This window comes from Apodemus sylvaticus, chromosome 22 (genome assembly GCF_947179515.1).
Source record: "Apodemus sylvaticus chromosome 22, mApoSyl1.1, whole genome shotgun sequence".
Lineage (NCBI taxonomy): Eukaryota > Metazoa > Chordata > Mammalia > Rodentia > Muridae > Apodemus > Apodemus sylvaticus.
The window spans coordinates 23450906-23510048 of record NC_067493.1 but is presented as its reverse complement, the minus strand read 5'-3'; the positions used below and the strand labels follow the sequence as shown (position 1 = coordinate 23510048).

The following is a 59143-nucleotide window of genomic DNA, read 5'->3' as shown; positions in this document are numbered from 1 at the left end:
CCTGGTAACTGAGGTGCCCATCTGCGCTGGCTCTTAGCTCATGAAGACCAGCGGGTAGTTACATCTCTGAATGAGGGGCCTGGGCTAAACTCCCCAGGTGACAGGGAGATAGGAACACTTTTCTCAAGGTTTACATTGCAGAGAGGACTCGGGTCTTACAGAAAAGGAATCCCTTGCTTACAATGAGGACATTTCCAGCTCATATAATTTTTGTATTAAGAGAAGATTTCGGTTTGTACAAACATACGGAACAAGGGTTACCAGTCAACAATCCTGCTCTGCTCAGATAGGAGACATTCAACCTGTATGGGCCATCCCGGGTCTACTGGCTGGACCAGCAAGCCTAGAGGTTTCAGCCCCAAGTCCTGACCTAGGTGCCTATTGCTTCAGACTTTAGAAACTAGACTCTTAACCCGGCAGTGACCCTGGCACTTGGCAGCTGTTATAATACATGGCGTCCGGCAGCAGCAGGTAGCAACTGTGCCTGCTAGTGATATTGATTCTAAACGGACATCAGGTGTAGTGCCCCCTCAGCTACCCCAGATAGTAGTGGAACAGCTCTTGAGTCCAAGGTAGACTTGGACTTTAGCAAATTCCCCAGGTGACAGGGAGATAGGGATGTTCTCTTCCTTGAGGTTTACATTGCATAGAAGGGCCTCTTGGGTCTTTCAGAAAAAAAAGTTCCTGCTTGAAACAAGGGCAGAAAGCTTATGTAACTGAGAGAGAGAGAGAGAGAGAGAGAGAGAGAGAGAGAGACAGAGAGAGAGAGACAGATACAGAGACAGAGACAGAGAGAGAGAGATGTATCAAAGAGACAATATAAATTTCTACTATGAATGTTCTCAAGGAAACACTCTTTAAAATGGGAATGGTAGAACAGAGAAGCTGTCTTTACTATCTGGCAACAAGCAAAATTTAATCTTTTATTTATACTTCCTTCCCTGAGGATGGAACCTAGGCCCTCCTGTAAGGTAGGCAAGTACTCTACCACTGAGCCACGCCCCAGCCCCTCCCTGGGGGATTCTAGGCAGGAGCTCTACTACTGAGCCACGCCCCAGCCCCTCCCTGGGGGAGTCTAGGCAGGGGCTCTACCACTGAGCCACGCCCCCAGCCGATCACTGGGGGATTCTAGACAGGGGCTCTACCACTGAGCCACGCCCCCAGCCCCTCACTGAGGGATTCTAGGCAGGGGCTCTACTATTGAACTGCATTCCTCAGACCAATTTTTATGCAAACACAATATCCAAGAAGATGATAGAAATACGGAGTTAATTAGTAATGTTGGAGGACTAATGGTAATACACTTGCTCTAAGTAGATACTCTCAGGGCTGACACAATGGCACGGTGGTTATGATCACTGGCTGCTCCCCTAGGAGGACCCAGATCGATTTACCAACACCCACAGGGAGGCTCACAACGTAGGGGATCTGGCTCCCCCTTGTGGCATCCAAGAGCACTGTAAGCTCATGATGTACAGTCAGATATGCAGACAAAATATCCAAACACATAATATGTTTTTTAAAGATTTATTTATTTTATGTATATGAGTACCCTGTAGCTATCATCAGACACACCAGAAGAGGGCATCAGATCCCATTACAGATGGTTATGAACCACCATGTGGTTGCTGGGAATTGAACTCAGGACCTCTGGAAGAGCAGTCAGTGCTCTTAACCTCTGAGCCATCTCTCCAGCCCTCACATAATATTGTTTTGTTTTGGTTTTGGTTTTGGTTTTGGTTTTGGTTTTGGTTTTGGTTTTGGTTTTGGTTTTGGTTTTGGTTTTGGTTTTGGTATTGGTTTTGGTTTTGGTTTTGGTTTTGGTTTTGGTTTTGGTTTTGGTTTTGGTTTTGGTATTGGTTTTGGTTTTGGTTTTGGTTTTTCGAGACAGGGTTTCTCTGTATAGCCCTGTCTGTCCTGGAGCTCACTCTGTAGACCAGGCTGGCCTGGAACTCAGAAATCTGCCTGCCTCTGCTTCCCAGAGTGCTGGGATTAAAGGTGTGTGCCACCATTTCCCGGCACATAGTATGTTTTAAAAGGGGGGAAAATGTATTATTGCAAGAGTACATGGATTATACATACATTTGTACAAACATTTTATGCCAATACAAAAACATTTTAAAGGAAAATTGATAAATAAAAATAGGGATAGCCTCATGTGCTCTTAAAGATAAGGTCAACATCAAAGTCCTCTTAGGCTAACATCATGGTTTCCATGGAGATAGATGTAAAATTGAGCATGTATATTTGGAGAGCATGTGTGATATCGGGCATGTTAGATAAATTTTCTGCATGTCAGTTCCCTTGCTTGATATTAAAGAGTCATAATTCAGGGCTGGAGAGATGGCTCATTGGTTAAGAGCACTGACTGCTCTTCTAAAGGTCCTGAGTTCAAATCCCAGCAACCACATGGTAGCTCACAACCATCCTTACTGAGATCTGATGCCCTCTTTTTGTGTGTCTGAAGATAGCTACAGTGTATTTAACATGCAATAAATAAATCTTTAAAAAAAAAAAAAGAGTCAGCTGGGCAGTGGTGGCGCACACCTGTAATCCCAGCACTCTGGGAGGCAGAGGCAGGCGGATTTCTGAGTTCGAGGCCAGCCTGGTCTACAGAGTGAGTTCCAGGACAGCCACGTCTATACTGAGAAACTCTGTCTCGGAAAAAACAAATCCAAAAAACCAAAAAAAAAAAAAAAAAAAGTCATAATTCACCATCCCGTTTTTAGGTGGGTCAGACATCTGACCCCACTCCAGGGCCTCCCTGAGCCAATAGAGCTTTCCATAGCTCTCCAATCCCAGGAATTCAGTTCCAGCGACTTTGGTGTTGCCTGCTGTGTGAACACCGGATGTTCTCCAGGAACTGGAAAAGAATGGAATGGAATAATGAGTCATGAACCAAGGCAGAATCGCAGGCCGGAGGGAGGAAGCGGGGGGGGGGGGGGGGGGGGAAGGTGCAGCTTGGAGTGAAGGGTTCCAGGTTGCGCCCTCACCTTGGAGGGAGAGGAGGAAGGAGGCCACCTCGAAAGGGTGCTTCAGAGAGGGTGGCTCAGTGGTCCATCAGGAGAGCCAGGCTTCAGCTGCAGTGTGATCAGGGCCATCTTCTGGTGTCTCCTTGTCACACAGCATCTGCCCCTCACAAGGACTGACGTTGCTATCATCATAAAATGTGATTCAAAACGGTCAACTCTGTGGCCATGAAGCAAGCCAAGAGGGTGCACATTGAACTGAGAGGCAGTAAGGGGGAATCTGCATTATGGATGTGTGCATCTGGTGTGCGTATATAACGTATGTGTCAACATTTCACTCATTTTAGATTGTTCTCATTTGTGTATGAGTGTTGTGCATGCCATGATGCCCGTGTAGTCAAGAGAAGAACTTTTGGGAGTTGGTTCTCTTGCTCCACTTGTTTCTGGGGTGTGTCTTGGTTGTCCTGGTGCTGGGTGCTCTGGGCTAGCTGGCCTGCGAGCTTCCTGAAGGCAGACTTCAGGTTACAGCAGTCTCCTCTTTCCTCCTCTAGTCTTTCTGTAGGATCACTGGGATTCCAGATAAGCCACCATATCTGGGTTGGGTTTTTTGTTTGGGTTTTGTTTGTTTTGTTTTTACTTCAGCTCTGGGGATGTGACTCCCCCAGGTTTTCCCTGTAAAAGCTTTTACCTACAGAGCCACCTCCTTGGGTCTTCAGCCGGTCCTAAGTTTCAGTAATTGTGTGGATAAATAAGTTTTCTTAGGCACGTATCTGCCGGCAGACACCTCCTGATCTGCTGATAGATCCTCCGAGTGTTCTCATCTTTTGCCTTATGGTGAACAAGGTTACTATGAACATCTGTGTTCCAGTCCCCGGTGTGGACCTCTGTAGCGATCTACTTGGTGCTGTCCAGGAGCGGAATTGCTGAGTCACCTGGTAATCCTGTGTTCCACTTCTTAAGGAGCCACCAACTCATTTTCCACAGTGACTGTACCATTTCACAGTCCCACCAGCAATACAGTGTTCACCAAACACTTGCCAACACTTGTCTTTCTCCAATTTATTTATTTCAGCCATCCTCACTGGGTGCCAACTGGTATCTCCTGGTGATCTTCATAGGCATCTTATTTGTAAAGAACATGTCCACTGGGGGATGGCAAGATGGCTCATTGATTAGGAGCACTGGCTGCTCTTCCAGAGGTCCCAAGTTCAGTTTCCAGCATTCACATGGTAACTCATAACCATCTATCACTCTAGTCCCATGGTATCTGATAACCTATTCTGGTGTATAGGCAAGGCACTCATAGACACATAAAAAACAAACAAGCAAATAATCATGACCATTTCACAACTCTCCAATTTATTATGGAATTTTCCTCATTTTTAATCTTGGTCGTGTATGTGTATGTGTGTGTGTGTGTGTGTGTGTGGCATGAATGTGTATGCATGTTTTCCCATGTGCATGGATGCATGTGTGTCTACTCATACCCATTCACATGTGTGTACTTGAGCATGCATGTGGAGGCCCATGTCAGAAATCACCCTAAATCATTCCTCTACCTCAGTGGTTCTCAACCTAGGAGTAGAAACCCCTTTGGGGGTCAAGTAACCCTTTTTCAGAGGTAGCCTAAGGCCATCTGCATATCCGATATTTACATTAAGATTCATAGCAGTAGCAAAATTATAGTTGTGAAGTAGCAACAAAAATAGTTTTATGGTTGAGGGTCACCACAGCATGAGGAATTGTAGGGTCACAGTATATGGAAGATTGAGAACAGCTGTTCTATCTTAGTGAAGATCAGTCTCTAGATCAAGGTGTCTCAAGTCAAGACCTCATCAGTTTGCACCTGGCTTGCTCTGCAGATCCCTTGTCTCTACCTTCAGAGGCTAGACTTAGAGATGGGCAGCCACACCCACCCAGATCCAAGCCACACCCACCCGATCCAAGCCACACCTGCCAGATCCAAGCCACACCCGCCAGATCAAGCCACACCCACTCATTGGTAATCTGAACTCTGGTCTGAACATTGGAAGCCCTTTAACCTCATGGCCATTTTACATTAATTCTTTTTGTTGTTGTTGTTATCTGTGAGTGTGTGTGTATGTGTAGAACAGAGGTGAAAGTTACACATCTTTCTCAATTACCCTCCATCTCTTTTTGTTTGTTTATTTTGTTTTTCCAGACAGGGTTTTTCTTTGTAGACCTTGCTGTTCTTGGATTCACTCTGTAGACCCGGCTGGCCTTGAACTCAGAGATCCGCCTTGCCTCTGCCTCCCAAGTGCTGAGATTAAAGGCATGTGCCATCTAATTTTTAAATAAAGGGTCTCTTATTGAACTTCGAGCTTGATGATTCTGCCAGACAGGCCAGTACATTTCCAAAACGTACTCGCCTTTTCCTTCTTTTAATGTGGGTGCTGAAGTCTGAACTCAGGTTCTTATATTTGTGCAGCAAACACTTTAGCAACTAAACAATCCATTCAGTGCCCCATATAGTTTGTGTGTGTGTGTGTGTGTGTGTGTGTGTGTGTGTTTGAAAACAGGCTGGCCAGGACTCTGTAGTAATTCTCCTGTCTCAGCCTCCTGTGTTGGGATTACAGGTGGACTCTCAGTCTTGTTTGGGTGGCTTGCTTAGACCGGGCACATGGGGCCGTTCTCCTACATTAGCAGGGTGGAAAGGAGGTCATATCAGTCCCTGCCCCTGCTTCACAACCCTCTCACTGCTCTACCTCTAGAATAACAGCTATGCCGTGGTGAACTAAGTTGTTAACCCTTTGCAGGTAACCTCGTAGACGGCCGTGTCCTGGAGCTTGCCCCTGGGCACCATGCCAGCTAAATCTGCTTCCTTCAATCCTAAGCCCTGGGTCTTTCCACCTGTGAATGTATAACCTCTCCACTCCCCTCGCTCTCCCCCTCAATCCCTCTGCTGCGCATAACTGGAGCTTCTCTCTGAGGCTTCTGGGAAGCGATTGCTCCTGTATTCTTCCAGTTGAGGAAAAATTACCACCAGTGGCTCTGAAGTCGGTTCCACGATTCCAGGCTCCAGGCTCCATGATTCCAGGCTCCAGGCTCCATGATTCCAGGCTCCATGATTCCAGGCTCCAGGCTCTAGGCTCCATTATTCCAGGCTCCAGGCTCCATGATTCCAGGCTCCATGATTCTAGGCTCCAGGCTCCACGATTCCAGGCTCCATGATTCCAGGCTCCATGATTCCAGGCTCCAGGCTCCATGATTCCAGGCTCCAGGCTCCATGATTCCAGGCTCCATGATTCCAGGCTCCAGGCTCCATGATTCCAGGCTCCAGGCTCCATGATTCCAGGCTCCAGGCTCCAGGCTCCATAATTCCAGGCTCCAGGCTCCATGGAAAACCCTGTCTCAAAAACGCAGGTGGAGGGAGGGTTTGGGATGTTACTGAGTGGGTAAAGGCACCTGTAGCCAAAGCTGACCATTTCAGATTGATCCTTGCAGCACACGTGATCCAATGGGAGAGATGACTTCACACTTGATAACCCTATCTCACCGTGCCCCCCCCAAGTGAAATTAAAATGTTTAATAAGGTGGAGAGTGCCTAAAGAAGACCAGATGCTTACCTCTGAATGCACATACATGCACACCCACACACGTATGAATACACACGCACACGCAAAACATAAATATAATTTATTTTTATGTGTGTGTTGCCTGCATGCCTGACTGCTTACCACATGTGTGCAGTACCATTGAAGACCAGAAGAAGGCGTCAGATCCTCCTGGACCTACAGTTACAGGTGCTTGGGGGTGCTGTAATTAATTAACCTCAGGTCCTCTGGAGGAGCAATCAGTGCTTTCAGCCACAGAGCCGTCTTTCCATCCCCATCAGTTTAAGCAGCAAGGAGAGGAATGTGACCATATCTCCATGGCAACCTGTGTATGGAAGTCTTAAAGACTGATGTGAGGTGGGAAGCCAGGCCCTGGCTGTACCCTTGACTTACACCGGATGCTCTCAGTGAAGGGCTTTGCGTCCAGTGTACATTGCTCCTCCTTAGTGTGGCTGTGGCCTCTAGGTGCTGAGATCCAATTCAGTGACTTCCGCTTAGTGGCACTACTGGCTTCTCTAGACTGAGCCTTGTCACTTCTTGTTTAGTGAATTGTAAAGTCTGCATTTGGACGGTGAACTAGGACATCCCAGGCTCCCGTGTGTGTGTGTGTGTGTGTGTGTGTGTGTGTGTCTTTCTGTCTGTCTGTCTCTGCCTGTCTCTCTTTCTGGGTCTGATTTCCTAAAAACGTTATTTCCTAAATTTAAGAAAAATTTTAGAATTATCATGTGTACCAGCTGGCTTTGTGTGTCAACTTGACACAGGCTGGAGTTATCACAGAGAAAGGAGCCTCCCTTGAGGAAGTGCCTCCATGAGATCCAACTATAAGACATTTTCTCAATTAGTGATCAAGTGGGGGAGGGCCCCTTTTGGGTGGTGCCATCCCTGGGCTGGTAGTCCTGGGTTCTGTAAGAAAGCAGGCTGAGAAAGCCAGGGGAAGCAAGCCAGTAAGAAACATGCCTCCATGGCCTCTGCATCAGCTCCTGCTTCCTGACCTACTTGAGTTCCAGTCCTGACTTCCTTTGGTGATCAACAGCAATGTGGAAGTGTAAGCTGAATAAACCCTTTCCTCCCCAACTTGCTTCTTGGTCATGATGTTTCTGCAGGAATAGAAACCCAGACTAAGACAGCATTGTGTGGTATGCATCCATGTCTATGCATGCTTGTGTTTGTGTGTGTGGGTGTGTGTGTAAGGGTCCACAGGCAGGCCACCGTGCCCACTGACATTCTGTGCAGATGCTGGGGGTTTCAAGTCTGGTCCTCACACCCATGTGACAAGTGCCGCAGCCTCCATTTTCCTGCATCTATCTCATTTGAATGTGACCAACTGAGGCAAAAAACCTGGACCCTCAGATTCCACCATGGGCAGAAGACCAGCTGGGCAGTCCCTACTCTACCTGCTCCAAGAGTAAAGGCATCACAAAAGGATGTGCTTCCTGCAGTAGTTGGAGACAGCTGCTCACCACAGCTCAAGGGGAAGGCCAGGGGTACACAACCAACACGGTTGGAAAAGTGAGGGTGCAATACCCGGCTGAGCCCCCTCTGAGGCCTCCATGTTTACATAGGCAGCAAAGGTGGCAATAGGGGTTGGCTATATGGTTTCTCAGAGAATGGTTCCAGGCCTTCCTCTGCCCAGGAAAGGCAGCCTTCCTTCACAGCATACCTCACTCAGAAATGCTCCCCTGTTGCTGCTTCCTCAATAGAAACGTTGCCTTTTTGAAATATTTATTTATTTATTTATTTAATTTATTTATTTAATCTATATGAATGCACTGTAGCTGTCCTCAGACTCACTATAAGAAGGCATCAGATCTCATTACAGATGGTTGTGAGCCACCATGTGGTTGTTAGGATTTGAACTCAGGACCTCTGGAAGAGTAGCCAGTGCTCTTAACCGCGGAGCCATCTCTTCAGCCCCCTTTGCTTCTTTTTTTAAAGAAAAATTTTCCAATTATATATTTAGTGTGTGTGCATGTGTGCTTCGGGTCACACAGATGGAGGTCAAAGGACACCTTGTGGAAATCAGTTATTTCCTTACACCGCGTGGATCAGACTCAATGATGGAAAATGACCCGACCTAACTAGCCAAGACAGTATCCTTTGATTTTTGTTTTTGTTTTTGTTTTTGATTTGGTTTTTTCAAGACAGGGTTTCTCTATAGAGCCCTGGCTGTCCTGGAACTCACTTTGTAGACCAGGCTGGCCTCGAACTCAGAAATCTGCCTGTCTCTGCCAGAGTGCTGGGATTACAGGTGTGCGCCACCAACACCCATTTTTTTGTTTTGTTTTGGTTTGGTTTTTTTGGATTTTTTTTAAAGTATCCCTGTTGTATTCCTCAGCCACAGTTTTCTAAATCTGCATGTATTGGTGGTTAGGCCAGGCCTCTGCCTTCTGCTATTAGAATTAGTGAGGCTTAATCCCAGTGAGGCTAAGCCAAGCATTTGTAGTTCCAGGGAAACCATAAGTGTCTTCCTCTAGCTCACTTCAGCTTTGTGTGTGTGTGTGTGTCTGCGCACACATTCGTGCACACCTATGCAGACCAGTGAGTGTGCAAGAGGAAAAAATGGGCTTCAGGGATACTCTATCACTCTGTGACTTATTTCTCCGCTAGGCTGGCAGCCAGTGAAACCCAGGAATTGTCCTGTTACCTCTTCGCAGGTACTCTTAAGGTGTGACTAGAAAGATGAAATTTATTATGATCATGTCTAGCCAACACATCAGGATCTGAAACTAAGGCTTCTTCTATCAAAGCAGTTGCAACTGGAAAGCCTGAAGTCACATGTGCATATTTTACTTTTCTAAAATCAGAAATCTGAGTACCATCCGTTTACAATAATTGATTAGGTGTAAGTCCTCAAGAATTAACACCATTATGTGGTACAGGTAGAAACTGAGGACACTGAGAATGAGTCTTTACAATTTGATTTGCACATTCTCTAGAAATACCAAATTATTGCCTCAAGGCATTACTATTTTGATGATGTAAAGAATGAAATTGTACAGGCAATTGTTCCTTTGTAAGGCCTATGACCTTCCTAGTATACAAATCTGCTGTGGCATTGCCCTAAGGGGTCTGGCCAGGCAATCCAGTATCAGCTCTTAAATGTCCAAAGACAGTTCTTTAAAGGAACAGTACTTTCTCTTGAGTTGTATTTGTATAAATAATTGCAAAATTTGAGAATTAGCAGTATCTAAAAAGAGAACAATTTCAAGCAATTGTAAACCATGCGCTATATATTGCTATCAGTATACAAATTAATAGCTCGATTTTCAACATTTTAAAAACAGTGGCTACAGCATGTAATTCAATTATTTGTGCTGAAGTGGAGGAAAAGTCAAGAGATTAAACATGTGATCCAATTACATATGTTTCTCTCCTATAGAAGAGCTGTTTATAAATACAGTAGATGCATAAGTTTACAAGAAATACAAAAGCATTCATAAAAACAAATTGTGAAAACTTGTCTTTTGGATAATGATTATCAATTTTGCCTAAAAAGTTTGTCATGAATAGGCCAAATATCAGTATTCTGCAATAACCAATTTAATTGCTGGTTGAAACAAGGAGCAAATATTTCATCAGTTTCTGTTTTTTTTCTAAAGATTTATTTATTTATTTAATGTATACTTGTACACTGTACCAGCAGAAGGTGTCAGATCCCATTACAGATGGTTATGAGCCACCACGTGGTTGCTGGGATTTGAATTCAGAACCTCTGGAAGAGCAGTTAGTGCTCTTAACTGCTGAGCCATCTCTCTAGCCCAGGTTCTTAAGATTTTTTTTCCAAAATACTTTCAAAATTCTATCCTACATTTCTTTATTAATACAGCAACAGCTTCATAATAGGATGTTAAAACTTTACTTGGAGAGCCGGGCGGTGGTGGCACATGCCTGTAATCCCAGCACTCTGGGAGGCAGAGGCAGGTGGATTTCTAAGTTCGAGGCCAGCCTGGTCTACAGAGTGAGTTCCAGGACAGCCAGGGCTACACAGAGAAACCCTGTCTCAAAAACAGAACAAAGCAAAAAAAAAAAAAAAAAAAAAAACTTTACTTGGAGATGAAGTAATTCCACATTAATGCTTCCTTTGCTAAAGAATTGCTGTGGGCACATAGCATAAACAGCCAACAGTTGATTATAGTAGCTTCCTCTACTATCTGCAAAACCCTTACCATCATCATCCCTCCCCAGTTAATTTGTATCCCTCTTGAGATTATCAAAAAGAAAGGCTTAAATCCTCCTATGGTGAGTTTAAGGTGAGGTCTTAGCCAATTTATACCTCCTAGAAGCTTTTGAAAATAATTTGAAGTAAGCAAATCATCTTTTCTTTCTTGGATTTTCTGTGCCCCGATTTGTCTAGGATATAACTGAGGCCCCAAATATTGAAAATGATATTGCTTTCGAATCTTTTCAGGAGCAACAACTACTTCAAAGTTTTAAAGCTCATTATATAAGAGCAAAACCTTGTAGTAAAACTCCATCAGAGGGATCAGTTAATAAAATGCCCTCCATATAATGAGTAATATACACTGAAAGATTCGAAGTCCTAACTTCTTGTATTGAAGCAGAGACAAAAAATTTTTTTCACATAATATATGGCTATTAGCCATTTCTTGAGGCAAAACTTTCCAGTGATTACAAGCTCACCAGAAGCAAACTTGTTACGATCATCAGGATGCAAAGGAATATAAAAGCAATCTTCCAAATACATTATAATTCTATATAGAGTAGGCAGGCCAGCCTTTAATGCCTCTGCAAGTTCCATGGCCTCATTAACTTTTCATAAATCTTAAGTTTGAACTTTGTTTTGAACAACACCATGATAGATCTTTAATAATGCCGTTTTGGCCTAAGAGTAATCCCCAGGTCCCCAGAGGTGAGGCAAGGGCCCTAAAAACTTCCCTAGGCAGGGTTTGTAAAACAAAACGAGTGTTACACAAGGCTCCCCTGAGGTTGTTCTGAGCTTTGCATTAATTCAAATGTAAATATTTATGGTAGTTTTCAACAAAGCAGCAGCCTCCACTTGCTTGATTCTTAATTATAAATATGGGTAAGTTAATCCTGAGCCTGTGAACAAACCGCTAACTGCAGCCAATGGAACACTAGCAGTTTAACCATAATTTTAAAAGTTTTTCTTGCAATATTAGAGCATAACCACAACTTTGGAAAGCAAAACCCAATTCTAAACAATCCATTCTTTTTAAAATCAATACTAAAAGCTTTACTTTCACATTACAAGTTTGGCTGTCCCACAATAGTGCAGCTTTTAATACCTCATTAAAGAGGCATTGCTTTAAATTCTATCCCTTATAAGTCTAGTTTCTAGGATAAGAATTATATAAAATATTATCACAATTTAGGAGTATCTTTAGAGACCTATTTTCCTGGGTTGGTTCGTGCCATCTGTTATTGTTTAAAATGACTCCAACCCCGAGTTACCAGTTTTAAGCTAACTTTGTTACCAATGTTACATTTTTTAAATACCCAACAACTTATAAGCTAATACTCTATAACCGAGACATGCAGAACATATTTACACCTTTAAAACCAATCAGAAACAAAAATGAAGTAGCTATACAAATCTTATATATTTAGACCAAACAAAAGTTTTCCTTTTTCTAGCTGTATTTTCATGAGAAAATCACCTTATCTCTTGCTAAACCCAATAATCACAATTGCAGAGATTTTTCTAGGATAAAACAACCATCAGCCTACTCACCCTAGAACTTGAGAAGGTGCTGGCCCCTTTGGCAGTTTTTTCTCCAGCTGCGCTTGATTCCCAGCTACAGTGCAAGAAATTAGCGGTTTCTGCCATGCAAACTGATACTGCCTTCTACAAGTTTAGCGAAATCAAGGGATGGAGAGCCAGCAGATAAAGTTTTAACCATTTTTTTTTCTTTTCAACACGAAACAAAGAGCAACAGTCATTCAAACAACAAAACAAAAACAGACTTAACTTGACACGTGGGCAGATTGGTGCACCAAAGACAGGCAATACACACAGACAGAAGAGAAATTAATGTAACCAGCACTAAGGATATCTCCAGTAGAGGCCCCAGAGGAAGCAGATGTCCCCCGATTTCCTCCTATCCCTAGGAGAGCTCTGAAATCCATTTTCCTCCTCTCTCTCTCTCTCTCTCTCTCTCTCTCTCTCTCTCTCTCTCGTCATTTGTATATTTACTATGCACAGAATAATTACACTTGAGATGAGTTTTTCTAACATGTTTTTTTTGTTTTATACTGTTTTTATTTTATTTTTATTTTTATACCCTACTCCTCTTCATAATACATCCATATATGTAAGTATCATCACTCAAGAAGATTTGGGGTTTTAATCCTTTTGTTTTGTTTTGTTTTGTTTTGTTTTAGGGCAGAGCCTCACTATGTAGCCCAGCCTAGCCTCTAACTCCCAGAGATCCACCTGCCTCTGAATTCTCAGTGCTGAGATTAAGGGTGTGTGCCACTATGCCTTGTGGGTTTTTAAAAACACTATTATGATTGCATATTGATTCTACTTATAGATGCTTGCTTCATGTAAGTGTGAACTGTTGTTTGAAGTTTACTCTTTATTACTGAGATGTGAAGTAATGAAGAGTAAACTTCAAACTTGCTTCATGTGGTATGTTTTTAATTTTTACATATATGTATGTGTGTGCGCATGCACATGTGCATGTGTGTGAAGGTCAGAGGACAATCAGGGTCTCAGGAGTTGGTTTCTTCCCCCTCTATGAGGCCTGGGGATTGACCTCAGGTCATCAGGCTTGGTGGCCAGTGCTCTTGCCCATTGAGTCTTTCCATGTTGTATTTTTAAAAGGAATCCACACAGCATTCCCTGCAGGGGAATAGGGTAAAGATGACCTTCATCCTGCTCTCGAGCCTTCTGATCCAGGCAATCTCAATTGTTTGCTGCTTAGTGTTTAACAGAATTCTGCTTGCCTGACCAAGTTTTTAACTCTTAAGACTCCTGATGTCATTTACTTATCTGTTTCTTTCTTTGCTTTTGTTTTGCTTTTCTTGAGATGGGGCTTCATATATATCCTCAGCTGGCCTCAAATGGCACATGTAACTGAGAAGGGCCTTGAGCTTCTTATCCTCCTGCCTCCAGCCCTGGTGCACTTGCCTTGCAGGTGTACTTCTTCACTCTCAGTATCTGCTGTGTTGGGAGGGTGGGACCCTGGTGTGGTGGTTTGAATAGGTATGGCCCCCATAGACTCATGGGTTTGAATGCTTGGCCCATAGGGAGTGGCACTATTAGGAGGTGTGGCCTTGTGGGAGGAAGTGTGTCACTGTGGGGGTGGGGTTTTAGGTCCTATGCTCAAGCTCCACCCAGTGCAGAAGAGAGTCTTCTTCTTCTGGCTGCCTTCAGATCAAGATGTAGAACTCCTCTAGTATCATGCCTACCTAGATGCTGCCTAGATGCTGCCATGCTTCCTACCATGATGATAATGGACTGAACCTCAGAACCTGTAAGTCAGCCCCAATTAAATGTTGTCCTTTATAAAAGTTGCCTTGGTCATGATGTCTCTTCACAGCAATGGGAACCCTAAGACACCAGGGTTTCCTGCATGCTAGGAAAACACTCTATCAACTAAGCCCTGTCTCCAGCCCCTGAGTTAGAATTATTTCTCATGTAGAAAAGTATTGAAGGTGGCTCAGTGAATGACACTGTTGCTGCATGAGCACAAGGAGTTCAAGTACTAACACCCCACAGAGGGAAGGGTGTGGCCATGAATGCCTTGTAGCCTCAGTGCAGAGCAGAAGGGTAGGGTGTGGAGATAGGAGACAAATTCCAGGTTCACTGGGGTACCTGTCTTGTGAGAATAAGGCAGAAGGGAAGGCACTTGGTATCATCCTTCATGCATGGTTGTACACACACCCACACATGGTTACATTTACACACATACATACATGTGCAAATACTATACACATGCAAGTGTCACATGCACACACATAAATAATGATGCATGCGTGCACGCATGCGTGCACACGCATACACACACACACAAATAATAGTTTTTAGAAAGAAGAAAAATTATTCTAAATTTTTCCCTTTCTCTTTTTAATTTTTCTCTTTCTAATTTTTCTCTTCTAAAACTTTCTAAAAAGACAGGTAGCCGGGCAGTGGTGGTGCACGCCTGTAATCCCAGCACTCTGAGAGGCAGAAGCAGGCAGATTTTTGAGTTCGAGGCCAACCTGGTATACAGAGTGAGTTCCAGGACAGCCAGGGCTATACAGAGAAACCCTGTCTCGAAAAAAAAAAAAACAAATCCAAAAAACCAAAGAGAGATAGAGATAGAGAGAGAGATAGAGATAGATAGATAGATAGATAGATAGATAGATAGATAGATAGATAGATTCTGCAAAAGACTATAATTTGAACCCAGACATATGGAGAAGCATTTGAGGGAAGAAATTCAGGAATGCAAAAACAAAACAAAACCCAGAGTAGATATTAAATACTTAGAGAAAAAAATGAAAGGAAAAAGAAAACAAATCCATCAGTTCCTGGAAATCAATCCTACTTCCTACATAAAGGGAAATGGGAGGCTGGAGAGATGTCTCAGAGGTTAAAGGGCACCGGCTACTCTTGCAGAGGACCTAGTCTTCTTGCAGAGGATTGAGTTCTCAGCACCCACATGGCAGCTCACAACCGTCTGTAACTTCAGGTCAAATGGATCTAATGCCCTCTTCTGGACCTCAAGAGTACCCACACTCACAGACAGATACACACATATACAAGCTAATGAATAAAATATAAAGATTTTAAGAGGAAAAGTGAATCACCAGAGGGACCTTCCTGAAAATACTTCTGGATAACTTCCCAACATCTCCTATCAGTCATCAGAGACTCTCATCCTAGCTTTATTTGGAGAGGGTTGCTGGGAGTTACAGTGATAGTTTTGATTGGTTGGTTGGTTAGTTGATTGGTTTGGTTTGGTTGTCTGAGACAGGGTTCAGGTTTAATCTATAGTGAAGGCTGGTCTGGAAATCCATGTGTAGCTTAGGGTAGATTAGAACTCACAATGCTCCTGTCTCTACTGCCTAAGCTATGGGATCCAGGCACAAGAAAGTATACTTGACCTCCTTCCAGGTCTATAGGAAAATCTAGAGGACACAATGAAATTAAAACTATCAAAAGTAACAGAAGGCCAGAGCAGTTTCTGAGGCAATGAGTTAGAATGAGCTAACATATTACATAGAGGAGCAAGAAAAGGGAATTTTTTAATAGTGGGGATGCTGGACAACTAGGGAAAAGCATCTCTTGGAGGTGGGAATGTCAGAGACAGGAGCCAGTTGAGAAGGGAGCAGCTGGTAACCTTATATCAGCCATAAGCAAACAAAACTAAAGAGGCCCAGCAAGATGCTCATCAGGGAAACTGAGGTGAAAAGGCCCACCCACTGTGGGCAGTACTATTCCCCAGGCTGGATCCTGCACACTGTGAGTGGCGCCATTCCCTATGTTGGGGGCCAGGACTGTATAAAAAGGAGTAAAGGAGCCAAGCACTAGCATGCAACCATCATTCTCTGCTTCCTGACTGCAGATGTGATGTAACCAGCTTCTCCTGCTGTCTTGACTTCCCTACCGTGATGGACTACACATCTGAACTGTGGGCCAGAATAAACCCTCCCTTCCTTTTAAGTTTTTTGTCAGGGCATAACTAGAACAAACAAACAAAAAGTTGTATACATTTACAATTATAAAAGGGATTTCTTTAAGACTGGCTAACAGAGTTGGAAGATGCACAGTCTGACACTGGTCATCTGCATGTTAGAGAGTCAGAAAACCCACCAACAGCTCAATCTAAAAGTTTGGAAGCCTCAGTGCAAAAAGGACCCACGATGTAGCCCAATATAAAGCTGCAGACCTGGGAATTCACTGGAGAGCTGTGAGACAGCCTTGAAAGCCTGGAAGGTTGGCATCTCTATCTGGAGAGATGGCTCAGTGTGTAAAAGCATTTCTCATCTAAGCAAGAGGACCTGAATCTCCAGAAACTATGCACAAGCCAGTCATGTAACTCAAGCAAATGCAATCCAAGCGATCCTATAAAGCAATGGAAAGCAGAAACACACAAACACACACACACACACACACACACACACACACACACACACACACACCAGAGGGAGGGCAGAGGCAGAGACGGAGACAGGGAGACAGACAGAGACAGAGAGATGGGCAGAGACAGAAAGTATATGTGGAGTGTCATGGACACTGATGCTGACACCATTGACAGATGACTTGTTCAGGAATGAGCTCTCTGGCACCTCATCCCACTTTTAGACTGTCTGATCCCTCAGTTTATTGTATGGTGCCTTCCACATTCAGGCTGTAGCTTTTACCATTAGATCTCTCAGGTTTCCCTGGAAACATGTCTATAGGTACCACCCAAATGCAGTCTTAGTGCAACCACACTACCAGTCAAGATCAGCCTTCTTTTTTAATATCATCCTGATCATAGCCCCCTCCCTCCTTTCCTCCCAGTCTCACCCCCTACAAATCCCTCCCCCACTGCACCCCTTCTTCTCCTTAGAGGAGGGGGAGCACCCCTTGGGTGCCACCCCAGCCTGGGATATCTAGTCCCAGCATGACTGGGCACATTCTCTCCCACTGAGGCCCAGCCAGGCAGCCCAGGTAGGGGAAATGGGATCCAATGGCGGGGAACAGAGACAGGGACAGCCCCCACTCCACTTATTAGAGGACCCACATGAAGGCCAAGCTGCACATCTGTTACAAATGTGTAAGGGCCCTAGGTCCATCCCTGCATGCTCTTTGGTTGGTGGGCCCAAATCAGTTGACACTGTAGGTCTTCTTGTGGTATCATTGAGCCCCTTGACTTGCCCACTTCGATTCCCCACTCTCCCACGAGACTCCCCAGGCGCCACCTGGTGTTTGGCTGTGGTTCATCAGTCAACAGCAGAAAGAAATGAGTGTGAGCAGGCACAGTTGCCGACTTGCTTATGTTCAGTTGTTTCTTCATAGCTCAGAATGCTCTGCCTAGGCATGGGTCTGCCAATGTTCTGCCCATAGTGGGTGGGTCGTATCAATCAAGACAATCCCCCATACACAGGGCCACAGACCATCAATGGAACAGTCCCTTACTAAAACTCTCTTCCCAGTGATTCTGGGGGGGGGGGGGTTGACAGTTAAAGCTAACCAACCATCACAACAATCATACACATTTCCCAAATATTATCAAAATAAATGGAATGCTCTTGGTATAGATAATACTTATACTTTAGTCAAATTAATTTTTAAGTATTTGTGCACTGATATATGTGTACATGAATGTGTGTAGGGAGGTTAATGTGTACAAAGTCGGGTGCAGGCATGACATGGCATGTGTGGAGGTCACAGGGCAACCCCCAGGGACTGTCCTTTCCTCCCCCCTTGTTAAGGACAGGCTTTCTTCATTACTCACCACTGATTATTTCAGTCCTTATGAGCTTCTGGGAATTCTCCTGTCTCACAATAGGAGCACTGGGGTTACAAACATGAGCTACTATGGTCAACTTTACATGGGCTCTGTGAAGTGAATTGGCAGGATGGCCCAGCAGTTAAGGCCACTTCCTGACCTCGAAAAGGACAGAGATTTGGTTACAGCCCCAGGATGTCCAGTGTTTTGTTCTGACTTTTGTGGAAACTGCGTACACATGGTGCACATACTTACCTGCAGGCAAAACAGTCACACACACAAACTAATGATAAACAAGTCATTAAACAATAATGTGTAACAATATAAAATATCTAGGGGTAACTCTTCCCAAGCAAGTGAAAGACATGTATGACAAGAACTTCAAGTCTCTGAGGAAATTGAAGAAGATATCAGAAGATAGAAAGATTGTCCATGCTCATAGAGCAGTAGGATTAAATTAATATAGCAAAAATGGCCATCTTATCAAAAGCAATGGAGAGGCCAAACCTACTCCATCTTGGGATCAGCCTCCATTTTAAAAGAAAAAGAGCCTGAGAATTTGACCTGCACCTGAACCCAAGCTACACCAAAGTACCAGGAAGCACCCCATGACTTGTCCTTGGCACATACCTCAGAGCTACTCCCTAGCTACTTCCTACCAACAGCCAATCAAGATTAATTGTTTCAAATGTACTTTCAGACCGTTTGTGATTGTTCATGGTTTTGCTTCTGAGCACCCTCCTGTTGGCTCAAAACAGTCATTCAGTTAGATGCTTGCCAGGCTGGAAACCCCCTCACTTGCTTGCCATTTCCTGTAAAACCTCGTCCCGCTGAGGGCACCAGGCATCAGAGTTGGCTCCTTGGTGGTCTTTTGGGGCTTGTGAATGAGACACAACACAATCTACCAATCCAATAAAATTCCCATCAAAGTTCCAACTCAATTCTTTACAGACCTTGAAAGAGCAATTCTAAACTTCATATGGAAAAACAAAACAAACAAACAAAAAAACTCCAGGATAACCAAAACAATCCTGAAAAATAAAAGAACTTCTGGCGGTATCACCACCCATCTCTGATTTCAAGCTGTATTACAGAGCATTAGTAATAAAAACTAAATGGTATTGTCATAAAAACAGACAGGTTGATCAATAGAATCTAATTGAAGATGCAGAAGTAAACACAAAAACTTAAGGAGATTTGATTTTTTTTTTAACAAAGAAGCCAAAAACATACAATGGAAAAAAGAAAGCATCTTCCAAAAAAATGTGCTGGTCTAACTGGATGTTTGCATGTAAAAGAGTGGAAATGGATCCATATTTATCATTCTGCACAAAACTCAAGTCCAAGAGGATCAAAGACTGCAACATAAAACTGGACACACTAATCCTAATAGAACTGTGGAACTGTCCTACACACATTAGTACAGGAGATAATTTCCTGAACAGAATACCAATAGCTCAGGCACTAAGATCAACAATTAATAAATGGCACCTGATAAAACAGAAAATTTTCTGTAAGATTAAGGACACTGTCAATCAAACAAAAGAGCAGCTTACAGAATGGGAAAAGACCTTCACCAACCCTATATCTGACAAAGGACTAACATCCAAAATATATAGAGAAATCAAGAAGTTAGACACCAACAAACCAAGTATCCCAATTAAAAATGGGATATAGAGCTAAACAATTCTCAACAGAGAAATCTCTAATAAGGGACAAGCACTTAGAAATATTCAGAACCCTTAGTCATCAGGCAAATACAAATCAAAACAACTCTGAGATTCCATCTTATACCTGTCAGAATGGCTAAGATCAAAAACTTAAGTGGCAACACATGCTGCCAAAGTTGTAGAGCAAGGGGAACATTTCTCCATTCCTGGTAGGAGTACAAACTTGTACAACCACTTTGGAAATAAATCTGGCAATTTCTCAGAAAACCGGGATTAGTTCTACCTCAACACCCAGTTATACTACTCCTGGGTAAATATACTCAAAAGATGTTCCACCATCCCACAAGGACACATGCTCCACTATGTTCATGGCAGTTTTATTTGTAATAGCCAGAAACTGAAAACAACCTAGATGTCCCTCAACTGAAGAATGGATAAAGAAAATGTGGTACATCTATATGATGGAATACTACTCAGCTACTGAAAACAAAGACATCATGAATTTGCAGGCAAGTGGATGGAACTAGAAAATATCATCTGAGTGAGGTAACCCAGACCCAGAAAGACACACATGGTATGTACTCACTTAATTGGCCTTTAGTGGATATCAGCCCTAAAGTACAGCGTAACCGTGCTGCAATCCCCAGACCCCAAGAAGCTAACTGGAAAGGCCCAGGGAAGGATGCTTGAATCTCACTCAGAAAGGGATATAAAATAGACATTGGAGGTAGATGGAGGTAGGGAACTGGGTGGAGAGGGGATAGGGAGGGGAACAGGGTGGGGTCAAGTGCAGGGAGAAGCAGGGCAGAGAGGACTGGAAGAGAGAACTGAAATTGGTGGAAGGACATCTCTGGGAAGAGCCAGAGACCTGGGATCGGGAGGATCCCAGGAGATTATGGCGGTGACCCTAGCTGAGACTCTTAGCAGCTGGGACTATGGAGACTGAAATGGCCACCTCCTATACCCAAGTGGAACTTCCAGTGGAGGGAGCATTACACCAACTCACCCCAAATTCCAAACTCACAAAACCTTCCTCCCCAAATTTTTCCTGCCTCCAAAACGTTCAGGGATAAAAGTGCAGCAGAGATTGAGGGAATGGCCAACGAATGACTGGTCAAACTTGAGACCCATCCCATGGGAGAGACCCAGTCACTGACATTATTAATAATACTCTGCTATGCTTGTAGACAGGAGCCTAGCATAAATGTCTTCTGTGAGACTTCATCCAGCGCTGGGAGCCAGCCCAGCCTGGAATGGTTTGAAGTGGGACAAAGTATTGGACATAGAGGTAGTTTTAAAGACTGATGGTCTCCAGCTATAGAGATAGCTCAGTGGTTAAGAGGTCCTGAGTTTAGTTCCCAGCAACCACATGGTGGCCCACAACCATCTGTACTGGTATCTGGTGCCCTCTTCTGGTGTGTCTGAAGACAGCCACAGTGTACTCACATATATTAAATATTTGTTTTTTCCATTTCTGAAGGTCACACTTTATGTTGTTGTTTTTTGGTTTTTTGGTTTTTTGAGACAGGGTTTCTCTGTATAGTCCTGGCTGTCCTGGAACTCACTCTGTAGACCAGGCTGGCCTCGAACTCAGAAATCCGTCTGCCTCTGCCTCCCAAATGCTGGGATTACAGGCGTGCGCCACCATGCCCAGCACAATTTAAATTCCCAGTTCTATATTTCCATTTAGCAAAGACACTATGAAAATGAATCATCACATCCTAATAAATCTTAAGAGAAAAAGAAAGGAGGAGGGGGGAGGGGATGGAGGAGGAGGAGGAGGAGGAGGAGGAGGAGGAAGAGGAAGAGGAAGAGGAAGAGGAGGAAGAAGAAGAAGAAGAAGAAGAAGAAGAAGAAGAAGAAGAAGAAGAAGAAGAAGAAGAAGAAGAAGAAGAAGAAGAAGAAGAAGAAAGAGAAGACTTATGGTCTCTGGCTTTTAAACTAACTATGCTGAACGCTGAAGCTGTTGGCTTCTAAAAAAATCCTAATAACTTGCTTATTCTGAGGATAAAAACCATTTGCTTGGGTGATTAATGCTGTAGCCCAATAGCTGGGGATTTAGTAAAGGATTAATTGTTAGGGCTTTTTTCTCTCTTGCCTCGAAGCCTTGCCTCTCACATGTCAGGTGGGAGGGAGGTTTGGAGCAATAAACTTGTATTGAACCAGGAGAAAAGAGTCACTTGCAGAAGGAAAAAATTTTTACACAAGTAAATATGCATCGATTCACATACATTCATACACAAACTCAAACACACACAGTCGTATACCTTCATGCATTCCAGTTGTGCTCAGCTACATACGTACCTCATAGTTACATACTTACACACACAGATCCATACTTACATATGCATGTGGAGCAAAGGTCAAGTGCCAGTGCAGAAAGAACTTGTTCATTCTGGATGAAAAATGGACTCCAATCTTTATTACATAAAGAAAAAAACACTTTTACCCTTTTATTGCTAAATAAATGAAACCCAAGTCTGTAAGCAAAAAGCTTTCTCCCCTTTAGTAAGAGCAAACCTGCCTTGCTGTTAAGAAAAGACTTGTTCCATTCCATGGCAAGGAGACACCTGCCTGCTCTTTCTGCAGCTTCTTCCTTGTCCCTCTTTCTCTCTGCATTCTGCGTATTGCTCTCTTAATTTCTAAGGTCCCTTTTCATTTCTGTTTTTTTTTTCCAAGACAGGGTTTCTCTGTGTAGCCCTGGCTGTCCTGGAACTCACTGTGTAGATCAGGCTGGCCTTGAACTCAGAAATCTGCCTGCCTCTGCTTCCCAAGTGCTGGGATTAAAGGCATGCGCCACCACTGCCTGGTTTCCCTTTTAATTCTAAGTTGTGCTCTACTTCACTGTCTTTCTCCTTCCCCCTCCCAATCTTGCTCTCTCTTCCTGATCTGATATAATAATGCTATGCAATATAATCGCTCCTAGTGTTTTGTACCTTTTCTAGGGCCGGTCACATGGTGTTTCCAAGTATCCTTTTTTTTTTTTTTAAACAAAAGTTCATAGAAGTTCAAACATAAAAGTATAAATTCAGTAAGAGGTTTGCAACAGAGATGTTTACATATGTTTTCATTAAGAGTAATTATATAGCCAGGCAGTGATGGCACATGCCTTTAATCCCAGCACTTGGGAGGCAGAGGCAGGCAGATTTCTGAGTTTGAGGCCAGCCTGGTCTACAGAGTGAGTTCCAGGACAGCCAGGGAGGGCTACGCGGGGAAACCCTGTCTTGAAAAGAAAAAAGAGTAATTATATGGCTAAACATTAATTTTCTGTCATTGGCCTCACAGGTTCATAGAGAGTTAAAAACCATAATATTTATAACTAAGTTATCATTGAAGTTTTGTATAAATAAACCCAGTCAATATTTTGTCTCCTCTCCTTATACCTATAAATAACTTGTTAGTTCCCTTTTATGACCTTTGGTTAATTGTTTTACAACCTCTTGGAATGTGCTCTAAGTTGTAGATGCCTGCTTACTATCTCAGAAGCAATTAACTTGTGACAGATCAAGTAATTAACACAATCCAGGCCAGATAAGGCAGCCCACCTAGGAGAAAGGGGACCCAAAGGCTAGCAGCAGAGTCAGAGACAGCCCCTAGTCCAGTTGTTAGGGGACTCACATAAAAACCAAGCTGCACATCTGCTACAAGGGTGTAGTTACATTAACTTGTAACTTGAAGACTGGCAGAGCTCTCATTACAGTTTTTACTTCAGAGAGGACTTAATATCAGTCCTATTATAAGAGATCTTAATTACTAATATAATTTTAGGAATTCTTATAGGATCACCACGAAGAATTAATAAATCATCTATTTGTCCATATAGCATTGCTACAAGACAATACATCTTCACTGATCTTCAGAAATCTGACCAACAGGGTGGGCAACTACCTAGTGATTGTTATACATATTTAATAATAACAGAAAAGGCATATTATTAGCAGGAATCTTTCCTAAAATGTAGTCTGTTTGCTCTTGCCTAGACAGGTACATCCATTATGGCTTTACAGTCCACAGTGAAACCCTCTCAGGAAGATAACCTGCTAGATTTTACCCTATCCTAGGTGGCTCCGGGCATTCCAGAAGTGGATGGAGACAGATGAAGAAACCCACAGCCAAACATTTAGGTGGAGCTCGGGAAGACTTCTGGAAGAATAGGAGAGGGGCCTGAGGAAGCTTAAAGGGTCAAGGGCACCACAAGGAGACCTACAGAATAAACTAACCTAGGCCTACGGGGGCCCACAGAGCCCAAACCACCAACCAAAGAGCATGCGCGGACTGGGCCTAGGCCCCCTACACCCTTGTAGCAGATGTGCAGCTCGGTCTTTATGTGAGTCCTTTAACAATTGGACTAGGGGCTGTCTCTGACTCTGTTGCTAGTCTTTGGGTCCCCTTTCTCCTAGGTGGGCTGCCTTGTCTTGGCCTCAGTGGGAGAGGATAAGTTTAATCCTGCTGCAACTTGATGTGCCGGGCAGGTTGGTACCCATGGGAGGGTTTCCCCTTCTCTGAGGAGAAGCAGAGAGGGAAACAAGGAGGAGGATCATGTCAACGTGAGTCTGGGAGGAGAGGAAGGAGTGGGGGCTGTGATCAGGATGTAAAGTGAATTTTTAAAAAGTAATGTGTAGCTGAGCGGTGGTGGCATGCACCTTTAATTCCAGCACTCAGGAGGCAGGGGTATGAGGATTTCTGAGTTCAAGGCCAGCCTGGTCCACAGAACAAGTTCCAGGACTGCCAGGGCTACACAGAGAAATGCTGTCTCAAAAATAACAAAACCACCACCATCAACAACAACAAAAGTGTAGAAAGATTGAAGAAAAGACATAATGCCAACTTCTGCCTTCTGCCCTCTGAGCATGCTCATGTGTACAATGTCTTCATGAACATATACAAACCACACACATGCACACACATGTGCACACACACGTGCACACACACACAAACACACACACACACACACAGAGAGAGAGAGAGAGAGAGAGAGAGAGAGATGTACACACAAGATATGCCCTCATCTGCTAAGTCTGTGTCTACAGGTGGGTAATTATGATAGGTAGTCTCTTCTGTACATTGTTCTTTCTGCCACTGTAGAAAAATTCAGTTGCTTTGCTTTTTCTTCATTGATTTCGTTGACGCGACACACAATCACTTCAGACAAATGGTACACAAGAGAAAGGCATCCGAGAAATCGCAGGGATCGGGAGATAGCTCAATGGTTAATGCTCTTGCCTTCTGAGCGGCATGCTTGAAGACCTGGTTCAGATCCCCACACCCTGTAAATGCCAGGCAGGAATGGCTGTGCTTCTGTAATTCTGGCTCTCAGAAAGCAGAGGTGGGGACAGTGTGTGTTCTCAGAGCAAGCTGCAGAGACTTGGTATAACGGAGAGCTCTGGGTTCTTGGGGGACACTCCCTTAATGAATAAGGTAGTGAGTTACCAAGGAAGACAGCAGAAATCCACCTCAAACCTCTACTTCCCCCATACAAACATCCTTACATATACACGGACCTAAGCATATGTGAACATGAAGGCATTCATGAGTGCATAATACACACACACACAGACACACACACACAAATGAAAGAAAACAAAGCCATCATTGTAACTTAAATGGAGAATGTGAAACATTTCATCTTTATTGTCTGTCCCCATCAGAAGGATCTTGTAACATGGATTCTCTTTTAAACACAAACTGTCTTCAAAGTAATATACAAACATGTTCAAGTGGTTTAATGTACCACAGCTCAATTGTTACATTTAACAATGGAGAATAAATATCAAATAAATAAGAACATATTAATAAAGGTCTAAGTTTATGTTACCTAGATATAAGAAAAATAGATATATAAGTATAATAGAAAAGATAAAAATCCTCTAGTGAGTGAAATAGCTATGTATATATAAATATTATAAAAGGCATTATAAAATATAAGAACAGCATATTCTCAAAACAGGAACTATCATAAAATATTTAATATGCTAATTATTCTGTAGTCAACAGATAATAATAAGTTTATTAATAATATAACTTGTTATATATACTATTATATATAATATAATATTTCAATAAAATGTGTGATGTGTTAAAGTTATTACAATTATATAAATCAAATACTGTACTTTTGAAGGTGGTTCCCTCCACATCTGAGCCCTGAGGTGCCCCCTTCGAATGGCCTGAGCAGTAGAAACCAATCACTGAAAACTATAGGCCTTCAGCTGCTATGGTTGGGGAGGTGGGACCTGAGGACATCCGGGATAACATTTAGATGGTGCCTCTGGAAAGACTGGAGTCTGGAGGAATCCTGATTTCTTATGTCCCCTCCAGAGACTCCTACACGCGTCCCAGCTCCCAGGAGCACAATGTGGTGATTCCATCCCCTCCTTCTAGAAGAGGCTGGGTTCTTCTAGGTTTCCCACAGAAGGTAGTCAGTCCTCTCTCCTTTCCCCCCAGCAGTCCTTAACGTTGGCATAGAGCATCACCCTCAGGCACAGGAATCTGGAAGGAAGAGGGAAGCCGTATCAGACTCTGTACATGTGATTCTCTAAGCAGGAATGATTATGTCTGTGGTTAGTCCTAACTAGAGGCTGGAGCACTTGGCAAGTATGAACTTACCTCTAATGCTTCTTTCTTTTGTCTATTTGTTCTGTGGTGCTGGGCTTAGATGCAGAGGCAAACACAAGGGGCCAGCACAGAACAACCCTGGCTCTTAGCACTTGATCCTTTAAAAAGTGTGTGTGTGTGTGTGTGTGTGTGTGTGTGTAGGTGACTGCAGAGGCCAGAAGAAATCTTCAGATCTCCCGGGAAAGGCTTTTAGGCTGTTGTGAGCCACCCATCCTGGGTATGTGGAATCAAGTCCCGATCTCTGAAAGAGCAACAAGTGTTTTGAACCACCGAGCTATCTCTCCACCCCCTTAAGCATGATTGTTGATCTGAACCCTGAAGCATCATGTTCAACTGTGCTTCTCAACCTTTGGTAACTTCGCTCTCATAGTCACCCCATCTGCCTAAGGTCAGGCTCAGCAGCACCGAGCATTACAACAGTCACCCGAGGTTCACTTTCAGAATGTGGCTTTGAACAAATTCACATCTTGCTCCTTTCCGGTTGCTTCAAATCGCTTACAGCCCATCTCACCACGCTGTAAACATCAGTACAGTGTTAGCATCTTGACCCATGAGCCTCTGCACCCATTGCTTGCCCTAACCTCTGAAGTGACACTGTAATGTCTTATCTGGAACTTGGCTGTTAACATGGGATGAAAACCAAGTATTTGTTTGTCGTCTGCCCAAATCTGTAAGTCTAGTTGCAAATTGCAATCAGCCCCTGGGGCTGGTGAAAGGAACATGGTGGCCTTCAGAGAAGATGTCTACTCAGTATCAGTCCTTGTCACAGTCAGTACCTACTTCTGAGCTCATCTGAGTGGCCTCTATCACATAGCCAATCGCCCGAAGAGCCTGTCTTTCTGGTTGTCCTCTTCATCCATACTCTGTGTGTGTGTGTGTGTGTGTGTGTGTGTGTGTGTGTGTGTGAGCGAGAGAGAGAGAGAGAGAGAGAGAGAGAGAGAGAGAGAGAGAGAGAGAGAAGGGGGAGGGATTAATACAGCAATGCTAATGACTGAGCTGTTTCAAAGGTGAGTGAGGGGTGAGGGTAGTTTAAGTGGGGACTTAGTAATTTTCCTAATTATACCACAGACAGGACCTAATTAGATCACTGACACATCGGAGAACAGCAACATACCTTCCTCAGGCCGATGACCTCAGGCCTCCGTAGTTTTAGGGTTCTAGGTCAGGTTGGTGCGATCTCGTGCCCACACCCAGAGGTCTGGGTTATAAGCTTGGATCTGGAGAGAGAAAAGCAGCTCCCTGAGCAACGCCCAGCCTCACCCCAGGGACACCTTGTACCCTCCCTGTTCAGCCTCAAGGTTTTCCATTCCCCAGATATCCCACCTTCCGCTTTCAACCCCATTCCTCTCTCTGTCTGCCCAGTCTGTCCCCCCCAGCCCCGCAACCCCCATGCTCTTTCCCCCGACCCCCCACACCTCTTCACACTCCTCCCGGGAAACCCAGATCCTCCAGCCCATGGACCGAATGAACTGGAAGCGTAGTTTGTGGAACATGGGGCGCTGGGCGTAGCTCTTCCCATAGAGGAAGTAAAAAATGTCTTGCTTGGGGCCCTGGTTGTCCTCCTCCATGTCATTGGCCAGGTACCTGCGGAAGAAACCAGGGAGGACCAGGGGAGCCATCTTAGTACAAGATCATGGCAGCCGAGCCCATGAGGACAAGCCTTTGGCAGAGCCTAGTGCTACCTCTGCAATCCTCACTGTCAGCTGACTTCACCCTCTCGGTCCTCACCCTCCCTGAACTTGCGCTGTGTGCACACACTGTATCCTGTCTCAAGATAAGCACCCTAGAGTCCGGCCTGATCCTGCTTGCCATCCCTACTGTGGGCGTTTGAATGAAAATGGCCCCAGTAGAACCACAGGGGGTAGCACTCTTAGGAGATGTGGCCTTGGTAGAGGAAGTGTGTCACTGGGGAGCTGGTTTTGGAGGTCTCAGATGCTCAAGTCAGGTCCACCGCATCCCTCACCCTTCTTACTATCTGCCAATCCAGATGTAGAACCTCTCCAGCACCATGTCTGCCAGTATGCCACCATGGTTCCCAACCATGATGATACTGGACTAAACCTCTGAACCTGGAAGCCAGGCCCAATTAAATGTTTTCCTTTGTGAGAGTTGTCTTGGTCATGGTGTCTGTTCACAGCAATGAAACCCTAACTAAGACAACTATTCATTCTCTCCTTAATGTTCAACTGACATTTCTGAGATCTCAGAGGTCCCTTGTTGTACTGGATGGTTTTTTGTGTCAACTTGACACAAGCTGGAGTTATCACAAAGGAGCCTCCCTTGAGGAAATGCCTCCATGTGATCCAGCTGTAAGGTATTTTCTCAATTAGTGATCAAGGGGGAAGGGCCCCTGTGGGCTGGTGGTCTTGGGTTCTATAAGAAAGCAAGCTGAGCAAGCCAGGGGAAGCAAGACAGTAAGTAACATCTCTCCATGGCCTCTGCATCAGCTCCTGGTTCCCGACCTGCTTGAGTTCCAGTCCTGACTTCCTTTGGTGATGAACATCAATGTGGAAGTGTAAGCTCAATAAAACCTTTCCTCCACAACTTGCTTCTTGGTTTGTGCAGGAATAGAAAACCTGACTGAGACTCTTGTATTTTGTGACACTGAGGATGTGTTTCCTAGGGTGTGCTGAATGAATCACTGGGGAAACGGATAAAGGGGTGAACGCAGTAGATAGGGCATCTGCAATACTGATGGCTTCATTGACTGAGTACTGTGACAGAAACAACCCTCAAATAAAACAGAATTGAGGTTTCCCTAGGATGCCTGTGTATCTGACAGGATCACTCCTTCAACAAGTGTCCACTGTAATGTGACTGAGGAAAAGGAAGAAACCAGAGGTTAAAACTTATCTCAATTTTTTTTTATTTTTATGTGTATTGTCTTTGTGTGTGTGTGTGTGTGTGTGTGTGTGTGTGTGTGTCTCCTTGGAGGCAAGAAGAGGGCATCAGACACCCCTTGAACTGGAGTCTGTTTTTCTAGAAGAATGGTGTACTTTCTTAATTTCCGAGCTGGCTTTCCAGTTAAATATGCCTTTTATTTTGAGTTAGCTGTATGTGCATACACGGGTACGTGCACATGAGTACAGGCGCCCATAGCGGGCGCTGGATCTCCTGCAGTGTTGTGAGTAGCCTATTGTGGATGTTGTGAACTGAACTCCAATCTACTACAAAAGTATTATTATCTCTTAGCCACTGAGCCATCTCTCCAGTTCCCAAACATCCTATCTGGACAGAATCTCTACATAGTTCTGCTGGAGACTTAAGCTGGCAGGCCAAACAGGGCAGACAACAACAACAAAAATAGTTTTGTTAGTTTTCAAGTTGATTTGAGGTGCCCTGCTATGTTGTTATGGTACCCTTAAAATCTTTGGCTCAAGAATCCTTCTGTTGAGCCAGGCGGTGGTGGCACACGCCTGTAATCCCAGCACTCTGGGAAGCAGAGGCAGGCAGATTTCTGAGTCCGAGGCCAGCCTGGTCTCCAGAGTGAGTTCCAGGACAGCCAGGGTTATATAGAGAAACCCTGTCTCAAAAAAAAAACAAATCCAAAAAACAAAACAAAACAAAAAAAAACAAACAAAAAGAAAGAATCCTCCTGCTTCCTGAGTATTTCAGCTAAACAGAGACTCCACCTTGCCCTGTTAGATTTCAGAGTACAAACTAAGTTTAAGGAGAGGTGAGGTGATTGTCCCCAGACACACTGTGTGAGACAGCTAGACAGAGCTAAAATAGAGGGTGTAACACTGGCAGGAGCCAAGAAGCAGGGGAGATTCTGGGGGTAGTTGAATTCAGTTGGAGAGTACCTAGGAAGATGTCTGAGTTCACACTGGGAACTCCAGTTTTACCTGTCAACTTGCTACAGCCTAGAATTATAACAGAAGAAAGACTCAGTGGGAGAGAGTCAAGAAAGGGACATGGGTGCCACCTTAGTGCTTGGGGACAGGATTCTCTACAAACAACTGTGTATTTCCTGGTTTTATTCTGTGCATTCTTGAATGTGTGGATGCACGGAAAGAGGCGCTGCACAACTGAGCGTTTTAAACATAGCAGAAGTCAACCTTGACTTGTTCCTAGGAGCAGTCTACCTTGTTTCATGGGAGAGGGTCTCATACTGGGACCTCAGTTTCACCAGATAGGCTGGGGGGGGGGCCCTGCTCTGAACCTCAAATGATCTTCCTTTTCATGAACACCTAGCACTGGAATATCTAACACACAGCCTGCCTTTTTTTGTGTGGACCCTAAAAATCTGAACCCAAGTCTTGATGTATGTGTGGCAAGGGACATTACCAGCCGGGCCATCTTCCCAGCCCTTGTTAAATTTCTCACTGTTATAAGTCAGTTTTCAATAGTAAAAACAGTTTATGGGCATTTACGCTACAAGGATAGGCCAGAGGCCCACGTTTTGTGACCCTCCCCCCCCCCCCCCACACACACACCCAGGGCAGTGAGCAACGGGAAGAGATAAAAATACTCACAGAGCCAGGAAGAAGTGGATTGGCCTATACTGCCAGGAGAAGAGCCCAGCACGGCTGAAATAAGCTATGACCATAGACAGGAGGTACTGATGGAGAGAGGAGACAAGAGAGGAGGTCACACCCTGGAGAGGAGGAATGTAGGGACGGAGGAAGGGTGGCTGAGGCAGGCCTGAGGTTCAGAGAGGAGCCTAGAGTTTTGGGTGCCTGCAGTGTGGGCAAGGGAGGGTGGAAGGGCCCTTGCTGCTCCTGCATGACTGCATGGCTTGCTGCAGCCTGTATGAGCATGGCTGGCTCTGGGTCAGTTCTGAGGGAGGGTTTAGGCCAGCAGGGACAAGGAGGTCTTTATCCAACTGGAGCAAAGGACTCCAGGGAGCCTTGGGGTGAGAAGAAGCAATTCCCAGGGTAAGATGGTGGTCTTGGGATCTGAGCCCAAGGATTCCATTGAGGGAGGAGCCTCTGTCCACTCTGTAAGACACTGCCAGTCCTTGCAGAGACACAGTGGCAGGAGATCGAGGGCCAGGACCATGTGGCTTCAGGTGGAACCGCTGAGGGGTGAGGAGTGTGGGTCCGCGGGGTCCCTTCCCAGGCCAGCTCAGAGCAGGACTCCTCACCTTGTCTGACACCCTCAGCATCTTGTCCCAGTTCAGGAACTTTTTCACCACGGGATCCTCTGTGAAGGAAGCACACTTGTTATAGGGTGAACAGGAACAGGCTGGGAGCTGGGGCCAGGAGAACCGGCTCCCTGGGGGAGGGGGAGGGGGAGGGGGAGGGTCAGGACCAGTGTGAGACCTGACATTGATGGACTTTCCACACCATATCCTGTAAGCCAACATAACAAATGCTGTGTGTCGTGTGTGCCGTGTGTGTGTGTGTGTGTGTGTGTGTGTGTGTGTGTGTGTGTAAATGTCATTCTATCCTTCATGTTTCTGTAGGTACCCTCGATTAATGCCAGGGGCGGTGGTGTTGCTGAGATGGGCTTGCCCGGTTGTTTGAGGCAAGGATTATGGATTTGGGGGCTGGAAAAGCCATCTAGTGTTCAGTGCTCAATGGGCTCTTTGGCGGGAGCTTGTCTAACAGGAATTCTGAGAGGAGTGCAGACATTGGAGGCCTGGCTTGTGAGGCTCCAGGTTCTTTCTTCTCATGAAAGTTTGTTTTAAGAATCTGTGGTTGAGCCGGGCAGTGCGGTGGTGGCGCACGCCTGTAATCGCAGCACTCTGGGAGGTAGAGGCAGGCGGATTTCTGAGTTCGAGGCCAGCCTGGTCTACAGAGTGAGTTCCAGGACAGCCAGGGCTATACAGAGAAACCCTGTCTCGAAAAAACCAAATCCAAAAAACAAAACAAACAAACAAACAAATACAAAAAAGAATCTGTGGTTGCTGGTTGTCTAGGGCTTGAGAAATGGCTTGGATTCATAAAGGATCAACATCACTGTTCACTACAGGAGTCGTAGGAGAATAATAGAAGAGGAAGGGACAATGGAGACTCTGGAGAGGAGGCACTGAGCCAAATTTGGCATATAAGCAGCATGCATATCATATCACACTTAAGATATAGTTAACATGCACGTGGCTCAGGGATCAACCCAGGATCAAGAATGTGCTAAACAAGACTGTGCAACTGAGCTACATCTGCATTCCAGGACCAAGATGCTTCAATAGACTGATATCCCCCTCTCTGTACCAAATGCACCACTCCATAGGCCAGAAGCACTTGTGCTGACAGTCCCATTTGATGTCATATGAGGGTTGGAACATCATTGTGTTGGTGTGTGGGTGAACACACCTTAACTCGGCAAAATCAGAAAGAGTGAAGTTACAGAGGCCTGGAGAACGCCAACCTTCTTGTCCTCATGTGGGTCTACGTCAACCCTAGCTAAGTCCCTGGCACCTATGTGACCCTAAGAAGCGATTAAACATAAGTCATCCAAACTGACCAAGTGCGGGGCTTTGAGGGCAGCTTTGCCATAGGGAAGAGTGTTGACTAGAAGTTCCCTCTTTTGCTTAAGGGGCGAGCTGTGCAGGTGTCTCTTACCCAGAAGTCTGGCGAAGACCTTGTGGTGTTCAGGCCGCACTGTAGACACACGCCGCCTCTTGAGCCTCATCCTGAGTCCGCACAGCGTCTCCACTGACCACACCGGCTGGGGGTCTGGTTCAAGTAGCTCTGCCAGGTCATCCTCAGAATCTGATGACAAGTCCCTCTTCCTCTTTGGGCTGCTGGACAGAGGCTGGGGGCTGGTTTCCACCCTTGCTTCTATGTGAAGAAAGCCAGCCCAGTGTAAAGCTCAGGCTTGGATGATCTCCACCCTTTCCCACAGTCCTCCAAACACCCAAACCTCTTCAGCTGCTGCCTTTCCACCAAACCATCGTGAGGTTTCCCCCTGGAATGATAGCTACCTGCTCCCTCACTTTGTGCTTGTTCCCTCTCCCTGTCCCTCTTGATTCTTCCTTATTAGAGATATATTGTCCCATTAAAAGGGAGATATCTTTTTGGGTCCTCTCTTCTTTGTCCTGTCTTTGACGTTTGGTGCCTAACCCCTTCCCTTGTTTTACAAAGTTTTCATCCATGTGACACCTTAGTCTACTTCCCTGTCCTCCCTGTCTCCAACCCTGCATCCTGGGCCCTCCTTCCTTCCTTCTGTGCCCTCCTCCCTACTGTCTCCCTCTCCTGTCTCTTCTTATTCTGTCCCCTCACCTGCCGGTCCTGAGATCTCCCCATCCACCACCACCCCAAGTGAGGGCCTGGTTATACCAGGCTGAAGACTCTGTTCCTCAGAACACAATGACAGTTGGCCAGCAGTCACGATTCTCCCAAACTGTATTCCCCCTTCCGCAAGTCCCAGACTCTGATCTATCCTGCCCCGCTCCTGGACTGTAGCTGAATCCACGCCTGGTGTCCCTTCCCCCATCTAGGGAGAAGTCAGGAGTGGAGGAAAACTCCAAGAAGATGCTGTTGTCCCCTGAGCTGCCTGCCACCATGGAGTGTGTCTCCTCCAATCAGGAGGAGCGGATGCCTATGATGTCATCAGCCTTCCAATCTGGCAACCAGTTTGAAATAAAACATGTGTAACTGACAGATTGATGTTTCTGCTTGTTCTGAGGATTAGGGGTCAACCTGTCTCCCACACTCATCCCATCTCCAAGACCATTCTCCTTGTATGTCCTCTTTACAATGTCCATACTAGGGACTGCGTTCTCTTCACAGATCCCTGAAACATGGTAGAGCCTCCTTCCCTCTGTGTACCCTCACTTGAAACCTCAGTCTCTTCCCCGTTATACATCATTTCTCCATTTGGTTAAAAAAATTCTTTTTTTAACTTAATTAAATATACTTATTTATCTTTGTATTTTGTTTTAAGACAGGGTTTCTCTGTATATCTCTGTCTGTCCTGGGACTTGTTCTATACAACCTCAGAAATCTGCCTCCTGAGGTAAATTTCTTTTTATAATCCTTCATTCACCTTCCTTGCTCTATAGGTTTTCAATCCATGTGACATCCACATCCCACCTGCCTGCCCTCTCCTTCTCCTGTCACCCAGGGCCCTGACATCCTTACTTCTATGGCCTTCTTCCTTCCTTCCTGCCACCCACTCACATCTCTTCTCACTCTGGCAACTTCACCTGATAATCCTGGGATATCATCGTCCATCACTGGTGAGGCCACCGTTGTACTCAGCTGGGGACATTGTTCCTCAGGCTGTGAGGAAGGTTCACTGGCAGCCATAGCTCTCTCCCCTCCCTTCTAGGAATCCTAGACTCGTGTCTACCCTGCCTTCCTCCTGGACTCTTGCTGAATCCACTCCTCGTTCTTCCTATAGTTTAGGGAGAAGTCGGTTGTGGAGGAGAGCCCTGAGAAGGTGTTTGTCCACCCTGCTGCCTAGCTCCACAGAGTTTGGCTCTTCCAATCAGGAGGGGCGGAAGCCTGTGAGGTCATCAGCCTTCCAACCTGGCAACCGGTTTGAAAGACAACATGCGTAACTGATGAGCCAATGGGTTCCGAGGATGAATGCGCAGGTTTGGAAATCTAGAGTTGGAGAATGCAATGAGGATTCCAAAGAAAGCAAGAACACTAGACATGAACGGAGCAGGGTAGGGTCTGTGAGGGGCTTGTGAGGGACATGAGGGAGTTCTGACATGGCAGGGTGGAGGTTCTTCTCTGATGGCCCCTTTGAACCATGCTCCTGGCTGGCAAGTGCTACCCATGGTGGTAGTGTCCTCATATGTACATGAGGACCTCAGAAAAAAGTCGAGCCTGGCCTTCTACCTGGCCTTGCTGGGCCTGCTCCTTTAAAGTTTCCATTTGTCCTGTGGTGCATGATGGTCTTTTAACCCATGAAGAAATCTTCTAATTCTATGACTCCTAAAACCTAGTGGGGCCCTTGGGTGTAGAAGATGGCTGCTAATGGTGGATGCTTTTTTTCTGCCTGGGCTCACAATGGAACCTCAGGATTCAAACTGACGGTTCCATCTGGCCACATTTGCAAAGAAGGGAAATTTATACAGTAACAATGTCTGGATTTATATCGTTTGGAGAGAGGCCAGTCCTGAGGCTCCCTGCCAAATGGAGTGTTTCCAGCTATGGAAGAGTGGGTGATCCTGGGCGGAAGGGTGGCATCCTTTAGTAGAAGAACTGATGTTTAGTGCCTATCCTATTTATATTTCTGCTCTGTGGTTACATATTCTGATAAGACGCAACTAAGTGAAGAAAGGGGTTTATTTCAGCTCCTAAATCCAGGTTACTGCCCATCACTGTGAAGTCAAGGTGGTGTCAACCAGCTACGCACATCCCAGCTGTGGAGAGACACAAATGCACATGCGCTCACCCACTTTCTGTGCTCGGTTTGACGCCTTTATTCTTGAACAGTTCTGAATCGCCTTCCCTGGGAATGGCATCACCCACAGTGGGCTGGTTCTTCTCACATCAATTAACGTTAACTGAGATGCTTTCTCACAGACATGTCCAAAGGACAATCCACTCCTTTCCTAAATGACCCTAGATTGTGTCACGTTGACAATTAAATCTAACCATTAAAGTATCCAAGGAGGCAACCCAAGATAGGGCACAGGACAGAGGACCAGAAAGAGTCAAGGTGCCAAGGGCACTGTCTTAGGGTTTTACTGCTGTGAACAGATACCATGACCAAGGCAAGTCTTATAGTGACAACATTTAATTGGGGCCGGCTTACAGGTTCAGAGGTTCTGTCCTTTGTCATCACAGTGGAAGCAATGTGCAGGAAGAGCTGGGGGTTCTACATCTTTCATCCCAAGGAAGCCAGGAACAGAGTGAGCATCCTCAGGCAGTTAGGAGGAAGGTCTCCAAGCCCACCCCCACAGTGACACGATGCCTCCAACAAGGCCACAGGTTCTAATAGTGCCACTCCCTAGGCCAAGCGTATACAAACCATCACAGGCACTCAGTCACAGATATATCGTCAACATACAGTGGAAGGTGCAGCTAGAAGCCAAGGGTGCAGTTGATGCCACCTTCTCTGTCTTTATTGTCTTGTTTGTTGTTCTTCTCGTTGTTGTTTTTTCTGTTGCTATGATAAAAAAAAAATTCTTCAAGCAAAGCAACTAAGGGAGAAGGACTGATTCTGACTTACAGATCAGGGTACAGGCCATTGTGACAGCAAATTCCAGCTTGAAGTAAGTATCTGGTCACACTGCATCCACAGTCAGGAAGCAGAGAGTGGATGACACATGATGGTGTTTAGCCCCCTTTCTCCATCTTATATAGGCTACTATCCCCCATCTAGGGAACAGACCTGCCCACAATTAAGATGGATTTTCTGACACCAGTTAATATAATTCTAGAGTGGTAGCAACTCTAACTATCACATCTCCACATCCTCAGAGCAACTAGGCATGGTGGCTCATGTCTATGACCCTAGCTCTCAAGAGGCAGAGGCAGGAGGGTCTTCTGAAGGCCAGAGACCAGTCTGGCCTATATAGTGAGTTCCAAGCTAGACAAAGATATATAGTGAGGCCCTATGAAAAAAATACAAAAACAAAAACAAAATCAAACAAACAACAAGAACAAAGTCTCGAGGACACAAACAAAATATTTACAAGTTTCTTGGCAGAATGTAATACTGATGACCTTGTCTTAGTCAGGGTTTCTATTTCTGCACAAACATCATGACCAAGAATCAAGTTGGGGAGGAAAAGGTTTATTCAGCTTATACTTCTGCATTGCTGTTCATCACAAAAGGAAATTAGGACTGGAACTCAAGCAGGTCAGGAAGCAGGAGCTGATGCAGAGGCCATGGAGGGATGTTTCTTACTGGCTTGCTCGGCCTGCTCTCTTATAGAACCCAAGAATACCAGCCCAGGGATGGTACTACCCAAAGGGGCCCTCCCCCCTTGATCACTAATTGAGAAAATGCTCACAGTTGGATCTCATGGAGGCACTTCCCCAACTGAAACTCCTTTCTCTGTGATAACTCCAGCCTGTGTCAAGTTGACACACAAAACCAGCCAGTACAGGCCTCTTGTGCAATTTCCAATAAACATCTCATTCCCACTTGAAACTTCTGAGTGCAGCAGTCTTCTCTGAGTATCTCCTGGAAGCCTTGTTTGTGAAACTCACTCCAGGATTTCTCACCTGGCTTACAGCATTCTTTTTTTTTTTTTTTTTTTAAGATTTATTTATTTATTTTATGCATATAAGTACACTGTAGCTGTTTTCAGACACCCCAGAAGAGGGCATCGGATCCCATTACAGATGGTTGTGAGCCACCATGTGGTTGCTGGGATTTGAACTCAGGACCTCCGGAAGAGCACTCAGTGCTCTTAACCACTGAGCCATCTCTCCAGCCCGCTTACAGCATTCTTAAACTTCTCTACTGGGCAGCTCCTGACTCTCGACTTTCTCTTTCAAGCCAGCTCCACAGATTTACAAATCACAAGAGGTCAGTTTTATCACAGCAATGGCCCCACCTTCTTGGCACCAGTTTTCTCTGTAAGTTGCTCTTATATTCCTGCGACACTGTAGACTCCTGAGAGAGGAACATTTGTTTGACCTTATCATTCCAAAGGGCTCAGGGCATAGCCCCTCTGCTGTGTGGTTCTGTGGCTTTTGTGAGGCAGAACATCACGGTGGCAGAAATGTGTGGTGGAGGACAGCTGTTCATTGCACAGCAAACAGGAAATGGAAAAAGAAAGACAGGAAGAGACCAGTGAGCCCCAATAAATTCCCCTGCTCCCACTGAACCTACCTCTTCCCATGCTTTTAAGTTCCCAGGACCTCCCCAAACAGCACCATCAGTTGGCGACACTGTTAGGACAAAATAGTTGACAAATTCAACTTCAAAACACAAGGGTTTGGGGGCTGGAGAGATGGCTCAGCGGTTAAGAGCACTGACTGCTCTTCACAAGGTCCTGAGTTCAAATCCCAGCAACCACATGGTGGCTCACAGCCATCCATAATGAGATCTGATACCCTCTTCTTGTGTGTCTGAAAACAGCTACAGTGTACTTACATATAGCAATAAATAAATAAAATCTTAAAAAAAAAAAACCAAAAAGCAAGGGTTTATTTGAGCTCACAGTTAGAGAGCTGTAGTCCATCATGGCAAAGGGGTGGTAACAATAGTGTGAGGGGTCACGCCGCACCCAAGAACCCAAATCCATGAGATGGTGCTACCTATGTCAAGGTGGATCTTCCCGCCTCAGGAAAGCCTCTCAGGAAACTCCCTTGAAGTCATACCTACCAGTGTGTCTCTGTGGTGGTCAGTGCTAATTGCCAACTTGACAGAATCTAGAATCACCTAGAAGACAAGCCTACAAGGCAGACCTGTGAGGGATTATCCACCTTGGGATAATCTCCTGGCAAGCCTGTGAAGAGTTACCTTTTTTTTTTCTTAAAGATTTATTTATTTTATGTGTGTGAGTACGCTGTCACTGTCACTGTCTTCAGACCAGAAGAGCGCATCAGATCTCATTACAGATGGTTGTGAGCCAACATGTGGTTGCTGGAAATTGAACTCAGGACCTTTGGAAGAGCAGACGGTGCTCTTAACCACTGAACCATCTTACCAGTCGCAGAGTTGTCTCGATTAGCTTTGTTGAGTTAGGAAGACCCACTCAACGGCAGGGCACCGTTTCCCTGGGTTGGGACCCTGGACTGTACAGACAGAGAGAGCAAAGCTAAACATAGTCAGCCCTCATCCCTCTCGGCCTCCTGGTTTGTAGATGTCATGCGACCAGCTGCCTCAAGCTCCTTCCTGTTTGACCGGCCAGCATTGTGGGCCACTTCTGAATGGCGAGCCAAAAGAAGTCTTCTTTCCTGTAAGTGGCTTTGGGGGGGGGCTGTTTTATCTAAGCAACATGAAAAGAAACTAAGGCAGTCTTTTAGGTGCCTTTAAATCCAGTCAAGTTGGCAATTAAGATTCAACATTTTACCGTAGGTAGTGGCCACCAAAAGAACTGCAGAGGGTGACAGTAGAAGTTTCCTGCCTGTGGCCTAGAACCATGAGCCTTAAGATGGATAGGAAGGGTAATTACAGAAAGAGTTCTTTTGCTTTGTTTTGCTTTTTTTTTTTTTTTTTTTAGGTATTTTTCGAGACAAGGTTTCTCTGTATAGCCCTGGCTGTCTTGGAACTCACTCTGTAGACCAGGCTGGCCTTGAACTCAGAAATCCGCCTGCCTCTGCCTCCCAGAGTGCTGGGACTACAGGCGTGCACCACTACCATCCAGCTTCCATGGTAGATTTATATTTTAAATTGATTTATCATTGTTGTTTGTTTTGTGAGTGTGTACCCTGCACACATGGGAGAGCAGAGGACAGCTTTGGGAAGTTACTTCTTTCCTTCCAGTGTGTGTTCTGGGAAGCGAAGTCCATTTGTTAGGCTTACATGGCATCTAGCTGACCCTCTGTGGTGATTTATTAAGATTGAAAAAATATATATGGTCAATATGTGTGTGGGGGGGGCACATACACATGCATGTGGGTGTGTATGTGCACACATTTGTGTGTACATGTGTGAATGTATGTGCATGTGCATGTGTGTGCACGAGTGTGTGGTGCTTCTTCTGAGATGAAAATGTTTCCTCTGCATCGGCATATGGAATTTTCTCTGTTGCCAGACTTCGTTATTAATCTTGATGCCAACGTGTTTGTGAAGAATTAGGCCAAGAACACTGTTGCATTATTTCTGTAAGAAATTGATGGGTTGTTCATGATATTGTACCATCTTTGAAAACTGTCATTGTCGCCTGGCCCCATATATCATGTCAGGGGTCACTTTACCAAGAGCTATTTTCTCCGTTCTCTGTGTTCTTTCTGGTTCTGTTTTTTGTTTCTGTGCATTAGACACACGATCTAGAAACCCACCATTTGTGTTTTCTCTTCCTTCCTTTTTTGCATCTGCAGCTTTTGTTCGGTCTCCATCAACTTTGGAAACCTTTTCCTTATTTAGGAGGGCAGGTGAAATCTGAGGACTCATTGACTGTAGGGCTCTATGTCACCTGACTGCAAACATCAAGTTTGAAAAGTCGTTTGACAAGCTTTTTTTCTCTCCCTTTCTGTGTGTACCTTCTGATTGCTTTTAGGATTTTTATTTATTTGTTTTGTGATTCAGCAAAACCACTGTTTTTGTCTTCTTTCTCTTAAAAGGAGTGATGGACATTTCTTAGTGTTTGATGGAAACTTCTAGCGCTTCGGTTAAACAGAGTGTGACCGTTTTCTTTCTTTCATCTGTTAGAATCTGCCTTTTATCTAAAAGCACCACGCTGGGAGAGGTCTGGGTAAACGCATATTACCCCACAGGCCATTCCTGTAGGTTCAAAGTGAGGAAAATCACGTTGGTGACCGCTGGGTTCTAGTTGCTGTGGCTCTTAGCGCCCACAAGCTGCTGAAAGGAGGAGGAGACTTGTGCGACGATCCCTAGAAGCATAAGGCTCCTGGAGCCGCCGCCCCCAGGATGAGCCGAAGACCACTGGGACCAGCCCAGTGCCGAGGGGCTGCTGCGCGTGCGCACTTCTGTTTGTGTGCATGCTCGCGCAAGCGCACGAGCGCTGCGCTGCCCTGGCTTCCTGCGGTCTGTGTCTCTACACTTGCATAGGCAGCTTTGGCTTGCGCAGGCTGGTGTCGCGAGCCTGCGGGCCGAGGCCGGTGCGTTCGGATCGGCGCAGGCAGACTCGGCTTTGCAGGCCGGGGAGGCCGAGGGCCCGGCTCACAAGGGCGGCGAGGTCCCGGCCTGGCGCGGCCTCCTAGGTGAGGCCTGAGGGTGCTGATCGGGGCCGCGGGTGGGAGGCTGGGTCGGTCTGATTGCTCGCGGGGGCCCTGAGCGATCAGCGGCTGCGCGAAGCCCCGGCTCCCTGCTGTCCTCAGCGTGCGGGATCCCGGAGGGTAGCAATGGTCGCGTTGACAGCTTTGGACTGCATAGGTAGTCCGAGGATGAGGCATGCGGACTTAGGAGAGGTCAGCCCAGTGGCCTGAGCTGCGGAGGCGCTGTCCAAACTCCTGTCTCACTTGACAGGCGCCATCTGAACCCTTGCTCTGCTTGCTAGTTTTCCCGAGCCTGTCCCTGCAGCATCCTATCTCTGGTCTAGTTCAGGAAAAGTTTGTGTTTGCGTCTGTTCTTAGGGGAAGACTATGGGTCTGCGATGGCCGTGACATAACCGAGGTCACAAAGAGGGTTAGGAATGCTAGGTCCCGGGCCCGGGTTCCTTCTGTGGTATTAAAGTCGTGGTCACAGTATCACATAATTTTATATAAATACAGTGCCCACCAGGTTAACTTTTGTTTTCAGAGCAGCCTGTGAGTATTCTTTTGTACCCCATACTAAATGGCAATTATTTAACTAGCATTTCTTGTTAATTTCTTGTTAGTTCACCCCCTCTCCACAGCTGCACTCATTCATCCCCCCAAGTCCCAATGCACAGTTGCAATCTCCACTCCTTTCTGAAAGCCAACGAGACCACCATCCCTTATGGTTTTCTTCGGGGAATGTTCCAGGAGATTTTTATGCAGGAGATTTCTCCTTTTCCACGCCCACTCACAATGACGCTGTTTTTTCCTTCCCCAGACCTGACTACATTAGTCCTTCTACAGATTTTTCCTACTGCAGCGGAAGATGAATACATCCTTGGTGAGTCTGGTTTTGTTTCCATTGTCTAGTTTGATTTACTACACTCGAAGAGGCACAGGACAGATCAGACTTTAAAGGGGAAAAATAGATACAACAGAAAGAGATGAAAGTTAGAATCAGACAAACAGTAGCAAACAGTAGTAAGCATTGTTGTGCTCAAATCTGTAGGTAGCATAGACCATACCAAGTCCTTATGATGCTGTAGTTGACACCTTGACCAGATTTAAAGATAAGAGCCTCTTGGGCATGCCTGTCAGGGATTGTCTTGATCACATTCATTGATAGAAGAAAACCCATTTTGTTCTGGATAAGACCATTCCCTGGGCACCCTGGACAGCATAGACTGGAGGAAGAGATTTGAGCATTAGCAAGCATGTCTTCCTCCTCCTCTGTTTCCTGATTGTGGAGTTGATGTGGCTCCTGCTGCCTTGGCCCATGATGGATTGCACGCTTTGACCTGCCCGGTCTTTAGCGGCCTCGGTAGACTCCTCTGTCTGTTTCTGTGATGTCTGTCTTGGTGCCCTGTTCCTGGATTTAGAATTTCTTCTGCTTCCATGCGGATCTTTTTATCCTGCTTAGATCTGGTTCTCCTGGCTTTCACCAGTGGCTCTGTGTTAGTTTAGTATGGAGCAGCCCGCTGCCTGCTTAGCATCCCTGTGCAGTAGGTTCGGACAACACCTAAAGGACTCCATGCTTTCTTCTCTCGCCTGTTGTTGTACCGTCTCCTGTTCCTTTCCTTTTGTAGGTCCGTTGCCCTGCCTGTCACTGTCCAAGGATGCAGTGCACTCAGATCCGTGTTCCGCCACATTCCGTTTCCTCTTATGATCCGAGTAGTTTCTCTTTGTTTGGTTTCTTTCAATGTCTTTGTTTTTGCATCTTTGCTTGCTTCAGAAAGGGCCTTGCTGTGTAGCTCAGGCTGCCCTGAGCTCTTCAGCCAGGATTACAGGCGAATGCCACCATCCCTGGCCCTGCTGTTGACTTTCAATGACAAGAAGTTCAGTGACAAACCCATTGACTTTTTCCACCCTCAAATAACCTTTCTTCCCCTTGGCTAGAATTACTTGTTAATTAGGAGTCATTTATTTGCTGGTGAATGCCAGTGTGCTCTCCTAGGTGTTGGCATTCACCAAAGAGTAGAATATTCCTTCCCAGTGGCCCATTTAGGTTCCTTTAGTGGGAGAGTCTCAAATAGAAACACACACATTGGGGTTGAAGAGAGTGCTAAGTTTAACCTGAGTGTATTCTCAGTAAAGAACTGCTCTCTGGGTGCTTTTTTCTTTTTAAAGATTTATTTATTTATTTTATATATGTGAGCACACTGTTGCTGTCTTCAGACACACCAGAAGGACCCCATTATAGATGGTTGTGGGCCTCCATGTGGCTGCTGGGAATTGAACTCAGGACCTCTGGAGGAGCAGTCGGTGCTCTTAACCACTGAACCATCTCTCCAGCCCCCTGGGTGCTTTTAATATAAGAGAAGTTCATCTACTTGAAGACAGATCTGTCAGCTCACATTCATGTAGCCATAGATCTGTGGTCTTGTTTGATCTTACTGTTTGGGTTTGTTTGTTGTTGTCGTTTTTTGTTTGTTTGAATTGTTTGTGGGTGCGCATGCCATGTTGGTGTTTGGAAGCCAAAAGACAACTCTTAGGAGTCGGGTCGTGGGGATTGAACTCAAGTTGCCGGATTTGGTGGCAAGCACCTTCACCCTGCTGAGCCGTCTCGCTGGTCCTCGAGTTTTCCTTTATAAGACACTCTGTCATTCACATTTCTTTTCCAAAGCAATGATTTCACTTCTTCCTCTCCTGAAAACTGGCTTGAAGGATCTTTGTCATATGGTTAAAGTGTATTTATATCTATAATACCATACACTCAGTAACCAATAATAATACCACTGGAATCTACTTCACTGTGCTAAGTGCCTCCCATAGAGTTCATGATGCCCGCTGGTTGTTCACAGGAAGCAGTTGTAGTGCCTGATGTGTTTGCAATTGAAAAGGCTTATTTTCAAAAGTTAAGCACTGAGAGGTGGTTTGGGGAGCTGGAGGCATGGTTCTGGGGTCATGGCTTTAACATTTGCCCCATGGGTGTGTAGACTGATGTTCAGATTTTCAGAAATCCGTAAGAAATGCCAGGAGGGTGTGTGAGCCTGCCTGTAGTGACGGCTGTGGAAAGGGGCGGCAAGGGGATCGTGAAACTAAGCTGGCTTTTAAAGACTAGCGTGTCACCAAGTTCTGGGACGGATTGAGGGGTTGTGCAGGGCAGAATGTTGAGGCCTGGGGCGTGCGAGTCTCACGTGCATGGACTCGGACTAGCAGTAATCACTTGGGAAGCGTAGGTACAGAGAGGCCAGTTAAACTGTGGGTGAACCCAGGGAGGCTCTCTGTCACAGCTGTGACGTCAGTGCACTGGGCACCCGAAGGAAAGAAGAGCTAGTGGAGGGCACGAGGAAGAGCCCGGGAAGTAGGGCCGGGGGACGCCATCTTTGTTCATATCCTAGAGACAAGATGGAGAGGGTCCCGAAGGGCAAGGGGTGCCTAGGACTGCATGGGTGTCCCTTGGGCCCGGGCACCTCAGTGGTGGGAACTTCTTCTGTTGGTTTTTGAATCTCCAGCAGCTAGGTTTGTCCCTGGCTTGCAGATCAAGCCCAGTGCTGCTGCTGCTGCTGCTGCTGCTCCCCACTTCTAGATCATTTTTATTTATATGAGTGCACTGCAGCTGTTTTCAGACACACCAAAAGAGGGCATCAGATCCCATTACAGGTGGTTGTGGTTGCTAGGAATTAAACTCAGAACCTCTGGAAGAGCAGTCAGTGCTCTTAACCACTGAACCATCTCTCTGGCCCTGCCCAGTGCTTTCTTAATGTGTAAAAGTGAGCCCCAAGGCAGTGGGTTTCCGGGGTATTTTGCTTTCTTTTTCATGTGGGCACTTGTGTATATGCATGGTTTGCATGTGCCAGTGGCTGTGGAGGCCCAGGTTGGTGGTGGGAATCATCAGTCACCCTTGCACTTTATTCGTTGAAGAAAGGTCTCTTATCCCAACCCAAAGCTCTCCAGTGGTAGTCCTCTGGAGAGCCCCTGCCTTGACTTCCAAGATTGAAACTACAGATGGGCAGCCATGTCCGCCTGGCATTTGTGTGGGTTTCCGGAAGTCCAAACTCGAGTACAGACACTCATATTGCAAACACTTTGCCGTAGCCCCAAGGCAGCGTGCTTCTTTTTTTTTTTTATTCGATATAATTTATTTACATTTCAAATGATTTCCCCTTTTCTAGCCCCCCACTCCCCGAAACTCCCGTAAGCCCCTTTCTCTTCCCCTGTCCTCCCACCCACCCCTTCCCACTTCCCTGTTCTGGTTTTGCCGAATACTGCTTCTTAAGCGTGCTTTTCTCTCAGAGTCAGTGAGGTAAAGTAAGGTCTAAGCCGGGCGGTGGTGGCGCACGCCTGTAATCCCAGCACTCTGGGAGGCAGAGGCAGGTGGATTTCTGAGTTCGAGGCCAGCCTGGTCTACAGAGTGAGTTTCAGGACAGCCAGGGCTACCACAGAGAAACCCTGTCTCAAAAAAAACAAATCCAAAAAACCAAAAAAAAAAAAAAAAAAAAAGTAAGGTCTACAGCGTTCATGGTCAACTGGACCAGGAGCTCGGGCACATCTCGTCTTCAGGTGCCTGCTCTGTGTGTCCTGATTCTGATCGTGTCGTTGCAGGGCCCGCTATCATTCAAGGATGTGGCGGTGGCCTTCTCCCAGGAGGAGTGGCAGCAGCTGGACCCCGAGGAGAAGACGACATACAGGGACGTGATGCTGGAGACCTACAGCAACCTCGTGTCCGTGGGTGAGGACCGCTTGCCTCCTGGGTACTCCGATGTGGGATGTGCCTTTCACTCTGAGCAGTTGTTCTGACCTCAGAAGGTCCTGACCTTTCTGTGAAAACAAAGCCCTTGTGCCACGCGCTGCAGACACAGTGCCGCGTTTCCAGCACGGTAGAAACCCCGAGGCCACTCGGGCAGGCTCAAGTTCTTTCTCATTTCTCATTAACAGGCTATCACATTCTCAAACCGGATGTTATCATCAAGTTGGAACGAGGAGAAGAGCCATGGATAGTAGAAGGAGCGCTCTCACCTCAGAGCTACCCAGGTGTGTTAGCGGAGGCAGAGAGCAGGTGGCAGCTGGGGTGACATTCTCGTCAGCCCAAGCCTGAGAAGTTACTGAGGAGTTAGTCACCCTGTAGGCTTCTTCATTCCCCCACGAAAGTACGTGGTTATAGAGAGCCCCCTGGCTACCACTACCCATAATCAAAGGTTCCTAGCTGGCTATGAGAGGCGTGTGTCTTAAAACCTAGCACCCCAGGCAGAGCAGGTGGATCTCCGTGAGTTCGAGGCCAGGATGGTGTACAGAGCAAATTCTAGGACAGCCAGGACTACACAGAGAAACCTTGGGTTTGTGGGGGCAGGGAAAGAAAGAATAGAAGTCAGTTCTCCTTTTCTCTACGCCTTGGACCTCAGTATTTTGCGTTACCCATTTTCATCGTTTCCTTTCATTGGCGTTCATAAGTGTAGCATCAAAAGACAGCCCTCTTCACGCTCAGGTTGCTAACCCCCCGGCTTTCTTTTCATTCTCTTTGACCAAAATGCTTGGAGCTCTGTATCAGTCACTTTCTGTGGCTGGGATAAAACCCCCACAAAAGGAACTTAAGGGGGGAAAGGTCTTAACTCCAGCTCAAGGACACATGCAGTCCATCACAGGCCGGAGGTCACTGCAACAGGACGGTTTGCGCATCCTGCATCCGCGGTCAGGAAGCGAGAGAGATGCTCGAGGGGCTCGGCACGCGCCCTTCCTCCTTTTCATTCAGTCCGGAATCCTAGCCGAGGGACCAGTGATGGAAACAGTGGGTTGTTTCTTCCTGTCAGGTCAGGCGTGCGAGAGGCTTGACTCGGAGGTGATTCGGTGCTCTCCCGAGGTGGCGGTAGTAACCATCATGGGTTCTTTTTTTTTTTTCCTTTAACCTTCATTTTTATCTTACACATATGTTTTGCCTGCATGTATGTCTGTGTACCATGCACGTGCAGTGCCTGTGGAGGACAGAGAGAGCATTGATTGTCCTCAGACTGGAGTTATAGGTGGCAGACTGTGAGTCACTGTGCGTGTGCCAGGAATCTAACCCAGGTCCTATGGAGTTAGAGCAACTGGTGTTCTTAGCCGATCAGCCATCTCTCCGGCCACGTTGATTTTATTTATTGTAGTTATTAGGAGAGTGTGTGTTTGGGTTCAGCAGCAGCATACGTCATAGGTCACGGGACAGCTCTGGGAGTGAGCGGTTCTCTCCTACCTTCGTGTGGGATCTAGAGAATGAACCGAGGTTGCTAGCCTGGAGCAGCCAGCTCCTCTACCCACCTCTTTATTATCCTTGAAGTCAGATTAAGGAATTTCCATCCTAAACCGTGTGCCCCAGCCTCTCCCTCTGTTGGTACTTTTCTTTTTCTTTGGCAGTGCGGGTCATTGTTGAAATCTGTTCCCTCAGCTCAGACTTACAGTTTTGTTTTGCTTGTTTTTATGTTTTGGTTTGGTTTTTAAAGACAGTCTCTCTGTGTAGCCTGGGCTGTCTTGGAACTCTCTCCGTAGACCAGGCTGGCCTCCGCCTCCCGAGTGCTGAAGCAAGGGCATGCACCACGAACCGTTTCAGTCCCAAGCCTGTGAATGGTGTTCCCTTGCACCGTATACAGAAATGGCACTTGATTCGTTTGTCTTCCCACCTTCTTAAGTCTCTGGGCAGGATGGCGTTCCAGCTGTGTCCCCTGGCTGAGGGACTGTCGGCTCTGTCAGCTTTTGTTTGCCTGTCCATTTTGATGCCGACTCACGTTGGGGTTGCAGCCGCTCTACACAGTTCCTGCCGGCTTTTTCCTGATTTTCTTTTTCTTTTTTTCTTTTTTTTTTTTTGCGGGGGGTGGGGGTTGTGGTGGTGTTTTTTTTCAAGACAGGGTTTCTCTGTGTAGCCCTGGCTGTCCTGGAACTCACTCTGTAGACTAGGCTGGCCTCGAGCTCAGAAATCCGCCTGCCTCTGCCTCCCAAGTGCTAGGATTACAGGCGTGCGCCACCACCACCTGGCTTCGGCTTTTCCCTGATAACAGCTTGCGTGTCTTTCGTTTTTTGCTGTGTGTGAAAACTGATCGTGAACTCTCACAGCTGACAGAGGGAGGCTGCGTGCTTTTCCTGTCCCCCTTGCTGCTTGGCCATGCTGTCATTTCCTACCGTGGCCTCACAGTTTGTAAGAATATCTGCTCATCAGGTGGAGCTTGGTCTCCAGAGTCCCGGGCTGGTTTTCCCTTAGGAAATATCTTTCTTTACCTCTGTATGGTTGTAATGAAAGTATGAAAGATGTCTGGGTTTCTATAAATCTTAATTGGCTTAGAAAGACTCTTCATGTGAGATATCCATGGAGGGAGAGATACCTTTTACAAAATAAACCTACTTACGTTCCTTGTTTCCTAAGGCTCAACACAGCATTGGTTCCATATTGCCTGTAAGACGTGGTTTCCTGAAGCACTCACTGACCTCCATGGGTCTGTGGTCTTAGCATCTTCTTTTCCTGGATTTTTCATGTCTGCAGCTGTGTGTCTCATTAGGATGGGCTGGGCATCCCCACAGAGAAGGTTTGTAAGTCTGAGTTTCCACGGTCCTTCCCGACTCTCGCCATTGCTCAGTCTTTTCTCTGCAGTAAATGGGCAAGAAAAAAGTCAGGCAGGCAAGCAGTAGGGATGGAGACTTGTGGGCACCGGGATGCCAAGAATTTCTGGGCTATCCCAAAAATCCTAGCGTAGGGAAGTGGCACTATGATCTGTCTCGACCGACTTGATAGGACATGATGATGTTGACAGTATTGATTGCCGAAGCAAATCCCGATTCCCAAGGATTACATGACCCTCTTTGTTTAATTAGTAGCTTGGTTTTCCTAGAGCAGAATAGTTTCAGTTCAGAATGATCCTGGCTTCAAGTCGTAATCGGGTCCAGGTGGTGACGTGTTGATTTGACACTGGTGGATTCTTGGCGGATGTAAATTCCGGAGATTAAATGTGTGACTTAATCTGCATGACATCAAATTAAGATTGGTCTATCCCATAATTTCTAAGATAAGTGAGAACAGCATCGCCATCGCACTGAGGGTTAAGGTCCACATGCTCCGTGAAACTCATGTTCAGAATAAGGAAACTGCGGGAATGGATGTAGTAGTTCTTTTCTATTGCCGTGATTAAACACCATGACTGACAGACAATGTATGGAAGAAAGTCTGTCACTGTCACAGCAAGGAGCATGGTACCAGGTAGGCAAGAGAGCTCACAGCTCAGTCCACAGGCAGAGAGCTCAGTCAAAATGGCCCCCGAAAGCTGCCTCTACTAAAACACTTCTTTTAAGAGACCACCTAATTCTCCCCAAACAGCTACTCACTGGACACCAAGTCTTTAAATGCTCAAGACTTACTGGGGACACCTCATTCAGACCAGCACAGCAGGTCCCTCAGTTATTGGTAGAGTAAAAGTGGGAAAAACTGCTCGAGTGACTTGAACATGTGCTTTGTGAGTGTGCTGTTCTGAACACTTTGACTCCAACAGTCCTATAGCAACCCTGTAATATAAAACCCACCACTTCCTGTTGACGTGGGACACTGCCTATAGAGGCTGTTAAATACCTTCCCCTGGGTGACCACATCAGTTCACATGACACAGGTCGGGATAGAAGCAGTAGTAAATTTCATGGTCAAATGCGTTCATTCTTAAACCATAGCACTGGTAGAAGGTTTTTCTTAAATCAGTGCTTTTGGTGGATGGCATTTTTTTCTGTGCCATCTGGTACTTCCTGTTCCACGTAGGTGGTCCAGAACTCTCTTTCCAAGTGAACGCCTAGGTCCCAGGTTCTAAACATGAGAAAAGTTTATGTGTTAAACCTATGTGACACTATTGTGGGATAGAAATCAAAATAGCAAGCAAGGAAGGATGCAGAATCGAGACATAGCCCGGTGTGTCAGTGTGGTCAGCCATGCCCAGAGACATGGCCGGTGTCAGTGTGGTCAGCCACACCCAGAGTCATGGCCTGGTGTGTCATTGTGATCAGCCACTCACAGATACATGGCCTGGTCTGTCAGTGTGGTCAGCCACACCCAGAGTCATGGCCTGGTGTGTCAGTGTGATCAGCCACGCACAGATACATGGCCTGGTGTGTCAGTGTGATCAGTCACATCCAGAGACATGGCCGGTGTCTGTGTGGTCAGCCACGCCCAGAGATATGGCCCAATGTGTCAGTGTGGTCAGTCACACCCAGAGACATGGCCTGGTGTGTCAGTGTGGTCAGTCACACCCAGAGACTTGGCCCAGTGTGTCAGTGTGGTCAGTCACACCCAGAGACATGGCCTGGTGTGTCAGTGTGGTCAGCCACGCCCAGAGGCATGGCCCAGTGTGTCTGTGTAGTCAGCTATGCCCAGAGACATAACATGGTGTATCAGCGTGGTCACCTTAGATGCTAACCTCTCTCTCCCAGTGTGAAGTAATACAGGGAACAGTGCTTGTTGGCGACAAGTCACAGCCTTGTTTCCATATATCTTGTTCTCTTTCTTGTGCAATGGGGCTTCTGGCTGCCCTGAAGGCTCTCCCTGTGTGCTGTGATTTCTTCTGTCAGCCTTTTATCCAGCATCGCCTTTTACCTGTCATTGCTCTGGGTCTATGAACAAAACACTCCAAAGCAGCCCATATCAGAGATGCTGTGTTTGATCGGGTTTCTCTCCTTCCCAGCAATGGGATCTGTTCCTGCCATTCCAAAAGACTAAACATAGTGAGTGAGCCCTCACAGAGGTGTGAGGCCCTCTGTCAGTCTCAGACTGTGCCTTACATAGGAAACGTACAAACGTTGGTTCGTTTTTGCCTCTTTTTAGATGAGGTCTGGCACGTGAGCAGCCTGATGGAGGAAGACCAAGGAGATGCAGAGAGTCAGTCAAGTTCAGCTGTGTTCAGCTGCAAAAGCCCGGCCGAGGCTTCTAGTAACGCCCTTGATGGAGACACAAAGCCCGTTCACTCAGGGAAGGTCCTCCCTCAGTGCGACTCCTGCGAGAAGACCCTGATGTGTGTCTCCGCCTTCATTCGCAGCGACGGAAGCTACGCAAAACTGCAGCCCAATGTGTGCGCCGGGTGTGGGAAGCCCCTCCCCCACAGGAAGCTTGAGGAAACACAGCCTGGAGACGGGTCTTATGAGTTTAGTGGAGATGGAGATGGGGATGAGGACACTCTAAGTGAAGACAGCGTTTACCAGAAGGTTCACTTTTTGGAGAAGCCCTTTGAATATGTTGAGTGCCAGAAATCCTTCCCGAAGGGCACCATGTTTCTTAATCACCTAGAAGAGGAGCCCTGCGACTGGAATGGATCTGAAGTAGCTTTTCTGGAGACGTCAGACCTCAGTGCCCACCAGGATTCTCTCATGGAAATGAAGCCCTACGAGTGCCAGCAGTGTGGGAAGTCCTTCTGCAAGAGGTCAAAGTTTGTTATCCACCAGAGAACTCACACAGGAGAGAAACCCTTCAAGTGTGGCCAGTGCGGCAAGTCCTTCTGCCAGAAGGGGACCCTCACCGTCCACCAGAGGACCCACTCGGGGGAGAAGCCCTACAAGTGCACGGAGTGCGGGAAGACCTTCTACCAGAAGCTACACCTCATTCAGCACCAGAGAACCCACTCAGGCGAGAAGCCCTACAAGTGTGGCTACTGTGGCAAATCCTTCTGCCAGAAGACACACCTCACCCAGCACCAGAGGACACACTCAGGGGAGAGGCCCTACGTTTGTCACGACTGTGGCAAGACGTTCTCTCAGAAGTCAGCACTCAACGACCACCAGAAGATCCACACGGGCGTCAAACTCTACAAGTGCAGCGAGTGTGGGAAGTGCTTCTGCCGCAAGTCCACGCTTACAACGCACATGAGGACGCACACGGGCGAGAAGCCGTACGAGTGTAACGAGTGCGGGAAGTTCTTCTCCAGATTGTCGTACCTCACTGTGCATTACCGAACCCACTCCGGGGAGAAGCCCTACGAGTGTGCGGAGTGCGGAAAGACCTTTTACCTGAACTCAGCCCTCATGAGACACCAGAGGGTGCACACGGGGGAGAAGCCTTATGAGTGTAACGAGTGTGGGAAATTATTCTCCCAGTTGTCCTACCTCACCGTCCATCACAGAACCCATTCGGGAGTGAAGCCCTATGAGTGTAGCGAGTGTGGGAAGACCTTCTACCAGAATTCAGCCCTCTGTAGACACCGGAGAATTCACAGAGGGGAGAAACCCTATGAATGTTACATATGCGGCAAGTTTTTCTCTCAGATGTCCTACCTCACGATCCATCACAGAATCCATTCAGGAGAGAAACCCTATGAGTGCAGCGAGTGCGGGAAGACCTTCTGCCAGAATTCAGCCCTTAACAGACATCAGCGCACACACACGGGAGAGAAGGCCTACGAGTGTTACGAGTGTGGGAAGTGCTTCTCCCAGATGTCCTATCTCACGATCCATCACAGGATCCATTCGGGAGAGAAGCCCTTCGAATGTACCGAGTGCGGGAAAGCCTTCTCTCGGATGTCCTACCTCACTGTGCATTACAGAACCCACTCAGGAGAGAAACCGTACGAGTGTACCGAGTGTGGGAAGAAGTTCTACCACAAGTCAGCATTCAATAGCCATCAGAGAACTCATAGGAGAGAGAACGGGAACGGGGTTGACGTGGGAAGGCTCCTTTAGAGCCAGACTCGAGACGACCTTCTCAGTCAACTAGAAACTCCTGTCTGCAGTTGAGCCCTGATATGCAATTGACCCTCAGTACCCATAGGTCCCATCTCCGAAGAGTCAACCCTCTGAAACTACATAGGAAGAAGGCTTTCTCTGTGCTGAATATGTACAGGTTATTTTTTTTCTCTTTCTTCCCTAAGTAGTACACTATAACAGCTCTTTATATTGCGTTTATATGGTATTAAACATTATAGATAATCTAGAGGTGAGTTAAAGTACGTGGGAGGATTTTTGTAGGGTGTACGCAATTACGATGTCATCTTACATAGGGACTTAATCTGCAGACTTTGGTATCCAGGTGGTCTCAGAACAACACCCCCACATACCAAAGGATACCTCAGTCAGAGAGCTCACACAAAGGAGCATGAAGAAGTCTGTGAGATAATTTATCAGAAACTCACAGGGCAGGAACCACAGTTGTGAAAAGAGCACTAGGCAGGCCATACAGGAGTCGGAAGAGATAAATATGTTCAGCATAACTTCAGACTGCTTATCAGGGCGCTCACTCAGCGGAAGGAACGTGGGAAGCACAAGTCTTTGGCAACTTCTAATACTAAAGGACATTGAATAAAAAGAAAAAGAAAAGGGGCTGGAGAGATGGCTCAGTGGTTGAGAGCACTGACTGCTATTCCAGAGGTCCTGAGTTCAATTCCCAGCAACCACGTGGTGGCTCATATCCATCTGTAATGGGATCCTTCTTCTGGTGTGTCTGAAGACAGCTACAGTGTACTCATATACATAACATAAATAAATTTAAAAAATAAAAAATACTCTGCTAGATATACGTACACTCTATAATAACTATGGAATGTAAAATTGCCAGTCTGGTTAGCCAAGTTTGCCACACTAAACTGGTTTATGATTCCTTAGGGACACAGGCCTTGGGGTTTCTTGTTTCTGTTTCAGTAACCATCACAGAAATCTCATGTTCAGTTTTAATCCAGCTTGGAAACATATTGTGTCATTACTTTGTAATATATGGGGAGATTACCCATTCGCAGGAAGCCCCCCACCCTGTCGCTCCCCACCCTGTCACTCCCCACCCTGTTACTCCCCACCCTGTCACTATCCTCATATGCTCTGCCCCTGAGCAGTCTTTGGCGGTTAGGAACTGAGCTTTTTCTTCCTAGAGTTTTCAGATGCATTTGGTCATCGTCACAGGATTCTGTCCTCTGTAAAGAAGCCAGTTTCCTCCCCGCCCCCAACTATAGCAAACACAGAAATATATCTATAAAATAGAAAACTCTGCATAGATCATTTTAAACTAGGCCAGAAGTCTGTAGAGGTGGGAAGTAGACTCAGCACTCACCATACTCTGTACAACTGCGAGCTCTGCTTAGGGTATTGTCATTTCTGTGTACCCTTCACTCACCCGCTTCACACGGACGCTTATACGCGCGTGGGGCACAGTGGCTGGCTAGCACGTGCTGTGGTTATAAACTCGATCTGCTCTCCTGTCCCTCGGAAGTGAGAACACACAGGAACGGGGCAGATCTCACCCAGTGCCTTCTGCCGCTCCCTGCTTGGCTTTCACAAGTCGCCCGAGTGCATTCTTCCTTGGAGGGTGGGACGTAACTCCTGGGAAGTTTGCATGGCTGGGGATGACCCTTTCTCGGAACCTTGGACCCAAGTCCAGAGAGTCAGAAAAGATATCAAAGATCATTTCTTGGAAGGGCCAAGCAGCAGAACCTTCGTAGACATCACCTTGTCTGGATGCAGTGTCTGATAATGACTGCCAACTGTGTGTACCGTGTAGTCATGACTACAGGAAGTAGAGTAACATGGACCTGAATGATGTCACAGAGCCAGTGAACCAACGTGACCTGTAGCCACTCCGTGTCTGGACTGTGAGTTTTGTTTTTCTAAGAGACTGTTTCTAAACCAGGTGACTTAGGAACATTCTGTTAATACCAGCCTACCTGGTACCACATTACACTTTGTAGGAGTTAACGCAATTTAGAAGCGGACTTTAGGTTAAATCATTTATTTTGATGTATCAATAGAGATTTATTATCTGTAAATTTGTATGTAAATAATCTGAGCATTGAAAATGAACTTGAAACAAATGTGTATGCTTCCTTGAGCTGTCGTCGGCCTGTAAGATTATTTTCCTCTGTGTTCATACGTGCATGTGTGCATGCGTGTGGAGGCCCCAGGACAACTTCAAGTGTTCTCTGGGTGCTGCCTCTGTTGTTTGCTGTGACATGGTCTCACTTGATGGCCTAGAGTTTACCAAGTAAGCTAGACTGGCCCCAGCTTGTGTCAGGAGCCACCTGTATGCTGCTTCCCACCGTGGGTCTCCCAAGTGCGCAGTACACGGGACCTGGGGGTGGAACTGAAGTCTGGTCCTCACACAGCAGGCAGTGTACTGTTGGCCTCCCACAGCTGCATCTGACTTTATTCACATGGGTTCTGGGAAAGAGACAAGCCAGACCTTGTTTTTGTCTTGTTTGAGATACAAGAGTGGCTTTGCGGCTCTGATAGGCCTCGAACTCATGGTGGTAATTCTGCCTTAGTCTCCCACATGTGGAAGTACAGATATGAGCCACAAGTTTAACCCAGGTCATTTTGGAAACTGACAACCTCAGGTTTACTTGGTTTTCTAATACATTTTAAGTTTATTTGGGGTAGTTTAGCTCGCACATGGCTTATTGCTTATATTATTTGGTGATATGTGAAGTAAGGATCTAATTTTGTTCACTTTCAGATAATTCTCCTGATTAGCCCATATCTTTTGACCCATTTATCCACTATCCAAATGTCACATCATTCATGTGTAAGACTCACAGTTTGTTGCTCTGCACCCCACATCTCTGAAAGTCTGGTAGGTGCCTTAGTCTGGAGTTGAAACAAAAAATTGATAGTGTATTTGTTGCAGTATCTACAGTGAGGCATGGGGGTGTATGCCTGTAATCCCGGCACTTGGAAGACACAGACAAGACAAGCAGGCCAGCCAGCCTACAGTAGACAGCCAAGCACACAAAGGTTTCCCACAATTGTATCATACCTTGATGACAAGAGACACCATTGTGTATGTACACAGGGGTCCAGGGGACACCAGGCAAATGTCACTCCTTTGTCTTTTGAGACAAGGATAAATGTCTCATGTCTAAACTGGTTGGGACCTCCCTGCTGTTATGCCCAGCCCCCAGCTTTCCCATGGGTTTTGACAATTGGAACTTGGGTCCTCCTACTTGTTCGAGAGGCGACTTAACTCACTGAACCATCTTTTCAACCCATAATATACATTTAGAGAAAAGACAGGATGCTACCACGAGGATCACATGGAGTGGGGGCCCCCGGATTTGCCCAGTTCATTCGTGTCATCTCTGCAACCCAGCTGTGATGCAACTGTAGTCAAGAAGTCACATGACTGCCCCCGCCCCGAATTATGGCAAGCTTTATGGAATACCTCTACTTAAAAGTGAAACCTACAAGGGAATCTCTTTTACCACACAGATGACTATGAAAAATAAGTTGTGCTGAAGAGATATCTCAGTGGCTAAGATACTTGCCCTGCAAGCAGGACAGAGTTCAAGTCCTCAGAACCCACAGAAGCACGTGGCGGCCCACCTATAATTCTAGCCTCAGACAAATACAAGAGATCCCAGATCAGGCTAGCTAGCCAGAACCATTTAGAGAGCTGGATTTGATTGAGAGCCCCTGCTTCAATGAATAATGTGGAGGAGTGATCCCAGATGATTCCAGGCATGTGTAATGCATAGAAACCCAAACATGGGACCACATACATGCACACATACAGAAATGAAAAAATCCATCCATTGGATTTTTAAAAAAACATTTATTTAATCTATGTGTGTGCATGCTTGAGTGTACATATGTGCACCATATGTGTTCCGAAGCCCATGGAAGTCAGAAGAGGATACGGAGTCCCCTGGAGCCAGAGTTACACATGGTTGTGAGCCACCCGGTGGTTGCAAGAAATAGAACTGTCTGTAACTGTCTGATAATAGCTGAACCATTTCTCTAGCTCCCTCCTCCATGTCAAGGTTAGGATGAGTGTGGAAGCACCTGGCTTGTTGCTACCACCTGAAGCTGGAGGCATAGAAGCAAGAGCTGTATGGACAAGGGAACTAGAGACCTGTCAGGGATTGCAGAGCAGGTGAAGCACTTTGAAAAGGATTATGGGATAGCAGCCTCAGGTGTTAAAGGACACCTGAACTGGAGTCTTGCTGCATAAGGTCTTTCTTCTCTATACAGCCTTTTAGAGAAATATTCAAGGTGTTGGGGAGATGGCTTAGTCGATGAAGTACTTGCTATGCAAACATGAAATCTGAGTTTGACTCCTCCCCCCCAGTACCTCCATGGGCTGGGGAAACAGGAGGATCTCTGGGGCTCACTAGCCTGCCAGCAAATTAGAGACCCTGTCTCAAAAAAAAAAAAAAAAAAAACAATAAATAAATAAGGTGAAGCCGGACGTGGTGGCCATGAGCCTTTAATCCCAGCACTTGGGAGGCAGAAGAAGGTGGATCTCTGTGAGTTGGAAGCCAGCCTGGACTACAATGCAAGTTCCAGCTATACAGAGAAACTTTGCCTCAAAAAGAAAGAAAGAAAGAAAGAAAGAAAGAAAGAAAGAAAGAAAGAAAGAAAGAAAGAAAGAAAGAAAGAAAGAAAGAAAGAAAGAAAGAAAGAAAGAAAGAGAAGGAGGGAAGGAAGGAGGGAAGGGGGAAAGAAGGAGGGAAGGAAGGAGGAAGGAAGGAAAGAGGAAAGGGGGGAGGAAGGAGGGAAGGAAGGGTGGAGTGACTGCAGACGGCATCTAACATCAGCCTTAAGCCTGCAAACACATGTGCACACATGCAGACATGTTCACGTACAACCACAATTTTTAAATTTCTTATGTCTGAGTGTATGTCTGTGTACCATGTGTGTCAGAAGAGGGGTCAGATCCCCTAAAACTCGAGGTACAGGTGACCGTGAGCCACACAGTTGCTGGGAACTGAAGCTGGTTCTTCTAAGAGAGAAATCAGTGCCCTTACCTCCCAAGCCATCTATCCAGCCCCACATATTTTAAAACAAACAGACCAACAAACAAAAAGCCCAAGTCCCACGTGTTCTAATTGTAACAGGTGAAATGAAGAAAAATATGGCTGAAATGGGGAGCGTAGATGGGAAGACGGATGAAGTAAATTTAGCATAACTTGTTCTGTTGCTGCTATTTACGGGTATGGGTGTTCTGTCTGTATGTCTGTGCACCACACACATTCCCCAGGCCTGCAGAGGCCACAAAAGGATGTCCTGTCCCCTGGGACCAAAATCTTGTGAGCTGCCATCATGTCTTCTGGAAGGGCAGCCAGTGTTGACTGCTGAACACTCTCTGCTGCCCCCTGTTGTTGAGACTTCGCCTAGGACTCTTCCAAGTGTTGCCTCCCAAGTATTAGGACATAGGCGTGTGTGACCATGAGCATGGTGCACTGAGGTGGGAAAAAGCAAGCTGTGGAACAGCATCTAACGCACGTGGTTAATCTGAACCATTTCCGCATAGGCGTGCATGTGCCCAGGAGCCTGGGCACTGGGTACTCGTCAGGTGGATGAAGATGACCTGCACGTCTTGTACTGCTGGAGTTCTTACAGCTCATATCCAATTTATAATCTGGGGGGAAATAATGAACAAGGAAGAGAAACTTTTATTTGAATCTAAAACTATTAAATAAGCAGAGGAGAGGTAGAGAAGGCAGTGTCTAAAGAAACAACGGGGGAAGAAAGGCTGGAAAAGCAGGGATGTCAGAATGAAAATGGAAGCTGAGGGAGGAAATGGCCACAGTCCTCCAAATGTCACCCTCAGTCGGTCACATTTCACAGGTCACTGGGGCTCCACCCTCCTTGGTAAGGAAGAGACTCTTTCCCCCCAATCAGGATTGACACAACATGAAACACTCCAGCTGCAGTCAATGGTGACCTTCATCACGGAACTGCCTGGCCTTTCAGTAGACTAAGATCTGTGTGGTTGTCCATCTTTATTTATTACAAAGAACCTGCCTCCTGGAGTCTGGGTTATTTATTTTTGAGATAGGATCTCTATGTAGCCCAGGCTGGTTTCGAACTCACAGAGTTGAAAATGATGGTAAATTCCTGATCCTCCTGACTCCATCTCCCAGGTGCTGGGATAAGAAGTATGTGTCACCCTGGAGTTCTGGGGATGAGAAGTGGGGATACCGGGCAAACTGTACCAACTGAGCTGCATCCGCTGCCCGGCCTGTTTGTCGTTTTAATGGAGATGCCAGTTTCCTTTATCCACAAATGCCTCGAATCATATTTGCAATATTTCTTCCAAACCCATTGGGAAAAGATCAGCTGGAAGACTAAGAAATGCCAGTTTAATGGGGTTGTTTGGGAACTCTGGGGGTGGCCATGCCTTGTGGATCTGGAGCAGGCAAGCCACTTAGCACTGGAGTCCCTGAGAAAAGGCCAAGGCCGGGCAAGGGGTCGACATCCCCGGAAAGGAGACCAGGCCCTCCCTCTAAACCTGGAAGGTTAGCCAGCCACAGTCATGCCCCAAGTGTGTTGCTCCAAATT

At 46.1% G+C, this 59143-nt stretch overlaps 2 protein-coding genes across 5 annotated transcripts; one reads left to right on the top strand and one right to left on the bottom strand.

The window, feature by feature from the left end:
• Positions 1–27394: 27394 nt before the first annotated feature.
• LOC127672927 (speedy protein E4A) lies at positions 27395–34432 on the bottom strand. 3 transcript variants are annotated; one of them, XM_052168363.1, is made up of 6 exons: positions 34330–34432; positions 32744–32962; positions 31324–31382; positions 30713–30798; positions 27653–27821; positions 27395–27454 (listed from the first exon to the last, which is right to left on the bottom strand). In XM_052168363.1, the coding sequence occupies exons 1-6, from the start codon at positions 34430–34432 to the stop codon at positions 27395–27397; spliced, it is 696 nt and encodes a 231-aa protein (XP_052024323.1). The 3 variants fall into 3 exon arrangements, with proteins under 3 accessions (XP_052024323.1, XP_052024322.1, XP_052024324.1); XM_052168362.1 differs by lacking the exon at positions 34330–34432 and adding an exon at positions 33404–33617; XM_052168364.1 differs by lacking the exon at positions 27653–27821 and having other exon boundaries at positions 27400–27454.
• Positions 34433–40730: 6298 nt separating this feature from the next.
• Znf12 (zinc finger protein 12) lies at positions 40731–54692 on the top strand. Of its 2 annotated transcripts, XM_052168220.1 has the most exons (5): positions 40731–40924; positions 41739–41801; positions 45506–45632; positions 45839–45934; positions 50718–54692. In XM_052168220.1, exons 2-5 carry the CDS (start codon positions 41787–41789, stop codon positions 52559–52561), a joined length of 2082 nt encoding a protein of 693 aa, XP_052024180.1. In that variant the 5' UTR covers positions 40731–40924; positions 41739–41786; the 3' UTR covers positions 52562–54692. The 2 variants fall into 2 exon arrangements, with proteins under 2 accessions (XP_052024180.1, XP_052024181.1); XM_052168221.1 differs by lacking the exon at positions 45839–45934.
• The last annotated feature ends 4451 nt before the right edge of the window (positions 54693–59143 follow it).

Bases quoted from the DNA above. Each gene is read 5' to 3' on its own strand.
- LOC127672927 (XM_052168362.1), bottom strand. From the start codon at position 33,617: ATGGGGGAAGGGACACCAGGCGTGGATTCAGCTACAGTCCAGGAGCGG. The intron at 30,799-31,323 runs GTGAGGAGTCCT...TCTCTCCATCAG, and splicing joins TGCTGAGGGTGTCAGACAAG to TACCTCCTGTCTATGGTCAT. The intron at 27,455-27,652 runs GTGTGGGGGGTC...TTCTCTCTCCAG, and splicing joins CCCGGGAGGAGTGTGAAGAG to ATCCAAGCTTATAACCCAGA.
- Znf12 (XM_052168220.1), top strand. The intron at 45,633-45,838 runs GTGAGGACCGCT...TCTCATTAACAG, and splicing joins CAGCAACCTCGTGTCCGTGG to GCTATCACATTCTCAAACCG. The intron at 45,935-50,717 runs GTGTGTTAGCGG...GCCTCTTTTTAG, and splicing joins CTCACCTCAGAGCTACCCAG to ATGAGGTCTGGCACGTGAGC.